The sequence below is a fragment of the Triticum aestivum genome, chromosome 2B, assembly GCF_018294505.1.
Source record: "Triticum aestivum cultivar Chinese Spring chromosome 2B, IWGSC CS RefSeq v2.1, whole genome shotgun sequence".
NCBI lineage: Eukaryota > Viridiplantae > Streptophyta > Magnoliopsida > Poales > Poaceae > Triticum > Triticum aestivum.
Window position 1 is genome coordinate 720158143 of NC_057798.1, and position 72089 is coordinate 720230231.

The window sequence follows — 72089 nt, forward strand, 5'->3', positions numbered from 1 at the left end:
GGGATGCTTGATACGTCTCCAACGTATCTATAATTTTTTATTGTTCCATGCTATTATATTACCCGTTTTGGATGTTTATGGGCTTTACGTTACACTTTTATATCATTTTTGGGACTTACCTACTAAACCGAAGGCCCAGCCCGAATTGCTGTTTTTTTTTGCCTATTTCAGTGTTTCGAAGAAAAGGAATATCAAACAGAGTCCAAACGGAATGAAACCTTGGGAGCGATATTTTTGGAACAAACGTGATCCAGGGGACTTGGAGTGGACGTCAAGCAATAGAGGAGGCGGCCACGAGGGTGCCCGGCATGCCCCCTATAGGTGGGCACGCCCCCCACCCTCGTGGGCCCGTCGAGCGTCAACCGACCTACTTCTTCCTCCTACATATACCCATGTACCTTGAAAACATCACACGAGACCACGAAAAACTACTTCCACCGCCGTAACCTTCTGTATCCGCGAGATCCCATCTTGGAGCCTTCGCCGGCGCTCCGCCGGAGGGGGAATCGATTGTCGGTGTCAAAACCGGCGGATCTTGGGTAGGGGGTCCCAAGCTGTGCGTCTTAGGATCAATGGTAACATGAACACGGGATTTTAATGAGTATAGGGGTTCCAGCTTCGGGCTCTCTTGATGAGATAATACCCTACATGCTGCTTGATTGACTTTAATGAGTATAGGGGTTACAAGAGTTGATCTACCCCGAGATTATATGTTGTGGTCTAAACCCTAGAGGTATGATGAGTAATGTCATAATGATCTATCGGCGAGCCTGGCCTCGGTTTATATAATGTACCAGAGGCCTAGGATAACAAGAGTCCTAGTCGAATACGCCGGTGGGGAGGAGTCCTTGTCTTGATCACCAAGTCTTGTGGGATCTTCCTTGTATGTGGCAGCTGTCCGAACTGGCCCATGAGTATACGGCCACAGGGGTCCTCAGCCCAATCTAACTGATTGGGAGACGATGTGGTGAGTACCCCCTAGTCCAGGACACCGTCAGTAGCCCCCTGAACCGGTCTTCAAGTTGGGGAATGATGTCTACTACGCAACCTTCTTCTTGTAGACGTTGTTGGGCCTGCAAGGCACAGGTTTGTAGGACAGTAGCAAATTTCCCTCAAGTGGATGACCTAAGGTTTATCAATCTGTAGGAGGCGTAGGATGAAGATGGTCTCTCTCAAACAACCCTGCAACCAAATAACAATGAGTCTCTTGTGTCACCAACACACCCAATACAATGGCAAATTGTATAGGTGCACTAGTACGGCGAAGAGATGGTGATACAAGTGCAATATGGATGGTAGATATAGGTATATGTAATCTGAAATTATAAAAACAGCAAGGTAGCAAGCGATAAAAGTGAGCGTAAACGGTATTGCAATGGTAGGAAACAAGGCCTAAGGTTCATACTCTCACTAGTGCAAGTTCTCTCAACAATAATAACATAGATAGATCATATAACAATCCCTCAACATGCAACAAAGAGTCACTCCAAAGCAACTAATAGTGTAGAACAAATGAAGAGATTATGGTAGGGTACAAAACCACCTCAAAGTTATTCTTTCGGATCAATCTATTCAAGAGTTCGTACTAGAATAACACCTTAAGACACAAATCAACCAAAACCCTAATGTCACCTAGATACTCCATTGTCACCTCAAGTATCCGTGGGCATGATTATACGATATGCATCACACAATCTCAGATTCATCTATTCAACCAACACAAAGTACTTCAAAGAGTGCCCCAAAGTTTCTACCAGAGAGTCAAGAACGTGTGCCAACCCCTATGCATAGGTTCATGGGTGGAACCCGCAAGTTCGTCACCAAAACATACATCAAGTGGCACATGATATCCCATTGTCACCACAGATAAGCACGGCAAGACATACATCAAGTGTTCTCATAAAAAACTCAATCCGATAAGATAACTTCAAAGGGAAAACTCAATTCATCACAAGAGAGTAGAGGGGGAGAAACATCATAAGATCCCACTACAATAGCAAAGCTTGGGATACATCAAGATCGTGCCATAGAGACAACACGAGAGAGAGAGAGAGAGAGATCAAACACATAGCTACTGGTACATACCCTCAGCCCCGAGGGTGAACTACTCCCTCCTCGTCATGGATAGAGCCGGGATGATGAAGATGGCCACCGGTGAAGGGTTCCCCCTCCGGCAGGGTGCCGGGAAGGGCTCCCGAGAGGTTTATGGTGGCTACAGAAGCTTGCAGCGGCGGAACTCCCGATCTATCTTGATATTCGATGGTTTTAGGGTACGTAGGCTTATATAGGCGAAAGAAGTCGGTCGGGGGGTGCTCGAGGGGCCCACGAGACAGGGGGCACGCCCAGTGGGGGGAGCACCCTCCTATCTCATGGCCTCCTCGAGACTCTTCTGACGTGAACTCCAAGTCTCCTGGGTGATATTCTTCCAAAAAATCACGCTGCCAAAGGTTTCCTTCCGTTTGGACTCCGTTTGATATTCCTTTTCTTCGAAATACTGAAACAGGCAATAAAACAGCAATATGGGCTGGGCCTCCGGTTAGTAGGTTAGTCCCAAAAATAATATAAAAGTGTATAATAAAGCCCATAATCATTCAAAACAAATAATATAATAGCATGGAACAGTCAAAAATTATAGATACGTTGGAGACGTATCAGGGACGCTCCTCGATTCTTCCTAACTGTTCTTCATCTTCGGTCCTCGGTCTTGAAAACTGGTTCAACAAATCTTCTTATCTTTGATCTTGAGGATCTCCAAAGTAAATCTGAAGAGTTTACACGTCGGGTATCCGAGGATCCCCTTTAAGTTATCGGCCTTTATCAATGCCCTGTTATTTTTACGCCACACCTCGGGTTTGAAGTTGTTCTCAGGCGGCAGTGTCCTCTTGCGTATGAGCTCCAATGCTGGACTGTATTCGAGGTAGCTTTTCCAGCCGAGCACCAACGCCGGGCTGTATCCGAGCTCCAACGCCGGACTATATCCAAGCTCCAATGCCGGACTGTATCCGAGGTGTCATAGATCACCTTGGTTCTAAAAAGTTGAAGGAGTTTAACCATGCTTAATGCTGGAAATGCGCTCTATGGAGCCATCCACTGGCACCCGAGCTTTATGCCGGACTGCTTCCGAGATGGTGCACCACCCCTGACTACAGGCTGATTTTTTGATTGGTGCGATTTATTCTCTGCTGAGATATATAGCCAGTAGCCCTCAAGGTGTATGTGTTGGTCTAAAACCCGAGATGCACCTGAAGGAAAACATGAAACCGCTGATCCTAGTAGCCCCTGAGACTCAGGTCGATGCGCGAAATTGGCCTGAGGATCAACTCCTAGCTCGGCAGCATACATAGGAATATAAACGCAGTGTAATATATTAGAGATAATAGTGATCGGCGAACGGGCCCTTGAGAGAGGGTCTTGAGAAGTTGACTTAATATACCGGCTTGATGCCGAAAAGGTACATATGGTACCTATTGTTGTCCAAAGACGCATTTGCGCATAGTTCAGTCAAGCCAAACATTGAGCACTTTGAATTTTCTGCATTGAATAGGCAATGCAGTAGCCCCCGAGACACTGGTCGGGTGGCAACACCAAATTAGGGGATTGGTGTGCCCCTTTAATATTTGTAAATAATAAGCCCGAAGCCCAGTAGCCCCCGAGCCTTAATGCGGGCACGGGTGGCCGAATTAAGGATCGATATCCATAGTATGATCACAAATTATGTGTAATGACTCTATGTATCCAAGTACTTTACATCATTAATGCTCGGATCCGTGTTTTACAAAACTTTCTTGACCGACCATCGGCTTCCACCTCTTCGGCCAGTAGCTAAGGAGTGTTTTCCTACTTTATGAAGCCGTTATAAGGGAAAATATTTATGGAAAACAAGGCAATCCGGCCATACAGTTTTATAAACAAAGGTACACATAGAGATATGTTATATTACGTAATGTAAGAAACATCTTCCAAGGAAAATAGTCCCGCTATCGGTTCCATTATTTGGGTCGTCATGCTTATCATGATCATGAAACCTCACCTCCGATCAATGTGGGAGGAAAATATTGAGGATTTAGTTCGGGGTTCCCAAACTCTATGTTATTAATGAACCAAAATTTTCACTTCCGTCGTTTCCGACCAATGTGATCCTTTAAGATTGCTAGCTTTCGGCTTCACCAGTCTGAGGTACTTACTCGGATGACCCGGTAGTAACAATCACAGAGGTGCTCCCTTTACCACCTAGCCGAACAATTGGGAACGTAGGGGTAAGCGCAGGAGCCAGGCAACCCAGCTGGGCCAAAATCTTAAGTCAAATTGATGCATATTTATGGCTTTATAACGATGATTACGGAAGGCGGCGCTTGTATATGAAATACAAATGTCAATGATATGTTTATTTTGACTCCGTTGCGACCGTTTATCAGTTGAAAGTAGCCCATCGTCGGCTTCTACCCCTTTGTAGATACTACGCAGGGTGTTTCCGCAATAACAAGACAACCATTAGCCGACGTCTCGGTGCCCGAAGGCGGTTGTGTTAGCAGGAACGAGGCAATCAGATATGCGGGCTTTATACCTTGCACTTAGTCATAGGAGCGTTAAACTAGGGAGGCTAGCTACGAGTCCCCGGTTAGTGTTCGGCGACAGCCGAGGTCAAGCTGTAAACACTTTGGCCAATGTTATGAATGGCCCATCATTTATCATAGTCATTGGATTGCTGACCAGTTTACGTTTATTGTGACAGTCAGTTTTTGGCTTTATCCACTGAGGTGCTTAATCGTGCGAGCTGGAAGCACAATCGTAGTGGTTCTCCCTTTGCACACCTAGCTGAACAAAGCGGAACGTAGGAGGCAAGCACAGGAGACGGGCAACCCAACTATTGACCGAAGACACAATTTGAAACCGATGCATATATAGCAATATCCGAGAATGTTTTTGCCGAATCCCTAAAGGTGTCTGGTGTTGCACCGCGAGACTTGTGCTGGAAACACACTAATAGTCTAAAAGTGCCATAAGCTTTGAAAAACCAAAAAACTTCAGTAAAAACTAGACGTCCTAACAAGATCAAGTGTTTGGTGCCAATCCAAAAATTGGAAAAAAATTGTGCTTCTGTCGTGCTTTAACATGACGCATCCGATTTCAAGACTTCATGCGGGTCAACCCTTTGCAACGACCAAGAAGGAAACAGTTACTATAAAACAACTCATATAAATTTTAATAGCCCCCAAGTGACTTGGGTAAAAGAATTTTATGTATGATGATTGTATGCACCGAAGTACTTATATCACATCTGTGTTCACCCGAACTTTGAACGCGTCTTAACCGACCGTCGGCTTCTCCCTCTTCGGTTAAGGCCTGAAAAGTTTTATGTACTCCACCTGTCGAGAGTATCGATGGTGTTTCTGATAACCAGGCAATCAAGCCATAAGTCTGTAATAGACAAAGCGCGCTCAGGGAACTTATGCTATATTACTAACGAAGTGTAAGAAGCATCTTCGAAGAAAATAGTACCTCCACCAATACCTTTCTTTGGTTGCTCATTGTTACTATGAGACTTGTGCAATACATTTTTTGTACTCATGAGTTCCGTTGTGTGTCGACCATGATTGAAAACAATAAGAGCGCTAGCTTTCGGCTTCACCCAGTCTGAGGTCCGAGCTCGGAAGAACCAGTCGTGACAATCGCAGAGGTGATCCCTTTACTCCCTAGCCGAACAATCGGGAACGTAGGGGTAAGCACAGGAGCCAGGCAACCCAGCTTGCAGAACTACTTAAGTCAATATGGTGCATATTGTGGCGTAATACACGAACAAGGAACGAAGCCGTACAAGTATAATCATATGCAAGAGGAAAGGCTTCATAAAGGAAGCCCCCAAGTAAACAATGTATTCGAATTTGTGTGTCACAAACAAAGTTATGACAAGGAATTTTTTCGCAAACAACTTTTTGCCTAAAAAGTAAAATGCTTGGCCACACCAAACAAAATTTAAAACTGAAAGTTTCTGAGCATGAAAGTGACTTAGCTAGTTAATGTGTTCGGCATTGATGACGCGGTCCGAGCTTGATGTGGACAAGGTTCCAGCCCCCAGGCTGGTCCCAAGGTGGCCGAGCAGAGAGTTCGGCACTCCTAGAAGATGAAGCCCCCAGTCCAGCCGCGGTAATGGAGCAGGTCATCGCGCCAAGGCGACAACACAATTCGGTCGACGGAGGCGACACTGCAGCTCAGTCTGAGTCGATTGGCTGCACAGATAAAATAGTGCAAACCAAAAGTAATGACAAATAAAGATAATAATGTATATAAAAAAATTCTTCGACTTATTTAATAAAAGTGAAGTAAATAAATGAAGAAGATATGGCCTGAGCGTCGAGGTTAATGTCGATGCAGGGCGTCGGCGTGATGTGGTAAAGGCATGACAAAGCCCGAATTTACAGGCCGGCCCGAGTTCCGGATACGGCGTTCGCCGAACTATGTACAGAAACTGTCTGAACCACCACGCGACCGTTGTTAATGCGGCCGCCATTTGATAGACCTATGTATAGATGATGGAACAAAGCAGAATAATAATTCCTTGGGAAAAATAAACCCAATCAAGCAAAAATTGCTAGGATTAATAGCACCTGCTTTATTTGTTTTAGCGGTCCTAAGAAAGGTTACTCCCAAAATTGGGACTCGATCCGCACACCCATTGCCTGATGGGTGATGAAGCGAAGGCACGACGATGGTGGCAAAGGTTGGCTTGCCGAGGCGAAGCCCGTGGTCCAGCTAACGTGACGAAGCTGGTCAGCTGGTGACGCCGAGGTCTCCGAAGTAAGTTGATGAATAGATGGCGAAGCCCTCGGCCTAGCTGAGGTGACGGAGTAGGTCAATAAGGAGATGTTGCAGCTGCCATGTCAGCTGAGGTGTTGAAGCAGTTCGGCGTGATGGACATCAGCTCAATGAAGCAACGGCTCGGCCATGCTGATGCAGGTCGTAACTTGTGACGTGGTCAATGCTGGCTTGATGAAGTGACCGTGCGACGATGCCGGTGTGCCCGCTCCGTGTAATCCGTGGGGCGGCGATGTTGGTGATGATTTATCCTTCGCAATGCCGAACTATTGTTCGGCTGGCCGAGATGATGATCCGAAGAAGTTGAGCTCGGCTCAAAAAAGCGACGACGTGTCTAGCGCAGGTCAGCCGCCGTGGAGTGATGTTGTCGGGCTGGTTTGACACCGGCGCGACGGTGAAGATTGTATTGGAAAAATACTTATAATATTAGTGGGATGTCTTTGAGAATAAAACACAATACCCCATACAAAAACTTCATTTAAAAAGGATGTCCGAAATCTCGTTCATAAAGAAGATGAACTCGGGTCGGATTCGTCCTTGCGCAGAAAACAGATCCGAAAAGTGATGCACTAATCGGAAGGTTCCCGGAGTTTGGACGGTCGGATCGAGCTGAATTTTTGACAGGTGGTAGATACAAAAATTCCACAGCCGATCAACGGTTGGATCTTCCAAAGGACGTCCGAGCTAGATGATGGACACCACGCTCCAAACTCGTCCGGATTCTCGTTCAGATTCAACACGGCTCCGATATATCGGAGATTGCCGGAGATTCCTCCATCGGAACTTGACGAAATTTTGCGGTGTTGTTGTAGTCTCAATTCCGCACAATTCCACTGAAGCAATAGTTTAAGCGACACTCGAGGAGACGGTGGCGGCGGATACAAGTTCATTGTCCAGAAAAACAGCAGGGTCGCCCGAGGGCAATGTTGACATTCAGCCCCCGAGCTCCATGGATGATTCCTCCATGATCTTGATGGAGATCGGAGTTGATGTTGATGAAGGCCCGCATGCGAACATGACAATTGGAGGTAGGGCACAGTCCTCGGTCAAGCTAGGGTGACCAGTCGAGCTGGTGACAAAGAAGCCGACATCGCAATTGATCTGCAATCGAGCCATTGACCCTTTTTGCCGATCACACAACGGAACTCTCAATGAAAGCACCATTGTCAGTGTCAAAACTGGCGGATCTTGGGTAGGGGGTCCCAAGCTATGCGTCTTAGGATCGATGATAACATGAACACAGGATTTTACCCAACTTCGGGCTCTCTTGATGAGATAATACCCTACATGATGCTTGATTGACTTTAATGAGTATAGGGGTTACAAGAGTTGATCTACCCCAAGATCATATGTTGTGGTCTAAACCCTAGAGGTATGATGAGTAATGTCATAATGATCTATCGACTAGCCTAGTCTCGGTTTATATAATGTACCAGAGGCCTAGCATAACAAGAGTCCTAGCCGAATACGCCGGTGGGGAGGAGTCCTTGTCTTGATCACCAAGTCTTGTGGGTTTATGATCAAGTTTATCTATGAGAAATATTTGAATCTCCTCTGAATTGTTTTATGTGTGATTAAGTTATCTTTGCAAGTCTCTTTGAATTATCAGTTTGGTTTGGCCTACTAGATTGATCTTTCTTGCAATGGGAGAAGTGCTTAGCTTTGGGCTCAATCTTGTGGTGTCCTTTCCCAGTGACAGCAGGGGCAGAAAGGCACGTATTGTATTGTTGCCATCGAGGATAAAAAGATGGGGTTTATATCATATTGCATGAGTTTATCCCTCTACATGATGTCATCTTTCTTAATGCGTTACTCTGTTCTTTATGAACTTAATACTCTAGATGCATGTTGGATGGTGGTCGATGTGTGGAGTAATAGTAGTAGATGCAGGCAGGAGTCGGTCTACTTGTCACTAACGTGATGCCTATATACATGATCATGCCTAGATAATATTATAATTATTCGCTTTTCTATCAATTGCTCGACAGTAATTTGTTCACCCACCGTAATACTTATGCTATCTTGAGAGAAGCCACTAGTGAAACCTATGGCCCCCGGGTCTATCTTTTATCATATAAGCTTTCAATCTACTTTTATTTTCATCTTTACTTTTCCAATCTATATCATAAAATACCAAAAAAATATTTATCTTATCATATTATCTCTATCAGATCTCACTTTCGCAAGTGGTCGTGAAGGGATTGACAACCCCTTTATTGCGTTGGTTGCGAGTTCTTGTTTGTTTGTGTAGGTGCGTGGGACTTTTGAGGAGCCTCCTACTGGATTGATACCTTGGTTCTCAAAAACTGAGGGAAATACTTATACTACTATTGTTGCATCACCCTTTCCTCTTCAAGGAAAACCAACGCAAGCTCAAGATGTAGCAGTCGACGGCGGCGGAGCTCGGGTGCTATAGGCGTTATGAGGAAGTGGACAAAGACGAGGAGGCAAGGGGGAAAAGAAAGGGACCCCTGGCCCTATTTATAAGGCAGAAGGATAAGCGGCATGCGCGGGAATCGAGCAGGCTAAAAAATGGATATGTGACAGCAAGATGCCTCAATTTTTGGAGATTCATTAAAGCTGACGACATATTAAGATTTGGGCCTCGTGTAATATTAATGTGAGATGACGTCACGGTGGGTTACCATTATTCTAAGAGATGAGTCATGGTGGGTTATAAGATCCTGTAAGGACAGATGAGAAAGGATTTTTTTTCTAAGTGTTGAAGATTGATATGAATAAGTTCACATCAACCTGGGGCCTAATGTTGGGGATATAACTATTGGGTATGACCTGCCCAGGAGGGGCAGGGTCATACCATTGGCGGTTCATAACGAGAAGGCCCAAGAAGAAGATGAAGATGGTGGTTCATGAAGCAAGCTTACTGAAGGCCCAAGACCCGGAGGAGCCTTGAGACCCACAGGTATAAACCGCCATATGTTTAACTTGTATGTTAAGGAAAGTGTAGTTCTGTTACCGAGCCGGACATGTTGTGCATGGCCGGGACTCTATAAACCGCCGGGCATCAGCCTGTGTATATAAAGGGGTGACCCGGAGCGGGTTAAGGCAAGAAACAACAAGTCGAGAACTAGGTCAGGCGTATTCGCTCCCTGGTAATCGAAACCCAAGCAATACAACCTAAAGCAGGAGTAGGCCTTTACCTCATTGTGAGGGGCCGAACCTGGGTTATTTGTGTCCCTTGTCCCGTTTTAACCCCTTCAAGCTAACTACATTGCGATGGATCCACACCTAAGTCCTTATGCTAGGGCATCTGTCGTGACAAGTCCACGACACCTTGCAAGACATGTGTGGTGCCGATGCAGTCAAAAAGCAGAAAATGAGGGAGCCTAAATCCAGAGTTCAGAAAGCAAAAGACAAGGCGGCGCTTGATGAAGCTACTAGGAGAAGGAGTGATAGGCATAAGAATAAAGATGAGGGGCAGACTATGGACAAGGCTACTGAGATGGCAAAGAAGAAAAATCTAGAGATGGCACCAGGTACTAATACTCCTACTGTTGGATAGAATTTTAGTTAGCTCTCTTGGACAGAATTTTAGTTAGCTCTCTTGGACAGAATTTTAGTTAGCTCTCTTTGGGAGCAGCAATTTCCTTTAGTTACTGTCAGAACCTTGGTGAGAGGGGCTTCCGACCATGCAGCGCTTCTATTACATACATGGATTAAGTCTACTATTAACCGCAAGCCTTTTAAATTTGAGCTATGCTGGTTGTCTAGAGCAGAGCTCCTTGTTATTGTTAATAAAGTCTGGAGTTCCACTGTACGTAGAGGTGGTAGTCTTGATTGGTGGCGGAATTTCATGCGAAATTTAAGAAGAACCCTCAAAGGGTGGAACATTAATGTAGAGGGTAGGTATAGGAGAGAGAGAGAGAGAGAGAGATGAGATTGCAAATAAGCTTGACTTTTTGGATAAGAAAAGTGAGCTCTCTGGAGTTTTAGAAGTTGACTATGTTTTGAGAAATCAGTTGCAGAATGATTTGAATAAGATCCTTAGGGACGAGGAGATTAAGTGGTACCAGAGGTCTAAATAAAAAGACAATAAGGAGGGTGATGGTAACACAAAATACTTCATGATTAAAGCTAGCGGTAGGAAGCGTAGGAGTAAAATTTTCAGATTCATCCAGAATGAGGGGATCATCCAAGGGGATGAGCAGCTCCTGTGACTGATTTTTATAAAAACCTCTTTGGGCCTGTTGAATTACTTCCCGTCTCCTTAAACATTTCTCTAACTGATATGCTTTCTGATGAGGACAAAGGTAAGTTGGCTGGTAAATTTACTTTGGATGAGATAAAAACAGCAGTTTTTCTATGTGGCATAATAGAGCGGCTGGCCACGATGGTATGCCTATTGAATTCTTCAAAACCTTTTGGCACCTCATTTGCAATGATTTGCTGAGTCTCTTTCAAGATTTCTATGATGATATGATTGATATTTCTAGGCTAAACTATGAGTTACATTGTTAGCTAAGGGTCAAGGGGTGGATAGGATTCAAATGGTATAGACCTATATGCATGCTCAATGTCCCATTTAAAATCTTTACCAGAGTCTTAAACAATTGATCTATGGCTACTGCTCACAAGACGATTTCTAAGGTACAATCTATGTTTATCAAAGGGCGTTATATTTTAGATAATGTCGATGTTCTCCATGAGACACTTCACTAAATACATAAGTCTAAATGCGCTGTTGTTATTTTTAAGGTTGATTTCGAGAAAGCTTATGATAAAATTAATTGGGACTTTATGCTTAGTACGCTGAAAACGAAAGGGTTTCCTAATAAATTTATTCATTGGACGAAAGCGGTTATTCATAATGGTAAAGTAGGTATTACTTAAATGACTTGATTGGCCCCTATTTTGTTACTAGGAAAGGATCGAGGCAGGGGAACCCGTTCTCCCCCCCCCCCTGTTGTTTAACCTTGCTACTGATGTTCTTGCTACCCTGGTTCAAAGGGCGCAAGAACAAGGGTTTATTAAAGGAGTTCTGGCTAGATTGTACAAGGGTGGTCTTACTGTCTTACAATATACTGATGATATGATTTTCTGCTTTGAAGATGACTCAGAAGGGGTTAGAAACCTTAAAGTCATTATATGCATGTTTGAGCACTTGACGGGTTTGAAAATGAAGTCTACAGAAGAGCGTATGGGTGGAATCCTTCTGCTCAAAGACTGAGTTTTGTGTCTACCTGAAATTGGGTGGCTCTGTAGTATATTCTGGTTTTAGACTTGCTTATTCTTTTGGCTGATGTGCAATTTGTAAAAAGGTGTTTAAAAGTCTGCTCTCTCTCTCCGATAGTGGGTGGTTTGGCATCCTATAGACATGGTTATATGTCTAGGATGTAGGTTGCTTATCAGTTGATGAGGTGATGCATCGGGTCTGATGGAAAAAGTGGAGTGGTGGTGTGTTTTGTTGTATCCAGACTCCTATTTTCATAATGAAAATGGGGCCATGTGGCCCCTTTTATGGAAAAAAATCTTGTAAAATACAAGTGCGTTCATATGGGTTAATGCACGTACACTCTGAGCATCTGCGATTGTACATTGATAAAAAAACTCCTGTAAAATACATGAACTCTGACAGGTTCAGCTATAGGCCATGCATGCTCAAGTGATACCCAAGTGTCATTTGTGAATAAATGCGGGCTCCGCCAGAAGTTAAAGAACTCACAAACAAAACCTGATCATCCTAGTTGTCTAGCTACAGAAGAAAACCTATTACGAAAAAGGGTTTCCCCCCGCTTTGTATTACAAAGCAACCAACCAATACAACCGACGATAGGGGCTGGGGCGATAGCAGCACAAACACGCCCAAAAGAAAGGAAAGAGAAAAAAAAGAAACAAATGCCGATAACGGCGGATCGACAAAAACGACGAAACCTCGTGACCGCTGCGCCCACTGGAGATCGCCCACCAAGCTCCGAGACTCCAAACTGCCGGCACCCAACAACACCTCCAAGAAGGGACGCGACGATGACAACGGGGAGAGAGGAAGGGTAGCCCCGACGCCCTCAAGGAAGGTCCGGCGGCACCCTCAGGCACCACCGCGTCGGTGTCGGCCATGCCAACAGAGATTTCTCCCGATCCCATCCTCTACCTCAGGCACTCCGGAGTTCGCCACCAGACCGCCCACCACCCTGCGCCAACACGGACAAGAAGCTTCCCACGCTGTCTCACCACGGCACCGCGAAGATGGTCTGCACAACAGAGAAGAGGAGCCGGGACTAGGGAAACAACATCGTCGGCATACGGGAGGGCCCCACCTCCACCGTCCACGACGGTAGCCGACCGGACGCCATGGCAGGAGCCTACCGGGCCCGTGGCCCCAAAGGCCCGACCGGGCCCTCAAAGATCCGGACAACTCCCGCCTCCGTGCAGCAGCTGGAACGCCGTCGGCGTCGCTGTCCCAGTCCAAGCCGCTCCCCTGACTCCCCATACAGAGACTGTCGCGGTCGCGCCGAAGCCGACCCGCAAGGACCCAGAAGGGGCCCTACGGGCCCAGATCTGGGCCGGGGACGCGCCCTCGGCCGGCCAGCACCACCGGACCACCCCGCCGCCAAGAGGCGGCACCACCACGGCGAGCACCGCCGGCCTTCACACCAGGACGCCGGACCGCCACCGGCCGAGGCGCGCCGCCGCCGGCCATCACCGCCCGAGCAGGGGAGGACCACGAGCAGGGAAGGGCAAGCCCACCGCCACCAGCATCACGCGGCCAAGGGCCGGCGGCGCAGGCTGACGGCGGCGGGAGGAGGGAGGGGCGCGGGGAGGGGCTGGAGGCGCGCGGAGGAAGGGCCCCCGGCCGCCTCGCTCGGGGAGGCGGCGCGGGGGTACGGGGGCGTGGAGGAGGGGTGGGAGAGGAGAGGGGGAGCAGGGGAAGGCGGGGGCTGGCGGCTCCGCGCAAGGGAGCCGGCGGCGGCGGCGGGGAAACCCTAGGGAGCGGGGGAGCGGGGGTTTCGATCACTACCCAGGGGATCTCGGCTGAAGAAAACCTATTGACATTTTTTAGCGTGACAGTATTGGTCTACACTTACTTTTAGAGTTATTGGTCTAGACTTGATCATATCCCGGGGTTGTTGGCTAGTTTCGTGTTGTGCTTAAGAAACCTTGATCTGAAAAGACCAAGCCTGAGCCTAGGCTGAAAGACACTAGCACTGCCTTTTTAAATCACTTTAATCATTTTAGAATAAAGTATCATTACAGATGGTTTTAAAATAAAATCAACACTTTTAGTAATTTTGGGATTTTGTCCTTAATTTCGAACCTGGCTTTTTAGGCACTGGCCGTCGAATTAGGGTGCCAATGCCGGCAAAAAGAAAAGAATTAGGCTACCCATGCTCAGATCCATTTTACTCACATGTTGTAAAATAAGCCACAAAAGCAGAAAAAACTATTGACTGGACACACGTTAAATGACAAGAAGTGAACTAAGTATAGCTCGGATGGTTAGATTTCTTGTGATGGAACCAACCCATCAGATTTCAAGTCCCAGTGCTCGCATTTTTCTGAATTTATTTCTGACTTTCCGTGATGTTTCTTCAGTGGAAGAAGACGGTCCATCGACTACCGAACGTTGACCCCGTCAATCTAATATATGGTGTCGGCATGTCCAATGTGCTCACAAGGTAGGGTGTGCATGTGTACGCACACATAGATCTAATATATGATGCATGATGCGATTAAGTTACGCTTTATCTTGCTTCGCGGGAGAAGGCATCGCTTGCAGCGAAGTAGATCCCATTTTCCATTCCCGTTCTCCTTCGGCCGGTGCTTTTCTTGACCAAAAAAATAAGGACTGTGCTAACGACCAGTCGACTGGTCGTTAGCGACAGATCCGCACGACCGTAACCCAGCTTCCTTTCGCGACCCGCACGCTCGATTCCACCGATTTTTCTTCTTCTCTCGAAAACCGTATACGCCAATAGTAAATCGTCAACGGTTTTTCTGGTTTTTTGGCTACATACATAATATGAAAATAAAATAAAAGTGTTGGTAAGGGGACTTGAACCCAGGTCTATTCATTAGAGTTTGAACCTTGGTCAGCAAGGGGAAAGTCCGCTGCATTTTTTTCTGCATTTTTCCTGGTCCAATTGAAAACGGCCGGAACCAAGGAAGTAGACATATCTGCAACCACCTATTTTGCGGCAGCTACCGCTATTGCGACTGTCTGAGATGATTTCTTCTCAACCACAATCTCAACCTTCTTGTCGATGTTTTCTTCAGTTAACCTCTGTCAGAACCTTGGTGAGAGGGGCTTCCGACCATGCAGCGCTTCTATTACATACATGGATTAAGTCTACTATTAACCGCAAGCCTTTTAAATTTGAGCTATGCTGGTTGTCTAGAGCAGAGCTCCTTGTTATTGTTAATAAAGTCTGGAGTTCCACTGTACGTAGAGGTGGTAGTCTTGATTGGTGGCGGGATTTCATGCAAAATTTAAGAAGAACCCTCAAAGGGTGGAACATTAATGTAGAGGGTAGGTATAGGAGAGAGAGAGAGAGATGAGATTGCAAATAAGCTTGACTTTTTGGATAAGAAAAGTGAGCTCTCTGGAGTTTTAGAAGTTGACTATGTTTTGAGAAATCAGTTGCAGAATGATTTGAATAAGATCCTTAGGGAAGAGGAGATTAAGTGGTACCAGAGGTCTAAATAAAAAGACAATAAGGAGGGTGATGGTAACACAAAATACTTCATGATTAAAGCTAGCGGTAGGAAGCGTAGGAGTAAAATTTTCAGATTCATCCAGAATGAGGGGATCATCCAAGGGGATGAGCAGCTCCTGTGACTGATTTTTATAAAAACCTCTTTGGGCCTGTTGAATTACTTCCCGTCTCCTTAAACATTTCTCTAACTGATATGCTTTCTGATGAGGACAAAGGTAAGTTGGCTGGTAAATTTACTTTGGATGAGATAAAAACAGCAGTTTTTTCTATGTGGCGTAATAGAGCGGCTGGCCTCGATGGTATGCCTATTGAATTCTTCAAAACCTTTTGGCACCTCATTTGCAATGATTTGCTGAGTCTCTTTCAAGATTTCTATGATGATATGATTGATATTTCTAGGCTAAACTATGGTGTAGTTACATTGTTAGCTAAGGGTCAAGGGGTGGATAGGATTCAAATGGTATAGACCTATATGCATGCTCAATGTCCCATTTAAAATCTTTACCAGAGTCTTAAACAATTGAGCTATGGCTACTGCTCACAAGACGATTTCTAAGGTACAATCTATGTTTATCAAAGGGCGTTATATTTTAGATAATGTCGATGTTCTCCATGAGACACTTCACTAAATACATAAGTCTAAATGCGCTGCTATTATTTTTAAGGTTGATTTCGAGAAAGATTATGATAAAATTAATTGGGACTTTATGCTTAGTACGCTGAAAATGAAAGGGTTTCCTAATAAATTTATTCATTGGACGAAAGCGGTTATTCATAATGGTAAAGTAGGTATTACTTAAATGACTTGATTGGCCCCTATTTTGTTACTAGGAAAGGATCGAGGCAGGGGAACCCGTTCTCCCCCCCCCCCCCCTGTTGTTTAACCTTGCTACTGATGTTCTTGCTACCCTGGTTCAAAGGGTGCAAGAACAAGGGTTTATTAAAGGAGTTCTGGCTAGATTGTACAAGGGTGGTCTTACTGTCTTACAATATGCTGATGATATGATTTTCTGCTTTGAAGATGACTCGGAAGGGGTTAGAAACCTTAAAGTCATTATATGCGTGTTTGAGCACTTGACGGGTTTGAAAATCGATTTCTTAAAAAGTGAAATCCATTGCTTTGGTGCCGCTTTGTTGAAACAAGAAGAATATGCTCAGATTTTCACTTGTGTGGTGAGGGACTTCCCCTTTACTTATTTAGGTCTTATTTACATTTTAAAAAGTTGTGTAATGCGCATTGGAAACCCGCTGAAGAGAAAATTGAGAAGAAGGTAGCAACCTGGCAAGGGGGTTTGCTTCCAATGGGGATAGGATTACCCTCACTGAGACTTGTATGAGTAATGTTCCTCGCCATTTGCTTTCTTTTTTAAACTACCTAAAGGTGTAGGCAAGAGAATGGACTTTGTCCGTGCTCGTATGGTTTGGCAAGAGAGGGATGGAGTGAGAAAGTATCACTTAGTCAAGTGGGTGGATGTTTGCCAACCTAGAGACCAGGGGGTCTGGGGATTACTAATTTGGAGATTAAAAACATCAGCCTCTTATGTAAGTGGTTGTGGAGATTAGAGAATGAGGAAGGGGATTGGCAAGAAATGATTAGAGCCAAATATTTGAGTAGGAAAAGTTTGGTTCAATGTGAAGCATCTCTGGGTAATTCCCATTTTTGGAATGGATTGTTGAGTATAAAGGATATCTTCTGTTCCTGCTGTCAAAGGGTGGTGGGTGATGGTTGTAAGACGAGATTTTGGGAGGACACATGGCTAGGGAAAAAGCCACTTTGTCAACTTTTCTCCCGCTTGTATAATTTAACTTCTGTCAACATGTTACTGTTGCTAAAGTCTTTAACCAGGATTTTGATTGTATTAGATTTAGGAGATGTCTTTATGGAGAAACTCTTACAATGTGGAATGAATTACTTGATATGTGTAGTTAGGTTACTCTGTCGGAGGAACCTGATAAAGTTAAACGGCTTTTAACTAAATCTGGATCCTTCTCGGTTAAGTCTCTTTATCATTACCTTATAGCTAGAGTTGTTGCTTTTCCTTTTAAACTTCTTTGGAGGTTGAGAATACCTTTAAAAGTAAAACCGTTTATATGGTTAGTGATCAAAGGGAGGATCCTAGCAAAGGATAACTTATCTAGACGAGGGTGGAAAGGACCAAATTTTTGCGAGTTTTGCGGTGTCTCTAAGAGCATTGATCATCTATTCTTTTCATGCTCTTTTGCTAGGTTTTTATGGAACGTGATATGTGGTACACTAGGTAACCCGAAATTACCTTTATCTTTCTTTGATCTTTGTCAAAACTGGATACCATCCTATTCTGAAAATGATAGGGTTGTTGTTTCTACTGGTGTTGCTGCTTTGATATAGACAATTCGAAAAACAAGGAACAAATCCTGCTATCAACGTGCTTTCCCTTCAAATCCTATCAATGTAATATTTGCCCTGTGTTCTTTGTTGGATTCATGGATGATTCTACAGAGAAAAGGAGTGCAAAAAAATGCTTAGGAAGGTTTCCAAGGCTATCTCGGGTAGCAAATGAAGTCTACAGAAGAGCGTATGGGTGGAATCCTTCTGCTCAAAGACTGAGTTTTGTGTCTACCTGAAATTGGGTGGCTCTGTAGTATGTTTTGGTTTTAGACTTGCTTATTCTTTTGGCTGATGTGCAATTTGTAAAAAGGTGTTTAAAAGTCTGCTCTCTCTCTCCGATAGTGGGTGGTTTGGCATCCTATAGACATGGTTATATGTCTAGGATGTAGGTTGCTTATCAGTTGATGAGGTGATGCATCGGGTCTGATGGAAAAAGTGGAGTGGTGGTGTGTTTTGTTGTATCCAGACTCCTATTTTCATAATGAAAATGGGGCCATGTGGCCCCTTTTATGGAAAAAAATCTTGTAAAATACAAGTGCGTTCATATGGGTTAATGCACGTACACTCTGAGCATCTGCGATTGTACATTGATAAAAAACTCCTGTAAAATACATGAACTCTGACAGGTTCAGCTATAGGCCATGCATGCTCAAGTGATACCCAAGTGTCATTTGTGAATAAATGCGGGCTCCGCCAAAAGTTAAAGAACTCACAAAAAAAACCTGATCATCCTAGTTGTCTAGCTACAGAAGAAAACCTATTACGAAAAAGGGTTTCCCCCCGCTTTGTATTACAAAGCAACCAACCAATAAAACCGACGATAGGGGCTGGGGCGATAGCAGCACAAACGCGCCCAAAAGAAAGGAAAGAGAAAAAAAAGAAACAAATGCCGATAACGGCGGATCGACAAAAACGACGAAACCTCGTGACCGCTGCGCCCACTGGAGATCGCCCACCAAGCTCCGAGACTCCGAACTGCCGGCACCCAACAACACCTCCAAGAAGGGACGCGACGATGACAACGGGGAGAGAGGAAGGGTAGCCCCGACGCCCTCAAGGAAGGTCCGGCGGCACCCTCAGGCACCACCGCGTCGGTGTCGGCCAAGCCAACAGAGATTTCTCCCGATCCCATCCTCTACCTCAGGCACTCCGGAGTTCGCCACCAGACCGCCCACCACCCTGCGCCAACACGGACAAGAAGCTTCCCACGCTGTCTCACCACGGCACCGCGAAGATGGTCTGCACAACAGAGAAGAGGAGCCGGGACTAGGGCAACAACATCGTCGGCATACGGGAGGGCCCCACCTCCACCGTCCACGACGGTAGCCGACCGGACGCCATGGCAGGAGCCTACCGGGCCCGTGGCCCCAAAGGCCCGACCGGGCCCTCAAAGATCCGGACAACTCCCGCCTCCGTGCAGCAGCTGGAACGCCGTCGGCGTCGCTGTCCCAGTCCAAGCCGCTCCCCTGACTCCCCATACAGAGAGCGTCGCGGTCGCGCCGGAGCCGACCCGCAAGGACCCAGAAGGGGCCCTACAGGCCCAGATCTGGGCCGGGGACGCGCCCTCGGCCGGCCAGCACCACCGGACCACCCCGCCGCCAAGAGGCGGCACCACCACGGCGAGCACCGCCGGCCTTCACACCAGGACGCCGGACCGCCACCGGCCGAGGCGCACCGCCGCCGGCCATCACAGCCCGAGCAGGGGAGGACCACGAGCAGGGAAGGGCAAGCCCACCGCCACCAGCATCACGCGGCCAAGGGCCGGCGGCGCAGGCTGACGGCGGCGGGAGGAGGGAGGGGCGCGGGGAGGGGCTGGAGGCGCGCGGAGGAAGGGCCCCCGGCCGCCTCGCTCGGGGAGGCGGCGCGGGGGTACCGGGGCGTGGAGGAGGGGTGGGAGAGGAGAGGGGGAGCGGGGGAAGGCGGGGGCTGGCGGCTCCGCGCAGGGGAGCCGGCGGCGGCGGCGGGGAAACCCTAGGGAGCGGGGGAGCGGGGGTTTCGATCACTACCCAGGGGATCTCGGCTGAAGAAAACCTATTGACATTTTTTAGCGTGACAGTATTGGTCTACACTTACTTTTAGAGTTATTGGTCTAGACTTGATCATATCCCGGGGTTGTTGGCTAGTTTCGTGTTGTGCTTAAGAAACCTTGATCTGAAAAGACCAAGCCTGAGCCTGGGCTGAAAGACACTAGCACTGCCTTTTTAAATCACTTTAATCATTTTAGAATAAAGTATCATTACAAATGGTTTTAAAATAAAATCAACACTTTTAGTAATTTTGGGATTTTGTCCTTAATTTCGAACCTGGCTTTTTAGGCACTGGCCGTCGAATTAGGGTGCCAATGCCGGCAAAAAGAAAAAGAATTAGGCTACCCATGCTCAGATCCATTTTACTCACATGTTGTAAAATAAGCCACAAAAGCAGAAAAAACTATTGACTGGACACACGTTAAATGACAAGAAGTGAACTAAGTATAGCTCGGATGGTTAGATTTCTTGTGATGGAACCAACCCATCAGATTTCAAGTCCCAGTGCTCGCATTTTTCTGAATTTATTTCTGACTTTCCGTGATGTTTCTTCAGTGGAAGAAGACGGTCCATCGACTACCGAACGTTGACTCCGTCAATCTAATATATGGTGTCGGCATGTCCAATGTGCTCACAAGGTAGGGTGTGCATGTGTACGCACACATAGATCTAATATATGATGCATGATGCGATTAAGTTACGCTTTATCTTGCTTCGCGGGAGAAGGCATCGCTTGCAGCGAAGTAGATCCCATTTTCCATTCCCGTTCTCCTTCGGCCGGTGCTTTTCTTGACCAAAAAAATAAGGACTGTGCTAACGACCAGTCGACTGGTCGTTAGCGACAGATCCGCACGACCGTAACCCAGCTTCCTTTCGCGATCCGCACGCTCGATTCCACCGATTTTTCTTCTTCTCTCGAAAACCGTATACGCCAATAGTAAATCGTCAACGGTTTTTCTGGTTTTTTGGCTACATACATAATATGAAAATAAAATAAAAGTGTTGGTAAGGGGACTTGAACCCAGGTCTATTCATTAGAGTTTGAGCCCAATAACCAACTCAGCCACCCTTAGTTGTTGTCTATTGAATATAAACAAGGTTATTTTAACCTTTCTTTTTTCTGTCATATCAGCGATAATAATTGTTTTTGCTTGGTAACTTTGGCATGATCAGTGTGATAACTATGACTTGAGCAACATGATAACTATACTATAATAAGCCTGATAACTACAATATGAGAAGGTTAATGACTATACGATGAGAAGCACCATAACTTTAGCATGGGGTTGTGGTAACTTCACACTGGGGTATGTTTCGACAACAAAAAGTTACCGGGACATGTTTCAGTAACGTTTTTCACATGGGTAAAGAGTTATCAAATGTGTTGTATGTAAGTTATCAGTTGTCTGGTGCGTAAATTACCATGCTATTTGCACTAGGTTATCAGGGCATATTTCTAGAACTTTTCGCCCAAGGATCATGCACCACAGATCTGATAACTCACGCACCGCTGTAAAGAACATGATATTTTATACGCACGAACCTGATAACTCACGCACAAACACCGTGATAACACACGCACAACAAATATTTTCGCCCAAGTAAAAAGTTATTGTGGTGTTTGTACATAAGTTATCAGCGTTGTGGGCACACAAAAGTTACCGGAGTTGCATTTTAAACAACCTTTTTTCACAAATTAAAGTTATCAGGGTGTTTGTACCTAAGTTATCAGGTTTGTTGGCGTATATTACCATGCTATTTATACAGAATTTAGAACATATGTGTCTTCAACATTTTTTTCCCCGGATAAAAATTACCGTGGTGTTTGGACCTAAGTTATCAGGTAAGTTATCTGGTCTATGGTGCGCATATTTCCATGATATTTATATTGAAGTCATCAAGTTGTGTATTTAACCAATATTTTCTGTCGGGTCAAAAATACCGTGAGTATTACGTATCACTGAAGATGCCGGAGTATATTTAAGCAACTTTTTCTGGGTCAAAGTTAACATAATATTTGTTCATCAAGTTATGAGATCTATATCTCGCCAAAAACAAGTCGTTTTCGTGGGTCGGACCACTAGCACGCTATAACAATGTTTATATAAAAGTTATCACGGTGTTTGTATATAAGTGATCAAGTTTGTTATGCGTGAGTTACCATGCTAATTACACATAAATTATCGTCAAACAACACTCCCCCACTGGAACAAACTTATCATGTATAAGGTACTTATATTATCATGCTATTTTCACACGAGTTGTTAGAGTGTGTTTCAAAAATTGTTTTTCACCTGATCGAGGTTTCCACAATATTTGTACATAAGTTATCAAAGTTGTGGTGAATAAATTATCATGTTAAGACCATGAACTCAGCTCACATCTATGTACAAAAAAGTACAAGAGTCTAGTCTTCTATATTAAATCATGAGCTCAATTCACATCTCTAATATATTTTTGATAAAAATGTATGTTTTGTATATTTTTTGGTAAAATGTTTGTAAGAAAAAAACGACAGCAGAATAACACTCGAACAGATCTGTAGTAGAAGAGTCTGTCTCAACATGAAGGTATGAAAAATATCTAACATGAATCAAATCACAACATAGAGTTTGTTTAGGTGGTTGCTGGTAGATTTCTAATACTGCTGGATCTGTTAGATCCTATGTTCGACTCCCCTTGCCCTCCTATTTTTTACCGAAATTAAAAATAAGAGGTGCGAGAATTCTGGATCGGGAGCGGGCGGGAGCGGGAGCTTAAAAATAAGAGGTGCGAGAATTCTGGATCGGGAGCGGGCGGGAGCGGGAGCGATCGTAAATACCGATCGAAGGAAAAAAAAAGACAAAGCGATCGTACGTGCCTATCGCTAACCACCAGTCGACTGGTGGTTAGATTTCTCGAAAAAATAAATACACAAGAGCAGGCCAAATCTTGAGACCAAAAGTCAGAAGCCAAGGCGGAGGTGACTAGGAATCTTGATCCCTCAAACTGGACGCCATCACTCCATCATTTTGCATATCAAATTGATGGCTCTCGTACGAACGTAGACTTGCGATAAGCGTAAACTTAGACCCGGGGAAGAGTCGGAGGGGCCATAAATCCAGGAGAGTCTTGCGTGAAGTGGAAACGGAGCAACCACCACAGATCACCATAGGAACCAGTCGTTGGTTGGCTTGGTTCTCGTCCCTCGCACGACGAATGGACATGTCCGGGCTCCCTCCTCTCGCCGTGGCCTTCTTCCACCTATGCCTCCTCCTCTCCTCGTCGTCCTCTCTCCGGGTGCTGGTAGCCCCCGACACGGTGGAGGAGAGCACGGGCCGCAATGGCAGCAGGACCGCCTACCACTTCCAGCCCGCCAAGAACTGGATGAACGGTACGTAGGAACGCTAGGTTATTAGTTTGTTCCGCTATTACTTGACCCGGTTATGGATTTAGCTACTCTGAATCTTCTGTGTGTCCAATCGATCGTGGCGAAATGGCGAAATTGCTGGTCCGGCTGGGTTCATTTTGATTTCATGATGGCGCTCAACAGATCCGAATGGTACGCGCTACTTCTCATTTCTTCATTTCTTTCTGTGCATGCGACACGAGTGGGGTTTTAATCAGCTCAATTGCAAATTTGGGCCGTCTATAATGGCCTTTTCTAGATTAAGGGCCCAAACTGGTGACAGACAATTCTTGCTCTAGAATTTCGTTTCCAAAAGTAAAACGAGACGCCCGTACGCTATCGTTCCCTATAACTTTTTTTTTTGCGGGTTCGTTCCCTTGAAACTTGTCCACTAGAATTTTGTTGGACTCTGGAATGTCTTGACCAATTTAGATGTGACATGAATTTTTCATATGGAGAAAATCGTGCGCATGATGCACAGGAGGGAGGAAGAGATACAGAGACGGAGACGAGAGAGACCGTGTTACACATGAATTTGCCTGAACACATAATTCTGCTATGAGTTCGTCTCATTGACAATTGGAAAACATTCTACCCTTTTTCTACCCCCTTTTTTTGTCTATACGATCTGGAAAATGGATCGGCTTCCACTATAAAATCATAACGAAACAGAAAGAATACGAAAGCATCCTAGTAACACCCAACTACAAACTTAGAGATTCCAGCGAACAAGTCTACCCAAAAATGCCGCATCTAATGCTAACAACAAAGCGTGAGGGCCTCCCTTTGAAGCATTTCAGGTCCTTGCTCCAGCACCATACGATTATCTTCAGATTGTATAGGCTTGCTCGGTAACACATAAAAGAGCAAGCATACGAGATGAATTCAACGGGCAACCTAACAAGTTTTCAAAACAATCCCTGTTACGCAGTAGTTTTCACACAGTCCACCTAATTTGCGGCTAGCCCAACAATCTGAAGATTTCAGCTGTTAGGCAGAAACATTCCCCTTTCGAGCTTTTAGGATCTGTATGTACCCAAAAATGAAGGAAACTTTTCAAGAACGAGCGTGTCGACATTAGACAGTACTCCATCAACGAGCCTGTCGACACTGGACAGTAGAACATCAGATTTGCTCCGCCGAGTACTACTAGCAAGCATTGCATGCAAGGTCGACCATGCTCTGCCAAGCACATCTCTAGCCCCTAGGGACCTAAACCTCTTATGTTGACGCGCCAGCTCGCCGACCTAACAAATACTGTTACCGTACCACTTTCATCTACCTCCAAATCCAATCAACCACTAGGGCACAAAAGGAACCGATACGATACGAGTACACGCTCTCGTACAGGTGTCCTCAAGTGAAATGGAGTCCGGAAGTTTCCGGTCGACGTTTTCCTCTTTGGCGGTGCCGGCGAGGGAGTCATCTTCAGGCGATCCACTTACGGCGATAGGGCCATGCTCTGTTCCTGCCATAGATCATTCCGTGCCTTGCCGGCACGACGTGTTCTCCGTCTTTCCACGTGTATCCGAGCTAGATAATCTGCGTACCAAATTGCCCGTCGATGCCAAACAATGGCGGCAAGCGGCCGACAAAACGATAAACACGCGGCGATCGACCGGAGGAGAAGGCTGATCCACGAGTCCGACGACGGTGCGAGCTCGAAGAAGCAGACATGCGAACCACGTCCGAATGGTCCAAGCTATTTTGTTCCCTTCCGTGCACGTACGTCTTCGCGGTTCACACTGACGACACGGATGGCGGGATGGGGCTTCACGAGGGTTCCTCTCAAATGCTGGGCCGTGTAGGCTGGTCTTTTCTGGAAACGGTCCGGACCGTAGCACGCGGTGCGACCCACATTTTCCCTCTGAAAACGTTTTAATACTCGTACCAAATTATGTGTCCAAAATGGTGTGATATGAAAAACACTCTTCTTTCCATACTGAGAGCATCTACAGCCGGACATAGCAAATATGACATCTTAAACGCCCACAGACGCGCCCGGTCCGTTTTGGGTCCCTATTTGTCCGTTCACGGAGCCACACTCCTCATATGTACAATCACTTGCACATGATTGATGGAGATGAAGAGATAGAAATAAAAGAATGAATAAAGAAAGGGAAAAGATGATCCGGGATGGGGCCGTGTCCTACGTGGCGGACTGCCCCGGGCGCGTCCACGTACATTATATCCTCCCTATATTTGAGATGGATATGAGGGTTCGGGGACAGCTCGGGCGTATAGGGATGATATGGGGGTCCGGTTGGGTCACGTTTTTCCTTCACTCTTCTGTCCGGCCACTAATTGGATTCGTCCGTGGATGTATGAGAGATGATTCGTGGCGTCCGGCTGTAGATGCTCTGAGCCACGTGTTTTCATCAATCAAGAGTTATAAAAGGGACAAGACATGAACGTGCCCGTGGACGGTAGGCTGCCGGTTCTGCTCTGGTCAATCTAACTCTTCCAAGCACGTCTCTAGGGGCCTAAACTCTGTTGCTTGCACAGCTAACGAATATAATAGCAGCCAGCATGGAGTACAATTCTTCACCAGGACTATGTGTAATCCCTAATCTAATCTATCCTTACAAGTCACAGACGAAAAGTCTGCCCAATGCTTTCGGTGGAACTTCCTTTCACGCTACTACTCTCTACACCCTGTTTCTCAGCAGGACTGCATGCAATCTCTCTTGCATTACCAGTAGAAATTCTTTCTCTAGAATGTCTTGCCAAAATTATTTACTTTCGAAACGGAATGTCTTGCCAAAATTTGCGTACAGAGACGTGGCATGAACTCTGCCAGCACAAAAACGCGTGCACGCAAACGGATGAGGGAGAACGAGATGGAGAGAGGGAGACCGAGACAGGGACCGTGTAACGTGAGTTTATCTGAATTATTCACTGTCACGTGGACAGTTAGAAGAAACCAGTCGTAAGTGTAAGCCATCTGGTGATTTTTGTGTCGGGTGTTGAAGGATAATAACGCGACGGACGTGTATGTGAACAGACGTGAGTCGCGGTGCTTTCAAGGGTGATTAATGTGACAAGGCATGAACTGAGCCTGTCGACATGGAATATCAGTGTTGCTCCGGGGAATAAGCAGAGCACTAGTTCCTCCGTGAACTACAAACAAGTATTTTGGGACAGATGGAGTACTTTACACTTTACAGGTGAATCTTGCTCTGTCCACCACATCTCTAGCTAGGGCCCTAAACTATCAGGGAGTACAGTTCTCAGCAGGACAGTAATAAGTAGTACTATAATCTCTACTGTATCGATCGATAGCAGTCGTCGTAGACCAAAAGTCTGGCCAATGCCGGCAGCGAAACTGCCTTCCACGCTACTTACTCTCTGCACGCAGTCTTCTCATCAGAATGCACTGTCTACTGTATCAGTAGCAATCATAGTTCTTGACGAGTCTCACAAACCTCATCGCGCTTCCTTACACGCCTCTCTCTGCCGCACCCCGTTTCCAATCCGTAAGCTTCTCCTTCCAAGCAGGCCCAGACAGCGCAGGGGGTACATGGTGGCCAAGTGGGCATGCAGCTCCGACGTGGCCGTTAGTTAACAAAGCCCATTAGCACGCACCAACTGACCAAAGACCCATATGGTGGTCAGTTAACATACTAACAAAACCATTCAGTGCCCATCCGTCAACTGGCCGGAGAGATCCCCATAATGCATCCCCGGGCGGCCAGTCGGCCAGCCGCAGAAGCAACTCGCTCCCATGGCCATGGCGCGTCACCACTGAGGCCATGCCACCTTTCGTCTCGCAAAGACCGCAGAGCCGGCAACGTCGGCCGTTGGCCGCCGGTGAGCTGCGTGATCTTCCTTGTGGCTCCACGTAACTCCACCCGTGTTGAATAAGAAGGTATCCTACTCGGCAACGCGTGGATGATGGAACCATTTTCGATTGATAAAACGGTTGGTTAATATAAACATTTGAACCAAGGAATGCGTCACATCGCACGCGGCGGACGACTAGATCCCGGCCCCATCGTCCGACCTGGATGGACGTTTGATTTGTCATCTCGCCGGTAACCTTCGACGAAAAGAATGACCGGCCAGCCGGTCAGACCTCCATCTAGTCATCTAGACGCAAAGTCCGAAAATCCAAAATTAAAACGTACTAAAATCGAAGCCAAATCTCTCAAAACGTGCAGTACTACTAGTATAGTAGTTTAATCCTGGTATAAATTTCTCTACCGATTGCGTGGAAGCGGTTAACATGGTGACAAAAAATGAACGGAACCGGCACAAGTGCTTTGTTTCGCAGCACTTTAAATATCTGAGCAACACTTTTCCCCCCCAAAAAATCTGAGCAACACAAGCGCTTGTTGCGCCAAGATTAAAAATCCTGATATAATTTGGAGGGAACAGCAGAAGCAAGTGGCCCTAGGGCCATGACACCGGCTTCCACAAAGGCCGCAGCAGGACTGCTCTAGTGCGCAAGACCAGAAGCTGTCCCCGCTGGCCTCTTGGACGATTCTCATCTGATCTGCTCACTGTAGCCCCACGTTGCTCCCCCGTGTTGGATAAGAAGGCATCCCCGAGTACACGTGGACGACGCGACCCCTTTCGGTTAACAAAGGGTTTTGCTTCAGCCTTAATAATAGGAAGGCGTCACATCGCCTAGCGGCGGCAAATGGATCCCGATCCCGTCGCCGGACCTGGATCTTGATTCGTCGTCCGGCAGGTGACCTTCCACGAAAAGAGCGACCGACCACAACCACCCAAGAAGAAAAAGAAAACCCTAGATGGAAGCCAAGTCTCTGAAAACATGTGTACTAATTTTCTTTTGTGCTGAAAAAAAATACTTTCCCCGTACCATGCTATAAGAGTGTTTTTGACACTATGTCAAAAATGCTCTTATATTATGGTATAGTGAGAGTAGTAGGGAAATGCACATTCTTCATGTGAAGAGAAACTAATTCGAAGCCAAGTCTCGCAAAACACGTCATACTAGTACTAACGGCGGCGCGCAGAGTATTACGGGAGCCGGAGAGCAGAGCAGGCACCACAGCATGGCTATCGCCGCACTGTGGCCGGCCATGGACGGCCGGAGTCCACCTCGCCGGCGTGCCGGTGGGCAAGGTGGCCTCTCGCGTTTGCCAAAAGAGGAAGAAAAGATGGCCACCAACATGATTACTCTAGTCCGGGACCCTACCGGCCGATGCATTAATCTGATCTGCCACGTCGGCCTTTGGGTGGATAAGAAGGAAGGACGGTCCGCCGTGGCACCGCGGCGGCGTAGATCCCCGTCGCCATCACCCGCCCACTGTTGATCCCGACTATTTTGTCACCTGGCCGACCGGCCGGTGGCCGGTCGAGCAAGGAAATAATTGACCGGCGGTTCGGGTCCCCGCGCCAAAAGGTCCGAAAAGAGAAGGAGAAACTGCGGAGTAGTAGTAGATGGGAGGGCCAAAGCCAAGTGTCCTGCCCATGTTCTCCACGTCGGCACGCTCGGAGCGCTATAAATTTGGAGGCTCCGAGGCGGGATGCCACTCATTCGTTCTTGCGAGCTGGAGAGCATCATAGCAAGTAGCTAGCTACCACCAGGCTCGCAGGAACATTCGGCCATGGCCCGGCTCTCTCTCGCGGCGTGCGCCGTCGCCTTGCACCTCTGCCTCCTCATCTCCTCCTCCGCCTCCCTCCGCTGGCTCTCCGACAAATCGGCGGCGGTGACCACGGCCGGCCATGGCCTTGGCCATGTCAGGACCAGGTCCGCCTACCACTTCCAGCCCGCCAAGAACTGGCAGAACGGTATACACATGAACTGACGCCTCTCTCTCGTTTCCGCCGTCGTTGATTTTGGACGTTGGCTAACCTGAATCTTTCTGCGCGTGTCCGGTTGGTTCGGACGGATCCATCCATGGTGGCTTCTCTTCTTGGTGGTGTGCCGAGCAGATCCCAATGGTACGCCACAGCTACTTTCTTCCTTGCCTCCTTGCTAATCCATTCACGGACTCCTTCACTGAGCAGATCCCAGTGATATAATCTTCTAAAAAAGGGAAAAATACACCGGAACGTATGTTCAGAATTCGGATAGTTTCGTTATAAAAAGAAGAATTTAGGTAGATAGATTCCCGTGTGAACTGGCACGACGACCTGGAATGAGTTGTCCCGGTCGGAACGTCGCCGTCAGTGAACACCGGACGAGCGCTCGTGCTTATCCATCCATGGATTGGTGAGCAGGAGTGTGAAGGGGAGATTCTGAAGTCTGAACATGCATGGCGGTGGGTGCGTGGCCCGCATGGATACGGTGTCCATGTCCGAGTGTTTCTGCCGCTTGCGCGTGCGCGTGCTCGCCTCTGCTCGCATGGCCACGTACGCGAAGGGCCCCCCACACCTACCCTACGTGGGCAAAATGGTATAAAGTTTCTTGTTGATGTTCGGTAGGAGGGCACGACAAGTATATTGTTTCTATCTCCCGCTCCCGATTCGTTGAGAGAGTTGAGCCTTGGTTGTTCAGTCATCAGCCAGAAAAACACGTTCTGTCAAACAAACAAAAAACTAAACAAATGTAAGACGTTTTAGGTCATTACTTTAATGATCTAACACAAGCAAGCCGTTTGGTGGGACAAAAGCACGGCAAAAAAGTTGATTTGGAAGCCATTGGTAGTTAGATGAAAGAACGTATCAACAAAAAATTTTGTGGGCAAGCCACGTTTTCCGCGAGATTAGTAGTACCTTGGAGATGTGTTTAGGCTTTCATCGTTGTTTGTCCAAGTCTCTGCGTGGAATTATGCTGGTCGTAGCAACATCGCCGTCAGTGATGGTTGAACTTGTCCATAGACCGACCGACCATAGTAGATAACAGGAAAAGGAAGAAGAGATCCTTGACAGGCCGGTGCTTGTGTGACATGACATGGCATAGCCACCCACACGTAACGTAAAGCTCCCTCCTCCTCACCGGCCTGCATCGTTTAGTCATTACCGTCGGCAAGTTTGTCATTTCTATCTCCTGGTCTTGACCAAAGTTTGAACTTTGGTTGTCTAGTAAGATAAGATTAAAAGAAAAAACATGGCGATGTGGCAAAAAAAATGATAAAAAGACATGGCAATTTTGACTAGAAAAAGCATAATAAATTTGATTTTTGCACCAGACTGGTAGTTCCTTTTCCGGAGGTGTGTTTAGAGTCTTGAGCGACTTCCATCGGTACTTGATTCTGCTAGTTTCCCGTCTGAACACCTTTTGCTTCTACGTTGGAACATCGCCGTCAGTGAACACTCAACTTATCCATAGGCGATAGGCCATATGCACAGTAGACGATAGGACGAGGAGATCCGGAACAAGGTGATGCGTGTGTGGTCCGCGGCGAAAGGCAGCTCGGTCCGGCCGGTGTTTAGTGCCCGGGTAACGTGGAGTTATCCTGGCTGGCGCAACATCGCCGTCAGTGAACACCACTCAACTTATGCACACACCGGCCAGTTTCTAGACCGACCATAGTAGATAACACGAAAAGGGATAAGCTATCCTAAACAAGCCGAGGCTTCTGTGGCCTGCACTTTGGTGTGTCTGTTGCGTCCAAGTGTTCAGTTTGTGATGACAAAATGGCAAAGTTTCTTGCTAAAGTTAAAAAGACAGGCCATCCTAACATGTCGACAAATTGAATCAAATTTTGCTCATACGGTCAGGCGAGGACCAGTGACGGGGCAGTAGTTTTTTCTTTCAGAAAATCTGGAATTATTTACCTGCTGCTTAGTACTCCCTCCGTTTCTTTTTAGTTCAGATATAAGAATTGGTCAAATTCAAACTTTGTAAAGTTTGACTAGCTTTGTAGGAAAAGATATAAACATTCGCGATATGAAATTAACATTATTAGATGAATGATGAACTAATAGTAGCTCCAGTTCTGGAACAGAGCACTGTAATTTTATCCTGACGGCGGTAAAAATATTTGCTGTGCTTTGCAGGTCCCATGTACCACAACGGCCTGTACCACTTCTTCTACCAGTACAACCCCGACGGCGTGACGTGGGGCAACGGCAACCTGTCGTGGGGCCACTCCGTGTCCGTCGACCTTGTGAACTGGTTCGCCCTGGACGCGGCGCTCCAGCCCAGCCGCTCGTTCGACGCCAACGGCTGCTGGTCGGGCTCCGCCACCATCCTCCCCGACGGCAGCCCCGTCATGCTCTACACCGGCATCGACGCCCGCGGTGACCAGGTCCAGAACGTCGCCTTCCCCAAGAACGCCTCCGACCCGCTCCTCGTCGAGTGGGTGAAGCCCGAGTACAACCCCGTCATCCCCGTCCCCGCGGACATCAAGCGCGACGACTTCCGTGACCCCTCCACGGCGTGGCTCGGCGCCGACGGCCTGTGGCGCATCGCCGTCGCGGCCCGCGTCCATGATGTTGGGGGCGCCACGCTCATCTACCGGAGCAAGGACTTCCTGCGCTGGGAGCGCAACGCTGACCCGCTTTATTTGGCCCACGCCGCCGGCATGGTGGAGTGCCCGGACCTGTTCCCGGTGTCTGAGCCCGGAGTGGAGGTTGGGCTCCCGGCGAGCGGCGCCGGGGCGAGGCACGTGCTCAAGATGAGCGTCATGGACACGGTCCAGGACTACTACGTGGTCGGGAGCTACGACGACACGGCGGACACCTTCGTGCCGGAGGACGACGACGACTGCCGGAGCTGGCGCCGCCTGGACTACGGCCACGTGTACGCGTCCAAGTCCTTCTTCGACCCGAGCAAGAACCGGCGCGTCCTCTGGGGCTGGGCCAACGAGTCCGACAGCGTGGCCGACGACCTCGTCAGGGGATGGTCCGGTGTTCAGGTGCGTGGCCGCCGCCATGCGCACACAAGTTCATCAATATTTTTACGATCGGCTGATCATACTCATTAATTGGCTCGTGTGATGTGATGTCCGCAGACTGTTCCGAGGAAGATATGGCTGGACGAAGACGGCAAGCAGCTGCGGCAGTGGCCGGTCGAGGAGATCGAGACGCTGAGGAGCAAGCGAGTGAACCTGCTGATACCGGAGGTGAACGCCGGCGGCGTGAACGAGATCATCGGCATCGTGGGCGAGCAGGCGGACGTGGAGGTCGTGTTCGAGATCCCGGCCCTGGAGCACGCCGACGTCCTGGAGCCCAACTGGCTGCTGGACCCGCAGAGCCTGTGCGGGGAGAAGGGCGCGTCGGTGCCGGGCAGCGTCGGCCCGTTCGGGCTGCTCGTCATGGCCTCCGGCGACATGCAGGAGCACACCGCCGTCTTCTTCAGGGTGTTCAGGCAGAACGACAAGTACAAGGTCCTCATGTGCACCGACCTGTCAAGGTCGAGCACCAGAGACGGCGTGTACAAGCCGCCGTACGGGGCCTTCGTGGACATGGACATCGAGGCGCACGGCGGGATCATCTCCCTCAGAACACTGGTGAGTTCATCGCCGCCGGCTCGCCGCAGCCTGAATCTTTTGCTCTGTTTCATAGTATAACACTTGTGATTTCGACGGACAGGTTGACCACTCGGTGGTGGAGAGCTTCGGCGGCGGCGGCAGGACGTGCATCACGGCGAGGGTGTACCCGGACCACGTCGTGAACGGGAACAGCCACCTATATGTGTTCAACAACGGCACCGGCGCCGTCAAGGTGTCCAGCCTCGACGCGTGGGAGATGGCCACGGCGACCGTGAACGTCCTCCCCGACGGGCTGATCGCGGCGAGCTCGGTGAGCAGAGCTCAGGCCTATTAGGATCCGGGAGCTGGGTTTTCGCTCGGTGGATGGACGGACGGATGGATGGCCATTGTGAATTTCTACGGCCGATTGGATTTGCCTGCCCGATTGTGGCTCAGGTGTACAAATGGAGGCTCCCTCATTGTTTGCCGGAACAGCACAGAAGAAGGATTCTAGGATGCTGCAAAGGGAAAAGATTCTTGGAAGATTTGTGTCTAGGTGTTAAAGTTTTTGATAGTGTTAATAATACTAGTAGTAAGTAGCACGCATGCCCTACATGTTGGGTATTTGGTATCAAATTAAGAGTGTATTTCGAAGGTGAAAACGGGTGTCATGTAAATGTATGGTATCCGTTGAGTTGTAAAAAATAATATTCAAATATACAAGGTTTATTATTATGAAATCGATGTGCGCCTATTCAATCTTTTCTCATACGCCTCCGAGACTTGGAGCCAGGTTCCATTATGATCCATAGCAGAGCATCCTCCAAAAAAAAGTTGAAAAGAAAAATATATCTTTATCTTTACCTAATATTAAAGAACGGATTGTTTCTTCATTTTTTTTGGTTTATGATGGGACCCATATAATTTTTCGTCTGTCTTGGAATAACGATTCGGCTTACCAGTTTTCGTTCGACCGTCTGCTGCTGGCTCACGTTCCAGAGGAAGCGGAAGAAAAGATAAAAAACATAGCGCTTATGTGGGACGTGGAACTTTAGACCACAAGCATGCTATGGATATTTCCCAACCAATAGACCGAGAGGCCTGGTGTGAAGATTATCGGGCTGCCCTTTATTTATACGTTAACTTGACGAGGGAAATAAAGCAAGCTCAAGCCAACCGGCCCAGACAACGTCCAAGGTCGATTTGATTGAGATGGTCATGCCTAACTCCAATGCAATCCCCAGCAGTCCAGGCCTTTTAATGAATAAGTGGTTACTTTAAATCAAAATGTTATTATGTGCACAACAAATACTGGGAGCGCCATTGGCGAATTAACATGATTACCTCGAATTACAACATGGACCTGCATAAAAGTATATATATATATATATATATATATGGGATTATGTACATTGAATTGGACTATAGCCAATTATCCCTCATTTTGGTGTTTACGCATTAGCAAAGCACCACCCACAAGTCTAGCAATGCTACATTTTCCCGCAAAAAGAAAAGAAACAATTCTACAAAGATGGTCGGCTTGGAAGAATAATTCTTCTTCAGGTTACGGATATCTGACAATACTTATTATTATTGTTAGAGAAAGCCATAGTGATAGAATTTGGAGTGTGGGAGTGCGATGAATTTTTATCCCATTGCAACACACGGATCATTTTCCTATGTTCATCCACTCGTCCTTCATACGTCGAAATTTCGTCTGTCAACCCGCGACTTCATACATTGTTCCGTCAGCTGGGCCAGGTGCCAAGCAAGTGGCCTTCTGACAGGATTTATCCTTGTGGGCCGTGAGAATGAAGGTGTGCTTTCTTTTCTGAAATAAAAATAAAAACTATCCCTTGCATGGTGGGTCGATCTCACGATCGATAAGCCTGTAACAACCAAACAACTCCGCCAACTATGCTAACTCATAATTATGGGAGAAAGAGGTTTGTTTACAAAAGAAATAATCCCACCTTGCCTTTTTACATAAACCTAAACAAACGGTAATCCACAAGAAATGCACGCTTTGTGCAGGAAAGAAAGTTCTGATTAATTAAACTAGATTCAATTGGGGGCTGCATGACGCAAAGAAAGGAGATTGTTGGGCTCCATGAGATAGGTTGAAAGACACCCGGATCAGAAAGAGAGAGAAAGATTTAGAGAGGGAGTGACGGTGTCTTAGACTAGGGGGTACTCACCACGTCATCTCCCGATCTGTTAGATTAGGCCGAGGACCCCCATGGCCGTATACTCATGGGCCAGTCCGGATAGCTGCCGCATACAAGGAAGATTCCACAAGACTTGGCGATCAAGACAAGGACTCCTCCCCACCGGCGTATTCGGCTAGGACTCTTGTTATCCTAGGCCTCTGGTGCATTATATAAACCGAGGCCAGGCTAGTCGATAGATGAGAACAACAATCATACCATAGGCTAGCTTCTAGGGTTTAGCCTCTCTGATCTCGTGGTAGATCTACTCTTGTACCACCCATATCATCAATATTAATCAAGCAGGAGTAGGGTTTTACCTCCATCGAGAGGGCCCGAACCTGGGTAAAAACATCGTGTCCCTTGTCTCCTGTTACCATTGGCCTAGATGCACAGTTCGGGACCCCCTACCCGAGATCCGCCGGTTTTGACACCGACATTGGTGCTTTCATTGAGAGTTCCGCTGTGTGTTCGGCAAAAGGTCGATGGCTCGCCTGCAGATCAACTGCGACTTCGGCATCTTCGTCACCAGCTCGACTGGTCACCTTGTTTCGACCAAGGACTGCGCCCTACCTCCGATCGTCATGTTCGGATGAGGGCCTTCATCAACATCAGCTCCGATCTCTATCAAGATCATGGAGGAATCATCCAGGGAGCCCGGGGGCTCAACGTCAACATTGCCCTCGGGCGACCGTGCTGTTTTTCTGGACATCGAACTTGTATCCTCCGTCACCGCCTCCTCGAGCGTCGGTTTGACGATTGCTTCGGTGGAATAGTGCGGAATTACGTCTACACACAACCACGCTAAATTTCGTCGAGTTCCGATGGAGGAATCTCCGACAATCTACGATATACCGGAGCCCTGTCAAATCTGGATGGGAATCTGGACGAGTTTAGGGCATGGTGTCCAGCTTCTAGCTCGGACCTCCTTTGGAAGATCTAACTGTTGATCGACTACGGAATTCCTATATCTACCACCCCTCAAAATTTCATCTCGATCGGACCGTCCAAACTCCAAAAACCTTCCGATTAGTGCATCGCTTTTTGGATCTGTTTTCTGCGCGAAAACAAATCCGACCCGAGTTCGTCCTTTTTACGAACGGGATTTCGGACATCCTTTTTGAAGGAAGTTTTGTATGGGGTATTGTTTTTTGTTCCCGAACACATCCCACTAACTTTAAAATCTTTTGAACATGATCTTCAACATCATGCTGGTGTCAAACCAGTCCGGCAATATTGCTCCACGGCTGCCGACCTGCGCTAGACACGTCGTCACTTTGTTGAGCCGAGCTCAACTTCTTCGGATCATCATCCGGCATCGCGAAGGATAAATCATCACCAACACCGCCGCCCCACGGATTACACGGAGCGGGCGTACCGGCATCGCCGCACGGTCGCTTCATCAAGCCGGCATCGACCATGTCACGACCTGCATCGGCAGGGCCGCACTATTGCTTCTTCAAGCTGGTGTCCATCACGCCGACCTACTTCGACATCTCGGCTGGACCGGGGGCTTCACCATCTCTTCATCAACCTACTCCGGACACTTCGGCGTCACTAGCCGACCAGCTCCATCACGTTAGCTGGACCGAGGGCTTTGCCTCGGCGATCCAACCTTTGCCAGCATTGCCATGCCGTCGTTTTATAGCCCATCAAGCAATGGGTGCGCGGATCGAGTCCCAATTTCGGAACCACCTTCCTTCGGATTGCTACAACAAATAAACCAGGTGCTATTGATCCCAATATTTTTTGCTTGTTTGGGTTCATTTTTCCCAAGGAATTATTACTCTGGTTTATCCATCATGTGTACACAGGTCTATCAAATGGTGGCCGCATTAACGACCATCGCATGGTGGTTCGGTCAGTTTCCGTACATAGTCCAGCGAACGCCGCATCCGAGGCTCGGACCAACCTGTGAATTCAGGCTTTGCCACGCCTTTACCGCATCACACCGACGCCCTGCATCGACATTGACTTCGGCGCCAGGCCATATTTCTTTTATTACTCACTTTGCATAAATTATTTATTATGCAACGATTTTTTTATCATTATTACTCTTATCTCCGGTTTGCACCATTTTTTGTGCATATGAAAATGATCCGGGGACTTCGGCGTCACTTTGCTGGTCTGTATTGACCGTGCTATGTCACCACTTCGGCGTGTCGAGCTCTCCGCTCCGCCACCTCGGGACCGGCTTGGGGGATGGAACCTTGTCCCGTATCAAGCTCGGATCGCGTCATCAATACCGAACACATTAACCAGCTAAGTCGCTTTCATGCTCAAAGCTTTAATTCTAACTTGTGTTCGGTTCGACCAAGCATTATACTTTTTTGGAAAAATGTTGCTTGTAAAAAAATTTCTTGTCCAAACTTTGTTTGTGACGCATAAATTCAAATACCCAATTCATTTGGGGGCTTCCTTCATGAAGCTTTTCCTCTTGCATATGATTATACTTGTACGGCTTCGTTCCTTGTTCGTGTATTACGCCACAATATGCACCATATTGACTTAAGCGATTTGCAAGCTGGGTTGCCTCGCTCCTGTGTTTACCCCTACGTTCCCGATTGTTCGGCTAGGGAGTAAAGAGAGCACCTCTGCGATTGTCACGATCGGGTCATCCGAGCCGGACCTCAGACTGGGTGAAGCTGAAAGCTATCGCTCTTATAGTTTTCAATGATGGTCGGCACACAACGGAACTCATGAGTACAAAAAATCTATTGCACAAGTCTCATAATAACAATGAGCACCGAAGAAAGGTATCGGTGGGGGTACTATTTTCTTCGAAGATGCTTCTTACACTTCGCAGTAATATAACATAAATTCCCTGAGCGCGCTTTGTGTGTTACAGCCTTATGGCCTGATTGCCTGGTTATTGGAAACACCGTCAATATTCTCGACAGATGGAGTATATAACACTTTTCGGTCCTTGACCGAAGAGGGAGAAGCCGACGGTTGGTTAAGACGCGTTTAAAGTTCGGTTGAACATAGATATGATATAAGTACTTCGGTACATGCAATCCTTTTTTACCCAAGTCACTTGGGGGCTCTTAAATTTATATGAGCCGTTTTATGATAAGTGTTCTTCTTCTTAGTCGTTGAAAGCTTTATTATTATTATTATTATTATTATTATTATTATTATTATTATTATTATTATTATTATTATTATTATTATTATTATTATTATCTATCACTCCTTTTTTCGACACGAGCGTGTGGTCACTAGCCGGGGAGCCTAATTTCTCTCTCAAAGCCGCTAGAGTTTAGTTTGCTAAACTGGCCTAATGAGAAGTACTCCACCCTCGGAATAGGAGGTTGAAGCCGTAGGCTGACCCGCTTGAAGTCTTGAGATAGGATGTATCATGTTAAAGCACGACAGAAGCACTTCTTCTGCTAATGCCAATTTTCGGATTGGCACCGAACATTTGATCTCGTTCGGACGTCAAGTTTTTACTGACGTTTTTTGGTTTTCCAAGCTTATGGCACTTTTTAAACTATTTGTGTGTTTTCAGCACAAGTCTCGCAGTGCAACGCCGGACACCTTTAGAGATTCGGCAAAAACATTCTCGGATATTGCTATATATGCATCGGTTTCGAAATGTGTCTTCGGTCAATAGTTGGGTTGCCCGGCTCCTGCGCTTGCCTCCTACGTTCCGCTTTGTTCGGCTAGGTGTGCAAAGGGAGAACCACTGCGATTGTGCTTCCAGCTCACATGGTTAAGCACCTCAGTGGAGAAAGCCGAAAACTGACTGTCACAATAAGCGTAAACTGGTCAGCGATCCGATGACGGTGTTAAACGACGGGCCATTCATAACAATGGCCGAAGTGTTTACGGCTTGACCTCGACTGTCGCCGAACACTACCGGGGGCTATTAACTGGCCTCCCAAACTAAATCCTCGATATTTTGCTCTTACATTGGAGCTGAGGTTTCATGATCATGCTTAGCATGACAACCCAAAGAAAGGAACCGATAGCGGGACTATTTTCTTTGGAAGACATTTCTTCTGTTAAACAGTAATATAACATATCTCTCTGCGTACCTTTGTTTATAAAACCGTATGGCCAGATTGCCTTGTTTGTTGTAAATCTTTGCCCTCATAAAGGCTTTATAAAGTAGGACAAACACTCCTCGGCTATTGGCCGAGGAGGTGGAAGCCGATGGTCGGTCAACAAAGTTTTGTACAATGCGGATCCGAGCATTAATGACGTAAAGTACTTGGATACATAGAGTCATTACACATAATTTGTGATTTTACTATGGATATCAATCCTTAATTCGGCCACCCGTGCTCGCATTATGGCTTGGGGGCTACTGGGCTTCGGGCTTATTATTTACAAATATTAAAGGGGCACATTGATCCCCTGATCTGGTGTTGCCACCCGACCAGTGTCTCGGGGGCTACTGCATTGCCTGTCCAATGTAGAAAATTTTAAGTGTAATACAGTCTCCGAGGAGATTTTGATCCTCAGGTTGGTCGGCCGCACCCAACCTGAGTCTTGAGGGACTGAGCACGCCGCTTTTTGTGTCTCGAAGTATTTTGTCGAGCTAGGACTTGATCCTCAGACCGATTTTGCAAATCAACCTGAGTCTCAGCGGCTACGGGGATCAACGGTCTTATGTCATCCTTCATGTGCATCTCGGGTTTTAGACCGATACCCACCTTGAGGGCTACTGGCTATGTATCTCGGCAGAGAATAAATTGCACCAGTCAAAACTATTGACAAAAATCGGCCCACATTCGGGGTGGTGCACCACCTCGGAAGCAGTCCGGCATAAAGCTCGGTCGCTAGTGGCTGGCTTCATAGAGGGCATTTCCGGCATTAAGCTCGGCTAAACTCCTTCAAACTTCTTTGAACCAAGGTGATTTACGACACTTCGGATACAGTCCGGCATTGGAGCTCGGATACATAGTCCGGCGTTGGAGCTCGGATATAGTCCGGCGTTGGAGCTCGGATACATAGTCCGGCGTTGGAGCTCGGATACATTCCGGCGTTAGAGCTGGGAAGCAGTCCGGGTTGGTGCTCGGCTGCAAAAGATACCTTGAATGCAGTCCGGCGTTGGAGCTCGGACGCAAGAGGACGCTGCCGCCCGGGAACAACTTCAAACCCGAGGTGTGGCATAAAAATAACAAGGCATTGATAAAGGCCAGAAACTTAAAGGGGCTCCTCGGATACCCGACATGTAAACTCGTCGAATGCATTTTGGCGATCCTCAAGATCGAAGATGAGAAGATTTGTTGAACCAGTTTTCAAGACCGATGACTGAAGATGAAGAACGGTTCGGAAGAATCGAGGAGCGTCCCTAAACTTGAATACCGGTTCAGGGGGCTACTGACGGTGTCCTGGACTAGGGGGTACTCACCACGTCATCTCCCGATCTGTTAGATTGGGCCGAGGACCCCCATGGCCGTATACTCATGGGCCAGTCTGGACAGCTGCCGCATACAAGGAAGATTCCACAAGACTTGGCGATCAAGACAAGGACTCCTCCCCACCGGCGTATTCGGCTAGGACTCTTGTTATCCTAGGCCTCTCGTGCATTATATAAACCGAGGCCAGGCTAGTCGATAGATGAGGAAGAACAATCATACCATAGGCTAGCTTCTAGGGTTTAGCCTCTCTGATCTCGTGGTAGATCTACTCTTGTACCACCCATATCATCAATATTAATCAAGCAGGAGTAGGGTTTTACCTCCATCGAGAGGGCCTGAACCTGGGTAAAAACATCGTGTCCCTTGTCTCCTGTTACCATCCGCCTAGACGCACAGTTCGGGACCCCCTACCCGAGATCCGCCGGTTTTGACACCGATAGGGAGAGATTTAAATCTGATTGTGGGCTGTGGCTGCAGCATGAGATAAAGAAAGGAGATTGGAGACGACATGAGATAAAGAAAAAAAGAAATATTTAACTGGCATTGTGGGTTGTGGCTCTTTCATGAGATACAAAGACCCTTCTCGGTAGAAAGACATAAGTTGTTGCATGTTTCATTCATGCACATTTTTTCTAATCAATTGTTTTTAAGAAAACCAGGATATTCCATCCAATCACTATTTGCCTGCCTTGATTGCTGAGATTCGTGAGGTAGGTGTGAAAAACCCTAAGCGAGATAGTAGTTTTCAAGATTATGAAAAATAACTGTTGCTTAGCACCAGATTAAAGCTTCTTTCGTGACTAATGCACAATTAATAATATTTTCCTTCCGAATTTTGGCATACGCCTCTTTGTTGCTATTGGTGCCAATATATGTATGCCGTGGTGCCTTCCTGGTGGACTTTTTGATGGACACATGCCAATTTTCTTTTTTTTTGCAGTTGACGCACGTTAATTTTCTCTCCCGTTGCAACGCACGGGCATTTGTGCTAGTACAACTAAAGTATGAGTACTTTCAGGTTTTATTAATCAAAGTCCACATTGAGTAGGATTACAAAAGGATCATGGGGTTGGATCATCCAACATTGTCAAACCTGATCTAGAGTGTTTGAAAACTTGACAAACTTATTAGCTTCACTATTAGCTGCTCGACATTCAAAGGTAAAAGAGCAATTAAACAGAGCTACTCTATTTTCTAATCGCAACAATAATAGTACCAAAAGTCCCATTGCTACCTCTCTAGATATCGGTCACCACTTGTTTTGAATCAGATGTGATGACCAAATCATGTAGCACCAAATCATGTGCCAATGCCAGGGCCTCTCGGCATGCTATGGACTCCATTGTGGTCACATCTGATATCCCATGTATCACCAGAGACGAAGCTTCCCATGTAGCTATTATCAGAATCTATAGAAATAGATGTAACCGACCCAACCATCTGGTTCCTTGCAATACTTGCATCAACATGGATCTTTGCGTACCCAGTTGGTGGAGCTTTTGGACGCAGTGTAGATCGTCTTGTGGCCATTCGTCTACTTGTGCTGTTCGGCTTCATGAAATCAAGCTCTCCCAAGTAGCTGCAAATAAATTGATGTGTTGCACCAGAGCTTTGGAAGAACACCTCATGGATAGCTTTCCTCCGTGCAAGCTTCACAAAGATCCCATGTGATAGTGAGTTTATCATTGCAAAGATCCACTGCTTCACGCTAGGTTCCGTTGTCTCACACAAATGTCCTGCCAACCCTCCATCAACAAGAGCCCACACACACTTGGCCATCGAGAACTCCAATATCGAGTGTCTCCATGAATCTTAAGCTATGCATAGCCTGCATGCACTTGAACTCGACATGTTTCTGTTGGCCCTGACATCTTCCTTGGGAATGGAGTATTTTGCTAGTCTCCAGATGAACAACCGAATTTTCTCTATCACCGGGATTCTCCATAGTAGCTTCCATGAAGTGGCATCACGGTCAGGACAGGAAGAGCCAGCCGCACCATCTAACCAAGCACCTCTTCTCATTTTTGTATCCACCATCATTTTGTAGGCTGACCGAACAGAAAACTCCCCATTCTTTTCAAAGTTCCATGCCCAACATTTAGGGATATGTGAAGTACATGACGGAATTTGTTGAATAGCTAGGAAGTCAATTGGAAGGCAAATTTCCTCTAGTTTAGTCATATCACATGAGGTTGAGGTGTGATCTATTAAACGCGAAAGTAGCTCTGGAGGATTGTTAGAACGATGCCCATATGGTCTCATCATGACATCCCTAGGAATCCAGTTATCAGTCCATATGTTGGTTTTTTCGCCATTGCCCATTCGACGAATTAAACCTGTTTCAAAATATCCCTCCCTTTGAGGATCGAACGCCATATTTGGCTTGGGTAGCTTCCTAGCTCTCATCCAAGGTGGTTCCATTGGGAAAGTACACTCTTTAAAATACTAAGAGATTTGGGAGTTTGAAGGATTCGCCATGACTGTTTTGCTATCAAAGCCAACTTAAACAACTCAAAAGTCCTTGAAGCCAAGGCTCCCCATGCTCTTTGGTTGTGTCATTGCCTCGCATGAGACCCAACTGGGCTTGCGTTTTCTATCCTTGCAGCCACAACAAAACTTCCATATGAAAATATTTAAGTGTTCAATGAGACCCCGTGGTAACTTGGAACAGGACAAAGAGTAAATAGGAACAGTTTGAGCAACTAATTTTACCAGTACCTCTTTACTTGCACTTGACATTGTTTGTTCGATCCATCCCTAAACTCTACTCCAAAGGTAATCCTTGAGATACTTAAAGGCACCATTTTTAGAGCACCCCATATCATGGCATTCCCAAATAGTTTGCACTTAATGTTTCAATTGGTACATGTAGCAGATGTCGGAAAACATAGCATGCAATTTCAAAAAAAATCCTACGCTCACACAAGATCTATCTAGGAGATGCATAGCAACGAGAGAGGGAGAGTGTGTACACGTATCCTCGTAGACCAAAAGTGGAAGCGTTTTCTCAACACGGTTGATGTAGTCGAACGTCTTCTCGTTACGACCGATCGAGTACCGAACATACGGCACCTCCGAGTTCTGCACACGTTCAGCATGATGACGTCCCTCGAGCTCTTGATCTAGCAGAGGGTCGAAGGAGTAGATGAGTTCCACTAGCACGACAACGTGGTGACGGTGATGGTGATGTGATCTGCGCAGGGCTTCGCCTAAGAACCGCGAGAATATGACCGGAGGCGTAAACTGTGGAGGGGGGCGCTGTACACGGCTTGGAGCAATTGTTGTGTTCTCTAGGACACCCCCATATATAAAGGAGGGAGGGAGTGGAGGCCGTCCTAGGCGCGCCCCAAGTGGGAAGGAGTCCCACTTGGACTCCTAGTTGGATTCTCGCCCCTTCCTTTTACCGGAGGGGGAAAGGGGGAAGGATTGGGAGAGGGAGAAGGAAGGGGGGGTGCCGCCCCCTCCCCTAGTCCAATTCGGACTCCTCCCTTGGGGGAGCGCCACACCCATGTGGGCTGGTTTGACTCCCTCCTATGGCCCTTATGGCCAATATCTTTCCCCCGGGGGTTACGGTAACCCCTTCGGTACTCCGGTATGTACCCGATACACTCCAGAACCCTTCCGATGTCCGAATACTATCTTCCAATATATCAATCTTTACCTCTCGACCATTTAGAGACTCCTCGTCATGTCCAGGATCTCATCTGGGACTCTGAACAACCTTCGATCACCAAAACACATAACTCATATAATACATATCGTCATCGAACGTTAAGCATGCGGACCCTACGGTTCGAGAACTATGTAGACATGACCGAGACACCTCTCCAGTCAATAACCAATAGCGGAACCTGGATGCTCATATTAGTTCCCACATATTCTACGAATATCTTTATCGGTCGAACCACAATGTCAACATACGTTATTCCCTTTGTCATTGGTATGTTACTTGCCCGAGATTCGATTGTTGGTATCTCCATACCTAGTTCAATCTTGTTACCGGCAAGTCTCTTTACCCGTTCCGTAATGCATCATCCCGCAACTAACTCATTAGTCACATTTCTTGCAAGGCTTCATATGATATGCATTACTGAGAGGGCCCAGAGATACCTCTCCGATACTTGGAGTGACAAATCCTAATCTCAATCTATGCCAACCCAACAAACACCTTCGGAGATACCTGTAGAGCATCTTTATAATCACCCAATTACGTTGTGACGTTTGATAGCACAAAAGGCATTCCTCCGATATCCGGGAGTTGCATAATCTCATAGTCGGAGGAATATGTATTTGACATGAAGAATACAGTAGCAATAAAACTGAACGATCATTATGCTAAGCTAACAGATGGGTCTTGTCCAGCACATCATTCTCCTAATAATGTGATCCCGTTCATCAAATGACAACCCATGTCTATGGCTAGGAAACTTAACCATCTTTGATTAACGAGCTAGTCAAGTAGAGGCATACTAGGGACATGGTGTTTTGTCTATGTATCCACACATGTATCAAGTTTTCGGTTAATACAATTCTAGCATGAATAATAGACATTTATCATGATATAAGGAAATATAAAATAACAAATTTATTATTGCCGCTAGGGCATATCTCCTTCAGTCTCCCACTTGCACTAGAGTCAGTAATCTAGTTCACATCGCCATGTGATTTGACACCAATAGTTCACATCTATATGTGATTAACACCCATAGTTCACATCTCCATGTGGCCAACAACCAAAGGGTTTACTAAAGTCAATAATCTAGTTCACATCTCTAAGTGATTAGCACCCAAAGAGTACTAAGGTGTGATCATGTTTTGCTTTTGGGAGAAGTTTAGTCAACGGGTCTGCCATATTCAGAGCCGTATGTATTTTTCAAATTTTCTATGTCTACAATGCTTTGCATGGAGCTACTCTAGCTAATTGCTCCCACTTACAATATGTATCCAAATTGAGACTCAGAGTCATCCGGATCGGTGTAAAAGCTTGCATCGACGTAACTCTTTACGACGAACTCTTTATCACCTCCATAACCGAGAAATATTTCTGTAGTCCTCTTAGGTAACTAAGGATAACTTTGAACGCTGTCCAGTGATCCACTCCTGGATCACTATCGTACCCCCTTGCCAAACTCATGATAAGGTACACCATAGGTCTAGTATACAGCATAGCATACTTTTAGAACCTATGGCTAGGCATAGGGAATGTCTTTCATTCTCTTTCTATTTTCTGCTATGGTCGGGGTTTTTGAGTCTTACTCAACTTTACACCTTGCAACACATGCAAGATCTCCTTCTTTGATTATTCTATTTTGAACTACTTCAAAATCTTGTCAAGGTATGTACTCATTGAAAAATCTTATCAAGCGTCTTGATCTATCTCTATAGATCTTGATGCCCAATATGTAAGCAGCTTCACCGAGGTCTTTCTTTGAAAAACTCCTTTCAAACTCTCCTTTATGCTTTCCAGAAAATTCTACATCATTTCCCATCAACAATATGACATTCACATGTACTTATTAGAAAGGCTGTAGTGCCCCCACTCACTTTCTTATAAATACAAGCTTCACCACATGTGTGTATAAAACTATATGCTTTGATCAACTCATCAAAGCATATATTCCAACTCCGAGATGCTTGCACCAGTCCATAGATGGATCACTGGAGCTTGCACATTTTGTTAGCACCTTTAGGATTGACAAAACCTTCTGGTTGCATCATATACACCTCTTTTTTTAATAAATACATTAAGGAATGTAGTTTTGATATCCATTTGCCAGATTTCATAAAATGCGGCAATTGCTAACATGATTAGGACAGACTTAAGCATCGATAGGAGTGAGAAAATATCATCGTAGTCAACACCTTGAACTTGTCAAAAACCTTTTCTGACAATTCGAGCTTTGTAGATAGTAACACTACCATCACCGTCCATCTTCCTCTTGAAAATCCATTTATTTTCTATGACTCGCTGGTCATCGAGCAAGTCAACCAAAGTCCACACCGTGTTCTCATACATGGATCATATCTCAAATTTCATGGCCTCAAGCCATTTATCGAAATCTGGGCTCATCATGCTTCTTCATAGTTCGTAGGTTCATCATGGTCTAGTAATATGACTCCTAGAACAGGATTACCATACCACTCTAGTGCGGATCGTGCTCTTGTTGACCTATGAGGTTTTGTAGTAACTTGATCTGAAGTTTCATGATCATCATCATTATCTTCCTCTCTAGTTGGTGTAGGCATCATGGGAACGGTTTTCTCGGATGAGCTACTTTCCAAATTGAGAGAAGGTACAATTACCTCATCAAGTTCTACTTTCCCCCCACTCACTTCTTTCGAGAGAAACTCCTTCTCTAGAAAGGTTTCGTTCTTGGTAACAAACATCTTGCCATCGAATCTGTGGTAGAAGGTGTACCCAATTGGTTCCTTAGGGTATCCTTGTTGGGGGGCGTAGCAGAAATCAAAATTTTTTAACGCATCACCAAGATCAATCTATGGAGTAATCTAGCAACGAGGGGAAGGAGAGTGCATCTACATACCCTTGTAGATCGCTGAGCGGAAGCGTTCAAGTGAACGGGGTTGATGGAGTCGTACTCATCGTGATCCAAATCACTGATGTTCCTAGTGCCGAACAGACGGCACCTCTGCGTTCAACACACATGCATCCCATCGTGACGTCTCCCATGCCTTGATCCAGCAAGGAGAGAGGGAGAGGTTGGGGAAGACTCCGTCCAGCAGCAGCACGATGACGTGGTGGTGGTGGAGGAGCGTGGCAATCCTGCAGGGCTTCGCCAAGCATCGCGGGAGAGGAGGAGGACTTGGGAGAGGGGGAGGGCTGCGCCAGAACTTGGGGTGCGGCTGCCCTCCCACCCCCTCCACTATTTATAGGTGGGGAGAGAGGGGGACCGTCCCCCCTAGATCCCATCTAGGGTTGGGGGCGGCGGCCAAGGGGGGGGGGGAGGAGTGCCTCCCAAGTCAAGTGGAGGCCCTCCCCTTTAGGGTTTCCCCTCTCCCATGCGCACGGGCCTTCACTACTAGGGAAAACCCTAGCAGTAGCGCTGGTTTTGTGGTCACTAGTAGCGCGGGTAGGTGCGCTACTAATAAGGCGCTACAGCTATTGCTTAGCAGTAACGCGTGCCCGCACGCGCTACTGCTAGTACAAATAGCTGCAGCATTTGTTCAGTACCACGCTACTGCTAAGGCAACTACTTGCAGCGTGTTTTCTGTCCATCGCTACTAGTATTTTTTTATTTTTATTTTTAGTGTATTTATGCGCCATCGTACAAATATTGATACAATACCAGTTATGAGGTCTACATCATTATGTCCATAACAGTGTGTCAAATGAAGGTGGATTAGGTTCAAGTGGAGGCAATATGTGGTGCATGTCAAAAGTATACTACTATTCCAAACTTGATCTAGTTTGGACTAGTAGTACTTTCGATGTGCACCACATGTTGCCTCCACTTGAATCTAATCCGCCAGCACAAGCTATTTAATCATCATCATAGTCATTACCACCAACAATATTTATTTAATCACTGCTAACACTAGCTAATAATAATCATCATAGTCATTACCACCAATACTAGCTATTTTATCATCATAGTAATAGTGTAGCACATCATCATCCTCAAACTCATTTCTAGCTAGCTAATCACTCCTGCTGCTCTCTCTTAGGTAAAATACATAAACCATGTATAGCTCTCCTCCTTGATCAAGCTGGAGCATGCAGATGAACCTGTCTCCTAATCGTGGGTAGCGCATCTGTTTGCTGCCCCCTAGTACTTCTCTGCGCTCCCCCATCACATATTTGGTCCAGTCTTGCACTATTAAGCATCCGTCGCTAATCTTGAATGCACTAAAGTAATCTGTAGGATATCTTGGCCGTAAGCTGATAATACTCATGGTACCTTTAGTCTCGATCCCATAAGGCACAACATTCATCGGGAGTCCCTGTTCAAGAACATCGTATAGTAACATACTTAGCAATGAAGTTTAGCTTCAAAAGTAATGTATGGAAAAGATGCACTGAGGACAAATAGTAAAAATCTTACCATCCTTCCTAAATAGATGTGACCGTTGTTCATTACGAACACTATTGGTCGCACATTTTCAGTACTAACATTTTTAAATGCAAGAAGAAAATTTGCCTTAACAATATCAAGATCCTCAAGCCATGAAACATAATGACTGAGCTCCTCGCAGTTGAGTTCAGCCCTAGGACAGTATACGGTCCTGTCTACCAAGCACTGGACATGTTTGCTTGCACCAAAATAAGCTGACAATACAAATTAGTTGCCAACTATTTTTGAATAAACAATATCAAAGACATAAATATGGTTGAGAAACTTACATAATGGTATAACTGGAGGCGTCTGCACATCGACCCAGATGTCGGTATTACCTTCAATATCATCTTTCGGACGAATATCAAAGGTGATAACCATATCAGGCTCAAATGCAAAAGTCTTGCATAGTGCTCGCCATGTTTTGCATCCAAAATAGGTGTAGTCGTCTGAATTGTATAATTTTGCATGGAAAATATAACCATGCTCGGTCTTCAAGTAAACTTTCTTTTCCTCCGCACTATGACTGAAACCTATCTTATCCAATACAAAAAATCTTGCATGGCAGGGGATACGCTAGTAGAATAGTAAAAAAATATAAGTTGAAGCAAATGAAGCAGATATCATGCTTAATTACGAAAAAAGACTTGTCGTTGTGACTTACTGTATCCACTTCGAAGTTCTCGTCCAGCTTGATGCTGAAGCACCTATCATCATCTAGGAAGATTCCGTCGCAAAGTCCGCGCTCGTCTTCGGAGTATTTGCAAATACCGAATTCCTTTTCGTCGTCAGACATTTCCTATGTTCATAGTTAAAACATTAATTGAAAATCGATCGAAGACAACTACCAGGATACTCAACACACAAATCCGGGGCACTCGATATTTCCTACATATTCTGGCACAAGTCATGCCAAAATTCACGGAAAAATCCGGCATGACCTTTGCTAAAATAGGACATATCGAGCGTCTGAAATTTGCCGGAACGGAAATGAATCAACACTCCGGCAAAACATAGGCCACTCGGAGGTGTAACCTGCAAACATGACCGGCCACTTGGATATTGAGCAACACAAGATATACATTTCAAAATATCTTATAGGACTCAAATTAGCATGCATTCAATAAGCAAAAGTAAATCATCTCATGAGTCCGTACATCGTCGAATATTATCACTAATACATCACGAATAGTGTCATACATATAACATCACTAATACAACTAAAACCCTAGCACACGATGGGTATCGGCGCGGGCGGTGGACACCCACAGAGAAGGAACCATCACGGGATCATAGCTCCAGTGAGATCCCCGAAGAACCTACCAGGTATTGGAGAATGACCTGTGCTCCAATGCAAACAAGTAGCGACGGACGTGCGCGTCCTCCTCACTGACACGGTGACGCACCACCTCTGCAGAGTCCTCGAGCCTCTGGATGGTCACTGGTCCACGCGACCGCCACCAAAGAAGGTTCGGGTCAACGACGGGCTGGCTCCTCACCAACCTGCGCCCCCGGTAGGTAGCGCCTCCCAGTACCACCCCGGCGGAGCCCAGTCCCGGACATGGCCGATCTGGTCAAGCAGGTGTCGTCCTCCGCCGACTCGACGACGAGGATGTGGGATAGGCATCGTCCACGTCGAGGCGGGAAAATTGCTTTAACTAAAAAATAGCAACAAGTTCTTACTAACTAGTTCTATTAATTCAACTAGTTCTTACTAAAAATAAACTTACTACAAACAAAAATATTCTAGTACCTAATTAGTACCTAGTTCTTACTAACTAATTAGTACCTATGAACTACTGCCCTAATTACCATCTAATTTGATGAACCTATAGGGGCGGAAAGTGGTAGCGGATATTTCAATTATCCAACTATAAAGTGAAATAAGTGGTCAAATTTTACTCGTTTTATGATTCATCTTAGAAATTTGATTCGTTTTCACCCTTACATGAACCCTAACTCATTTGAGCCGCATCCGCATCTGATTTGTTTCCACTCTTACATGAACCCTAACTAATTTGATGCAACTAAAATATAAAGAAACCCTAGGTAGAGGTAGGGGAGAGGGAGGAGCGGGCGTGCTCACCTCGGGTGCCTGCGACGAGGGAGGGACAGGGCGGCGTCGAGGTCAGGGTCGGGGCTCGGGCGTGCGGTGGATGGCGGCCGGCGTCGAGGTCGGGGTCGGGGGCGGCGTCCAGGGCGGCGTTGAGGTCGGGGGCGGGGGCGGCGTTGAATCTGGGGTCGGGGTGGCGTAGAGGGTGCGGAGAGCGCGCGACGGCCGACGGGCGACGGCGGCGGCGAGAGTGGAGAGAGTCGGATTTGGGGGAAGTGGCCGCGTGGGGAAGGACGGACCCCGTGGTTAAGTCAGAAGTAGCAGTAGCACGTTCCAGGAAAAGCGCTGCTGCTATCTTAGCTACATCGCGTTCTGTGATACACGCTACTGCTACTCCTTTCTCTTTTTCCCTTTTTCATTTAGTTTTCTTCACATTTTATTTTTTTCCTTTCACCTTATTCTATTTCTTTCATTTTCAATTACCTTTCTATTTTCTTTCCATTTAATTTTATAACCTTTAGCAGTAGCGAGTTTATATTAAAACGCGCTGCTATAAGTAAAGTACCGGTAGCGCGGTTCATCATATATCGCTACTACTATGTGTAGCCTATCGGCTAAGCCGTGGGAATTTTAGTAGTAACGTGTTTACATCCAGACGCACTACTGTTAGATCTTTATCTGCCGCGTGGTTTCCTCAGGCGCGCTACTGCTACTTAGCACCAGCGTGCTTTTTTGACCCACGCTACTGCTAATGTTCTGTGTATAAGGTTTTCCCTAGTAGTGCTTGGGGGGGGATTGGTGCCCCTGTCCCATTAAGGCTAGGGCGCACCCTTACAGCCCATGCTACTATATTGGACGTGGTGGAACATTTTCCGGACCTCCGGTCCCCTCTGGAATCCTCCAGAACCTTCCGGAAGCTTCCCAGTACAATACCAGAAAAAACCGAACTTTTCCCGGAACCCGAACAACAACTTTCCATATATAAATCTTTACCTCTGGACCATTCCGGAACTCCTCGTGATGTCCGGGATCTCATCTGGGACTCCGAACAATATTCGGTAACCACGTATATCTATTCCCTATAACCCTAGCGTCATCGAACCTTAAGTGTGTAGACCCTACGGGTTCGGGAACCATGCAGACATGACCGAGACGTTCTCCGGTCAATAACCAATAGCGGGATCTGGATACCCATGTTGGCTCCCACATGTTCCACGATGATCTCATCGGATGAACCACGATGTCGAGGATTCAATCAATCCCGTATTCAGTTCCCTTTGTCTAGCGGTATAGTACTTGCCCGAGATTCGATCGTTGGTATCCCGATACCTTGTTCAATCTCGTTACCGGCAAGTCTCTTTACTCGTTCCGTAACACATCATCCCGTGATCAACCCCTTGGTCACATTTTGCACATTATGATGATGTCCTACCGAGTGGGTCCAGAGATACCTCTCCATCACACGGAGTGACAAATCCCAATCTCGATTCGTGCCAACCCAACAGACACTTTCAGAGATACCCCTAGTGCAGCTTTATAGCCACCCAGTTACTTTGTCACGTTTGGTACACCCAAAGCATTCCTATGGTATCCGGGAGTTGCACAATCTCATGGTCTAAGGCAATGATACTTGACATTAGAAAAGCTTTAGCATACGAACTACACGATCTTTTGTGCTAGGCTTAGGATTGGGTCTTGTCCATCACATCATTCTCCTAATGATGTGATCCCGTTATCAACGACATCCAATGTCCATGGTCAAGAAACCGTAACCATCTATTGATCAACGAGCTAGTCAACTAGAGGCTTACTAGGGACATCGTGTTGTCTATGTATCCACACATGTATCTGAGTTTCCTATCAATACAATTATAGCATGGATAATAAACGATTATCATGAACAAGGAAATATAATAATAACCAAATTTGTTATTGCCTCTAGGGCATATTTCCAACAATCCTATGAAGACGCACTTCTCTGATTTGGGTTCGAGCTTATCAGGTTGAAGCATTTTGACATAAGCATCGCATCCCCAAACCTTATGAAATGACAGCTTAGGTTTGTTGCCAAACCATAGTTCATATGGTGTTGTCTCAATGGATTTTGACGGTGCCCTGTTTAACGTGAATGCAGTTGTCTCTAATGCATAACCCCAAAACAATAGTTGTAAATCAGTAAGAGACATCATAGATCGCACCATATCTAATAAAGTGCGGTTACGACGTCCGGACACACAATTACGCAGCGGTGTTCCAGGTGGCGTGATTTGTGAAACTATTCCACATTGTTTTCAATGAAGGCCAAACTCATAACTCAAATATTCACCTCCACGATCAAATCGTAGGAACTTTTATTTTCTTGTTACGATGATTCTCCATTCCACTCTGAAATTCTTTGAATTTTTCAAATGTTTCAGACTTGTGTTTCATTAAGTAGATATACCCATATCTGCTCAAATCATCTGTGAGGGTCAGAAAATAACGATACCCGCCACGAGCTTCAACACCCATCGGACCGCATACATCGGTATGTGTTATTTCCAATAAGTCATTAGCTTGTTCCATTGTTCCGGAGAACGGAGTTTTAGTCATCTTTCCCATAAGGCACGGTTCGCAAGTATCAAATGATTCATAATCAAGTGATTCCAAAAGCCCATCATCATGGAGTTTCTTCATGCGCTTTATACCAATATGACCTAAATGGCAGTGCCACAAGTATGTTGCACTATCATTATCAACTTTGCATCTTTTGGCATCAATATTATGAATATGTGTATCACTACGATCAAGATTCACTAAACCATTAACATTGGGTGTATGACCATAGAAGGTTTTATTCAGGTAAATAGAATAACAATTATTCTCTGTCTTAAATGAATAATTGTATTGCAATAAACATGATATAATCATATTCATGCTCAACGCAAACACCAAATAACATTTATTTAGGTTCAGCACTAATCCTGAAAGTATAGGGAGTGTGCGATGATGATCATATCAATCTTGGAACCACTTCAAACACACATCGTCACTTCACCCTCAACTAGTCTCTATTTATTCTGCAACTCCTGTTTCGAGTTACTAATCTTAGCAACCAAACAGGTATCAAATACCCAGGGGCTACTACGAGCACTAATAAGGTTCACATCAATAACATGTATAACAAATATACCTTTGTTCACTTTGCCATCCTTCTTATCCGCCAAATATTTGGGGTAGTTCTGCTTCCAGTGACCATTTCTTTTGCGGTAGAAGCACTTAGTTTCAGGCTTAGGTCCAGCTTTGGGATTCTGCACATGAGTGACAACTTGCTTGCCGTTCTTCTTGAAGTTCCCTTTCTTTCCCTTTGCCATTTTCTTGAAACTAGTGGTCTTGTTTAATCATCAACACTTGATGCTTTTTCTTGATTTCTACCTTCGTCGATTTTAGCATCACGAAGAGCTCGGGAATCACTTTCATCATCCCTTGCATATTTGCTACCTCTTGAGCATGCAATGGTTTTCCCTTGGAGAGGAAAGGGTGATGCAGCAAAGTAGCGTAAGTATTTCCCTCAGTTTTTGAGAACCAAGGTATCAATCCAGTAGGAGGCTACACGCAAATCCCTCATACCCGCACAAACAAATAAGAACCTTACAATCAACGTGATAAAGGGGTTGTCAATCCCTTCACAGCCACTTGCAAAAGTGAGATATGATAGAGATAATGAGATAAATATTTTTGGTATTTTTATGATATAGATTGGAAAGTAAAGATTGCAAAATAAAGTAGATCGGAAACTTATATGATGGAAAATAGACCCGGGGGCTATAGGTTTCACTTGTGGCTTCTCTCAAGATAGCATAAGTATTACGGTGGGTGAAGAAATTACTGTCGAGCAATTGATAGAAAAGTGCATAGTTATGATAATATCTAGGCATGATCATGTATGTAGGCATCACGTCCGCGACAACTAGATCAAAATGATTCTGCATCTACTACAATTACTCCACACATCGACCGCTATCCAGCATGAATCTAGAGTATTAAGTTCCTAATAACAGGGTAACACATTAGGTAAGATGACATGATGTAGAGGGATAAACTCAAGCAATATGACATAAACCCCATCCTTTTATCCTCAATGGCAACAATACAATACGTGCTTTGCTGCCCCTACTGTCACTGGGAGAGGTGCTACGTCTTGAGCTTGCGTTGGTTTTCCTCGAAGAGGAGAGGGTGATGCAGCAAAGTGTAGCGTAAGTATTTCCCTCAGTTTTGAGAACCAAGGTATCAATCCAGCAGGAGGCTCCTCAAAAGTCCCACGCACCTACACAAACAAACTGAGAACTCGCAACCAACGCAATAAAGGGGTTGTCAATCCCTTCACGGCCACTTGCGAAAGTGAGATCTAATAAAGATAGTACGATAAGATAAATATATTTTTGGTATTTTTGATATAGATGCAAAAGGTAAAGATGCAAATAAAAGTAGATGGAAAGCAAATATTATAAGAGATAGACCTGGGGGCCATAGGTTTCACTAGAGGCTTCTCTCAAGATAGCATAAGTATTATGGTGGGTGAACAAATTACTGTCGAGCAATTGATAGAAAAGCGCATAGTTATGAGATTATCTAGGCATGATCATGTATATAGGCATCACGTCCATAACAAGTAGACCGACTCCTACCTGCATCTACTACTATTACTCCACACATCGACCGCTATCCAGCATGCATCTAGAGTATTAAGTTCATAAGAACAGAGCAACGCATTAAGCAAGATGACATGATGTAGAGGGATAAACACATGCAATATGATATAAACCCCATCTTGTTATCCTCGATGGCAACAATACAATACGTGTGTTGCAACCCTTTCTGTCACTGGGTAAGAACACCGCAAGATTGAACCCAAAGCTAAACACTTCTCCCATGGCAAGAAAGATCAATCTAGTAGGCCAAACCAAACTGATAATTCGAAGAGACTTGCAAAGATAACTCAATCATACATAAAAGAATTCAGAGAAGATTCAAATATTATTCATAGATAAACTTGATCATAAACCCACAATTCATCGGATCTCGACAAACACACCGCAAAAAGAGATTACATCGAATAGTTCTCCACAAGAGAGGGGGAGAACATTGTATTGAGATCCAAAAAGAGAGAAGAAGCCATCTAGCTAATAACTATGGACCCGTAGGTCTGTGATAAACTACTCACAACTCATCGGAGGGGCAAGGATGTTGATGTAGAGGCCCTCCGTGGTTGCTTCCCCCTCCTGCAGAGTGCCGGCAAGGGCTCCAAGATGGGATCTCGCGGATACAGAAGGTTATGGCGGTGGAAATTGTGTTTCGTGGTGCTCCTGGATGTTTTCGGGGTACATAGGTATATATAGGAGGAAGAAGTACGTCGGTGGACGTCCGAGGGGCCCACGAGATAGGGGGGCGCGCCCTACAGGGGGGCGCCCTCCTATCTCGTGGGGCCCTCGGAGCTTTCTTGACTTGCACTCCAGGCTCTCCGGATCAGATTTGTTCCAAAAATAACGCTCCTGAAGGTTTCATTCCGTTTGGACTCCGTTTGATATTCCTTTTCTTCGAAATACTGAAATAGGCAAAAAACATCAATATGGGCTGGGCCTCCGGTTAGTAGGTTAGTCCCAAAAATGATATAAATCTGTAAAATAAAGCCCATAAACATCCAAAAGGGGTAATATAATAGCATGGAACAATAAAAAATTATAGATAAGCTGGAGACGTATCAAGCATCCCCAAGCTTAATTCCTGCTCGTCCTCGAGTAGGTAAATGATAAAAAAGAAATTTTTGATGTGGAATGCTACCTAGCATAATTCATAATGTAATTTTCTTCATTGTGGCATGAATGTTCAGATCCAAATGAATACAAAATAAAAGTTCATATTGACATAATAAATAGTAATACTTCAAGCATACTAATCAAAGTAATCATGTCTTCTCAAAATAACATGGCTAAAGAAAGTTATCCCTACAAAATCATATAGTCTGGCTATGCTCTATCTTCATCACACAAAGTATTTAATCTTGCACAACCCCGATGACAAGCCAAGCAATTGTTTCATACTTTAATAATCTCAAACTTTTCAACTTTCACGCAATACATGAGCGTGAGCCATGGCCATAGGACTATATGTGGAAATAGAATGGTGGTTGTGGAGAAAAAAAAGGAGAAGATAGTCTCACATCAACTAGGCGTATCAACGGGCTATGGAGATGCCCATTAATAGATATCAATGTGAGTGAGTAGGGATTGCCATGCAACGGATGCACTAGAGCTATAAATATATGAAAGCTCAATAAAAGAAACTAAGTGGGGTGCATCCAACTTGCTTGCTCACGAAGACCTAGGGCACTTTTGAGGAAGCCCATCATTGGAATATACAAGCCAAGTTCTATAATGAATAATTACCACTAGTATTTGAAAGTGGCCATATATGAGACTCTCTCTATCATGAAGATCATGGTGCTATTTTGAAGCACAAGTGTGGAAAAAGAGATAGTAGCATTTTCCCTTCTCTCTTTTTCTCTCATTTTTTTTCTTTCTCTTTTTTTTCTTTGGCCTTCATTTTTTTTCTTTTTGGCCTTTCTCTTTTTTTCTTTTCCTTTTTTTCTATTTTTTTTCTTTTTTTGTAAAGTTCGAAGTCTCATCCCGACTTGTGGGGGAATCATAGTCTTCATCATCCTTTCCTCACTAGGACAATGCTCTAATAATGAAGATCATCACACTTTTATGGATTTACAACTCAAAGCTAGAACAAGATATGACTCTATATGAATGCCTCCGATGGTTTACCGGGATATGCAATGAATCAAGAGCGACATGTATGAAAAATATGAAGGTGGCCTTGCCACAAATACAATGTCAACTACATGATCATGCAAAAAGCAATATGACAAAAGTAATGCGTGTCATATGAACGGAACGGTGGAAAGTTGCATGGCAATATATCTCGGAATGGCTATGGAAATGCCATAATAGGTAGGTATGGTGGCTGTTTTGAGGAAGGAGTATGGTGGGTGTATGGTACTGGCAAAAGTTGCGCGGTACAAGAGAGGCTAGCAATGGTGGAAGGGTGAAAGAGTGCGTATAATACATGGACTCAACATTAATCAAAAGAACGCATATACTTGTTGCAAAAATTTAGAAGTCATCAAAAACCAAAGTACTACATGCATGCTCCTAGGGGGATAGATTGGTAGGAAAAGACCATCGTCCGCGACCGCCACTCATAAGGAAGACAATCAATAAATAAAATTGTGCTCCAACTTCATCACAAAGCGGTTCACCATACGTGCATGCTACGGGAATCACAAGCCTCAACACAAGCATTCTTTAAATTCATAATCACCCAACTAGCATGACTTTAATATCACTACCTCCATATCTCAAAAAAATTATCAAGCATCAAATTGATCATAGCATCGAATTCACTTTCTATGATAGTTTTTATTATACCCAACTTGGATGCTCATCATTCTAGGACCAACTTTATGATCATAGCAAATACCATGCTGTTCTAAAAGACTCTCAAAATGATATAAGTTAAGCATGAGACACTAGCAATTTCTTCAAAATTAAGACACCACCATGCTCTAAAAGATATAAGTGAAGCACTAGAGCAAAAACTATCAAGCTCAAAAGATATAAGTGAAGCACATAGAGTATTCTAGCAAATTCTAATCAAATAGGCTTATCCCAAAAGGTGTGTACAGAAAGGATGATTGTGGTAAACTAAAAAGCAAAGACTAATATAATACACGACGCTCCAAGCAAAACACATATCATGTGGCAAATAAAAATATAGCTCCAAGTAAAGTTACCAATGAACGAAGAGAAAGAGGGGATGCCTTCCCGGGGCATCCCCAAGCTTAGGCTTTTGTCTATCCTTGAATATCTTGGGGTGCTATAAGCATCCCCAAGCTTAGGCTCTTGCCACTCCTTATTCCATAGTCCATAAAATCTTTACCCAAAACTTGAAAACTTCACAACACAAAACTCAACAGGAAATCTTATAAGCTCTGTTAGTGAAAGAAAACAAACCACCACATAAGGTACTTGTCGGTGTCAAAACCGGCGGATCTCGGGTAGGGGGTCCCGAACTGTGCGTCTAGGCGGATGGTAACAAGAGACAAGGGACACGATGTTTTACCCAGGTTCGGGCCCTCTTGATGGAGGTAAAACCCTACGTCCTGCTTGATTAATATTGATGATGTGTGTTACAAGAGTGGATCTACCACGAGATCAAGGAGGCTAAACCCTAGAAGCTAGCCTATGGTATGATTGTTGTTCGTCCTATGGACTAAAGCCATCTGGTTTATATAGACACCGGAGAGGGCTAGGGTTACACAAAGTCGGTTACAATGGTAGGAGATCTACATATCCGTATCGCCAAGCTTGCCTTCCACGCCAAGGAAAGTCCCATCCGGACACGGGACGAAGTCTTCAATCTTGTATCTTCATAGTCTTGGAGTCCGGCCGATCATGATAGTTCGGCTATCCGGACACCCCCTAGTCCGGAACTCCCTCAGTAGCCCCTGAACCAGGCTTCAATGACGACGAGTCCGGCGTGCATGTTGTCTTCGGCATTGCAAGGCGGGTTCTTCCTCTGAATAATTTATAGAAGATTGTGAACACCAGGATAGTGTCCGGCTCTACAAAAATAAATTCCACGTACCACCGTAGAGGGAATAATATTACACAAGTTCAATCTGCTGACGTATTTTGTGGCGTGACGTCACACCATTACCAAGCCTTTACTCGAAGTGTTTTTATTGTATCACCTCAGCTTGTTTAGCGAGGTGGTTTCCTTGGCACGTCTTGTCGAAGCAGAGATCGTGTTCCCCCTATTCCGGGATTCCCATCAATACGGATGTGGGTAACCCAACCGCGCCCGTTGCCACGCCCCCTTCATCGAAGGCGGGTTCCAAACGGTCACGGGGACGACTCTTGGTATTCTTCCTCTTTATAATGAGACCAAGGCCCGTTCTTTTCCTTCAATCCTCTATCGAATTCGCCCCTCGCCCCGAGTTCCAACACCCAGGGCTCCAGATTCGGGTACCTTCGATCTTCGACAATGTCCGGCCCCGACCTACGAGGCCGGTGGATGCCCTCCTCCGTCACGGAAGAGGACGTGCTAAAGCTGAGAGACGCCAGGTACTTAACCTACGAGATTTCGCATAGGCTGCCTGCCCGAGGGCAAGTTATTCCTACTCCCGAGCTTGGCGAGAGCGTCGTGTTCGTGTCTCACCTCCGTCGGGGTTTAGGCTTCCCGGCGGATCCCTTCGTGAGGGGGCTCATGTTTTACTATGGGCTGGAATTCCATGACTTGGCTCCGGAGTCCATCCTCCACATCTCATCATTCATTGTCGTCTGCGAAGCCTTCCTCCGCACTACCCCTCACTTCGGCTTGTGGCTCAAAACTTTCAACGTGGAGCCGAAGATGATTGAGGGGCGTCAGGCAGAGTGCGGCGGGGCGGTTATAAGTAAGAGGGCCGATGCTCCATGGCCCGAGGGCTCTTTTCAGGAGGAGCTCGGCTTGTGGCAACAGGAGTGGTTCTATATCATCGCTCCCAGGGGCAGCAGGCAGAGGCTGCCCCCCGTCTTCCAATCGGGCCCTCCACAGCGGCTGACGTCATGGATCAACAAGGGGCGTGACTGGGGGCTGTCCAAAGACGTTCCCCTGTTGCAGGACCGGATTCGAGGCCTCCAAGAAAGGGAGATCAATCTGGTCGTAGTGGTACAGGTTATGTTGATCCGGCGCCTACTGCCCTGCAAACGTCGCCCCCTCCGCCTGTGGGAATTTAATCCGGAGGGGCCACGAGCTCTTCAACACTTCATGGGTTTGACACCCGCGGAGATGTACAAACTGTTCTTCGGATCGCAAGAGATGCGTCCGGAATTGACCGAGGATGCTGGCCTAAGCTGCAATCGCCCGGATACTCAAGTAAGTAGCCCTGTGTCCGGACACATCGTCCATTCATTTACCGTGGGTTTGTCTTTCAACCAGCTATCCCTTGGATAGGAGTGGATAGCGCAAGCAAAACTGATACGATGTCCGGCCCCCCTCCCTGAGACCACACAGGATCCCGTGTTAATCAAAATGTTGGAGGTTGTACCTTCGGAGGAGGGCGAAGAAGGGCACAGGGGAACTACCACCTCAGCCACGGAGGCTTTCAGTAAGGGAGGAATCAAGAGTCCCTCCTTCCAGGGGGAGAAGAGGACCGCTTCCGAAGACCCGGAGGCTAAGGCCTCAAAGCGGGGAAAGAAATCTGTACCGGAAGGTCCTGTGCCGGGAAGAGCCCCGGCCGTACTGTCTCCTCGGAGGAATCAGCCCTCTAGCGAGCCGTAAGTAAAAATGGGGGATTTTGTAATAGTGGACATCCCTGCTTAATTTCTAAGGGTAACCGAAGTTTTCACCTTGTAGTTCGAATCTCAGCCCATCTCAGCACAGCTCATCGTCGGGAGACCTTCATCCGGAGATGATGGAGAGCGAAACGCCTCCATCTGCCGCCCCGTCGTGCGGGGCGGGCGACCCTGAGGTGTCGTCACGGAGGGTCTCCCCGAGTCCGGCGGGGCCGGAGAGTTCGGCACCCATTGGAGTACGGTCGATGGAGCTGCAGGATTTGCTCAAGAGGGCGTCTATCTCAGAAGATCACCGCACATTAATGGGTAGGGTGATTGAGAGGATCTCGTCTGCCGAAAGCGGGTTGTATGAGGCCATCGGAGGTTTGCTGACGGGGTTTGAGGTACGCAAAAAATGACATACCTTTTGACAGTTTTGCACACGAAGTGCGCCCTGTATAGATAGTAGCCCCTGAGACTTGGTATGCTGTCGAAAGAGACAGCATGCCGAGGATCATAATCTCAGTTATAGATTGTCGCCTTTCCTATGCAGGTGGCAGAACGTTCGGTGGCCAGCCAGACTGATGGATTTGCCGAGCTGAAGAGGCAACTCGATGTTGCGGATGCGGACATCTCGCTAGTCAATAAACAACTTGATGAGTCACAAGGTATGTGGTTGCTCTGCGGTCGCCTAGTAAGGGAGCTGACGCCCATTCCTTACAATTTGTATGCTTGATGTAGATGGTGCTGCTGCTGTGGAAGGCCTTCGAGCAGAACTTGCTCGGGCCAAGGAGCAAGCCAGAAAAAGCGAGGCGGCTGCCTCGAAGGCAGCGGAAGAGCTAGAAGCCGAGAAGGCTGCTCACTGCCGAAGCAGGGAGGAGATGGCCGGAATGGCCGCGAAATTAAAAGTTGCTACCGACCGCCAGGAGGTTCTTGAAAGAGAACGCCGAGCGGAGCAAGAGGACCTGAAGAAGGCCGACGCCAAAGCCAAGGATGCCCATAGTGCAATGCGGGCTATGAAGGAGGAACTGCGTCAGGTCGGAGACATTGTGGCTTGAAAGCCCTTTATGCTGCGTAGGAAGTTCACGGATCCGAAGTATGCTCAGCTGGGCCGATTGTACGGTGCGGAGGATCCTTACCTGGACTTGGCGGTGAGTGCGGCGGACGCAGTCGTGCACTTTCGAAGCCAGAAGGATCACGAAATGGAAGAGCTTTTCTGGTCTAAATTCCATAGTCCGGAGCGTCCACTTCCGTTGAGTGATCGGCTGGTTGAGTGGGCTGAGCTGAATAGATTGTCCGGACTTGCCATGACGGATGTGGTCGCTCATCTGTGGCCGGAAAGGCCCAAGACGAAGAGTTATTTTGGCTTGTTACAGCATTTCCTTGGGGCGGTGCCGCGTATTGGGGCGATGAAGCGGTCGGCATGCATAGAAGGTGCACGGATGGCTCTCGCCTATGGTAAGACATACTGGGCGGAGATGGATGCCACCGCTGTTGCATCCCGGGGTTCGGACAAAATCCGATTCCCCACCGAGCACTATTTTGAGGAAGTCCTGCAGGGCGCTCATTTAATAGAGTCGCAGTGCTCGAAAGATGTTATGTTTGAATGACATGTATGATTTCTGAGATCATGTTTATAATGCAATAGCTTTTTATACTTGTGTGTTCAAGTATTGAACTATCTCCTGTGCGGCCGTATATGTATGTATAATCTGAAAGATGGCAGTCTTTGGCTTCAGCCCCCACGCACATGGTGCGGGGGTGTTTGCAAAAAGAAAAGCACCTTTTCACACTTAATCCAACGTCTTGGTCCTTTTAAGGAGGTGATAGCATAGCAAACTAGGCAACCGGACTATAATGCTTTATCACTTTCACTTAGCCATAGGAGCTCGAATGTGGGGCTACTATATAGCCCCTGGTGGCACCGCTCTTCTACGAACTCGGGGCGCGTATGTGCCTGACCGGGAAGCGGTCCTTCGTCAAAGCGGAGGAATTCTAAACATTCCAATGGTCGATCGAGTGGTTGACCAGTCTCTCGCTATATCATGATAGTCAGTTTTCGGCTTTCTCTACTGAGGTGCTCGCCCGGCCAAACCGGGGCACAATCGTAGTAGTTCTCCTGGTGCCGCGTTAGCCGATGATGTGGAACGTAAGGCAGCAAAGCACAGGAGCCGGGCAAACCAAACATTTGACCAAAGACATGATTCGGAGCTGATGCATATAAGGCCTAACTCGAGACACCGAACACTCCCTGAGGTGTTCGGTCTTTATGATACCGGGCAGAACAATGCCCTAAGCCCCTAGTGTCCAGGTACAGACGGGAACTTCTGATGCGGCCGATGCCAAAACGCCAGCCTCCTCCTCGGCTATGGTGGGAAACCGGGGGATGTGTATCAACAAGAGACAGTAAGAAAGGTTTACACAGGGTCTTAATCTGAAAAGAATCCTTGCAACGGGTCCCTGCTGCACGTCTGCGCCAGTGTCTCCGTTGTGCTGTATCCTAGACGGGTGTAGCACGTGCTTCATCTGTAAAAGAGAAGGACTTAGTTTCCAAGAAATATCGTGCAGAAGTTGTATTAGAATAGAATAGAATGAAGAAAGTTGAGCTTTATTGGCTCTCATCATTTATACACGCGGCCCCTTATAAAGGGGATATGCGGCTGGGAAGCCCCTTGTTTAGTTACGCCGGACTCGCCTAACCATGTCCGAGGTCTGAATGACCTGTTTTTAGGGGCTTTGACTTGCAAGGTCTGATTATTGTGTGGCTGTCGAGGCAGTCTCACGTTCTCCGTGGTCGAGGAACACTCGGAGTTACTTTTTAATGAGATTATGCCACGTTGACTGGGCATTTTTAAGCGTAAGAAACGCATAATGTGGTATTGCATTAGGGCTGGCGAAAGCTGCGCGCCCTAGTAGTGCTTAAGGGCTACTGTTGAATGGGGCGATGGAGAGTGAGCTTTTTGCGACGGAGGTTGTCGGATGAACCGAACACAACCTCTAGTGGTACAGAGCCTGTATAATTGGCTTAAAGGCCTGACGTCACTCCTTTGAAGGAAGTGCTGCTATGGCGAATTTTGGTAGGGTCTATCCCCATTCTGTGGGCGGTGTCCTGGTATTGCAGGTGCCGCGCTGTTTTTTCATGTTATCACATGAAGTGAGTTCACTGTTTTGACTTCTAGTGGGAAAGTCTTCTGTTTTCTGGAGTGCTGCTTTTGGGTTTCGTCACTTTCGCTTGGTGTGTCGAGCCCCTTGTGTTCGGTGTTAAGTCGGTCGGACTGTTTGAAGACCCAACAATCTCTATGGGTATGGTTTACAGGCTTCCCGGAGGTACCATGTATTTGACATAGTCTATCCAGAATCTTGTTTAGGTTGGATAGCTCGTCACTGTTGTCCTTGAGGGGCAGTGTTTTGTTGTTCGGCCGAGAGCTTTTGAATCCGGCGTTGACCGCCGTACTATTCGGGCCATTTTCCTTATTCCGGCGCTGATCTTTTCTGCGTCGTGATTTCCCATTTCCATCCCTGACTTCGGATGTACTCGGGTCATTGGTGCTGCATCTAGCTAGCCAGCTGTCTTCCCCCGCGCAAAAGCGGGTCATGAGGCTTGTTAGTGCGGCCATTGTTCTTGGTTTTTCCTGGCCGAGGTGTCTGGCGAGCCATTCGTCTCGGACGTTGTGTTTAAAGGCTGCTAAGGCTTCAGCGTCCGGACAGTCGACTATTTGGTTCTTTTTAGTGAGGAACCTGTTCCAGAATTTGCGTGCTGACTCTCCGGGCTGTTGAGTTATGTGACTTAAATCGTTTGCATCCGGAGGGCGGACATAAGTCCCCTGAAAATTTGCTCGAAACGCATCCTCAAGCTCTTCCCAACTTCCAATGGTATTTTCTGGGAGGATTTTAAGACAATGCCGAGCTGGCCCTTTGAGCTTGAGGGGTAGGTATTTTATGGCACGGAGATCGTCTCCTCTGGCCATATGTATGTGTAGGATATAATCCTCAATCCAGACTCCGGGGTCTGTTGTTCCGTCATATGCCTCTATGTTTACGGGTTTGAATCCCACTGGAAATCCATGATCCAGTACCTCGTCGGTGAAACATAGTGGGTGTACGGCGCCCCTGTATTTGGGTGTGCTATTGCCTTCAAATGCTCGGCGGGTTATGTTGCTTCCTGGAGTCTTCTTTTTTGTCCCATAGATAGATCTGACTGGGTCGTCCTTTTTCCGGGGATCTTTATGCTGATCGTGTGCCGGCTTGTGTGCGGCGCCCCTTGTTGCTCTTGCCCTGTCATCTGGTCGTCTATTCGGCCAGGCGGCTTCTTTCTTTTTTGACTGCGGGGGCTCTAAGGCCTCCTCGTCAAATTCGGGCAACAGCTTGCGCTTCGGGTAGCTCTTTGTCTGGTGACTAGCGCCATATTTATCTGCGGTGTTGAGTACTTTACTCCATCTCATTCTGAGTGCGTCCTCTGCTGTTTTGATCTTCCGCTTTTGCTTCTTCAAACTTCTTGTAGTGGCGACGAGCCTTTTATGAAGGTTCGTATGCTCTGGTGATGTGAGATCGTCTTCGCCGGGGATGGGTTGCTTGTCCAGTTCATCATGTCTGGCTGGCTGCTTGGTGGCATGTGCGTCGTCCACTGCTTCGCCCTGCTCTAGGGCCGGGTCCGTATGGGTGCCGTTTTTATCGAGACCGGTCTTCGGGCGGCGCTTGCGTCGCCGTTTTGGTTGTTTGTTGGGGGAGTTGTCCTTCGCCACGTCCCGTTTTTCCTCATTATCGCTTCCTTTTGGTGTATCCACCATGTATACGTCGTGAGTTGGGGTGGCTTTCCCGTGCCCGGTAGGCGCTGGTTCTTGGTCGTCTCCGGCATCGTCGTCCATACCGTCGATGTCTTCGGAGTCATAGTCTAGCATGTCGGTTATATCGTCGACAGTGGCTACTAAGTGGGTGGTGGGTGGGCTTTGAATTTCTTTGTCGTCCGCATCCCAACTGTCCTGGCCGCAGTCCGGCTAGGGCTCTCCTGATAACGAGAGATACTTTAGCGAGCTCAAGATGTCGCCGAAAGGTGAGCGTTGAAAGATGTCCGCTGCGGTGAACTCCATGATCGGCGCCCAATCGGATTCGATTGGAGGGGGCGCGGGAGGTTCGGAGTCCGGCGAGGAGTCCGGCACCTCGGAGTCACGAGCTTTATGAGGGACAAGGTCAGTGTTCGGCTCTATCGCCATAGAGGTTGCAGCCCCCGAGGTGGTGTCTAGCCATCCGTCCTCGATCTGCGCAACCAGCTCCGAATTGAAGATCGGAGCGGGTTCGAGTGCGGCCTCCAGGGTACTGTCCGGCTGCAGAGCTAAATCATGCTCGCCGTGATAGTGCGGCACGCTCGGCTGTGGCTCGAATCCATCGAGGATCAAGTCCCCGCGGATGTCAGCCGTGAAGTTCAAACTTCCAAAACTGACCTGACGGCCAGGGGCGTAGCTTTCGATCTGCTCCAGACGGCCAAGCGAATTGGCCCGCAGTGCAAAGGCACCGAATACGAAGATCTGTCCGGGGAGAAAGGTCTCACCCTGGACTGCGTCGTTGATGATGGTCGAAGAAGCCATCGAGCCTATCGGTGACGACACAGAGGAACTCTCAATGAAAGCACCAATGTCGGTGTCAAAACCAGCGGATCTCGGGTAGGGGGTCCCGAACTGTGCGTCTAGGCGGATGGTAACAGGAGACAAGGGACACGATGTTTTACCCAGGTTCGGGCCCTCTTGATGGAGGTAAAACCCTACGTCCTGCTTGATTAATATTGATGATGTGTGTTACAAGAGTGGATCTACCACGAGATCAAGGAGGCTAAACCCTAGAAGCTAGCCTATGGTATGATTGTTGTTCGTCCTATGGACTAAAGCCATCCGGTTTATATAGACACCGGAGAGGGCTAGGGTTACACAGAGTCGGTTACAATGGTAGGAGATCTACATATCCGTATCGCCAAGCTTGCCTTCCACGCCAAGGAAAGTCCCATCCGGACACGGGACGAAGTCTTCAATCTTGTATCTTCATAGTCTTGGAGTCCGGCCGATCATGATAGTTCGGCTATCCGGACACCCCCTAGTCCGGAACTCCCTCAGTACTGCAATGAACTCATTCTTTATTTATATTGGTGTTAAACCTACTGTATTCCAACTTATTTATGGTTTATAAACTAATTTACTAGCCATAGATGCATTAAAATAAGCAAACAACACACGGAAAACAGAATCTGTCAAAAACAGAACAGTCTGTAGTAATCTGTAACTAAAACAAACTTCTGGAACTCTAAAAATTGTCTGTTGAACAGCACTAAAAAGAATCAACGCAAAAGGACATTCCTGTGATTTAACAAAATTATATTCGTGCATGCAAAGTTTCTGTTTTTCAGCAGAATCAAATCAACTATCATCGTAGGTTATCCTATAGGTTCTACTTGGCACAAAAACTAATTAAAAGATAAAAACACATCTAACCAGAAGGTATATGCAAGATTTATTGAATAACAGCAAGGAAAAATATTGGGTTGTCTCCCAACAAGCGCTTTTCTTTAAAGCCTTTTAGCTAGGAATTGATAATTTTAATGATGCTCACATGAAAGATTAGAATTGAAGCGCAAAGAGAGCATCATGAAACATGTGACAAACACATCTAACTCTAACATACTTCCTATGCATAGGAATATTATAAGCAAACAAATTTGCAAGGCAAGCAAAAACTAGCATATGCAAGGAAGAAGAAAGAGACGATAGCAATCTCAACATGACGAGAGGTAATTTAGTAACATGAAAATTTCTACAACCATATTTTCCTCTCTCATAATAATTACATGTAGGATCATAGGTAAATTCAACAAAATGGCTATCACAAAACATATTCTCAACATGATCCACATTCATGCAAAGTTGACACTCTTCCAAGATAGTGGGATTAACATTAACTAAAGCCATGACCTTTCCGAACCCACTTTTATAAAAAATATCATAAGATTGAACATACTCCAAATATGTGGGTTCTAAAGTTGACACACTTCCAAACCCACTTTCAATATTATTGCAAACATTATTATCAATCTCATATTCATCATGGGGCTTAAATAAATTTTCAAGGTTATAAGAAGAATCACCCCAATCATGATCATTGAAACAAGTAGTAGACATAGCAAAACTAACATCCCCAAGCTTAGGGTTTTGCCTATTATTATCACAATTGACATCAAGAGAATTTATAGGAAAATCATTGCAATCATTCTTTTTATTCAAGGAGTTATCGTGAATCTCTTCATAAATTTCTTCATCATAATTTTTAGATTCACAAATTTTGAGCAAAGCTTCATAAAGATAATCTAGTGCACAAAACTCACTAGCAATTGGTTCATCATAATTGGATCTCTTAAAAATATTAGCAAGTGGATGAGGATCCATAGATCTTAAGTTCTCTGTTTAGCAATAAATAAGCATCTATTCCAACCAAACGAGCAAATGCAAGGGAAAGCAAAAGAGAGGAGGAGATTAGGAAAGAGAGGGCGAATAAAACGGCAAGGGTGAAGTGGGGGAGAGGAAAACGAGAGGCAAATGGCAAATAATGTAAATGCGAGGGAGATGGGTTTGTGATGGGTACTTGGTATGTCTTGACTTGAGCGAAGACCTCCCCGGCAACGGCGCCAGAAATCCTTCTTGCTACGTCTTGAGATTGCGTTGGTTTTCCTAAAAGAGGAGAGGGTGATGGAGCAAAGTGTAGCGTAAGTATTTCCCTCAGTTTTGAGAACCAAGGTATCAATCCAGCAGGAGGCTCCTCAAAAGTCCCACGCACCTACACAAACAAACTGAGAACTCGCAACCAACGCAATAAAGGGGTTGTCAATCCCTTCACGGCCACTTGCGAAAGTGAGATCTAATAAAGATAGTACGATAAGATAAATATATTTTTGGTATTTTTGATATAGATGCAAAAGGTAAAGATGCAAATAAAAGTAGATGGAAAGCAAATATTATAAGAGATAGACCTGGGGGCCATAGGTTTCACTAGAGGCTTCTCTCAAGATAGCATAAGTATTATGGTGGGTGAACAAATTACTGTCGAGCAATTGATAGAAAAGCGCATAGTTATGAGATTATCTAGGCATGATCATGTATATAGGCATCACGTCCATAACAAGTAGACCGACTCCTACCTGCATCTACTACTATTACTCCACACATCGACCGCTATCCAGCATGCATCTAGAGTATTAAGTTCATAAGAACAGAGCAACGCATTAAGCAAGATGACATGATGTAGAGGGATAAGCACATGCAATATGATATAAACCCCATCTTGTTATCCTCGATGGCAACAATACAATACGTGTCTTGCAGCCCTTTCTGTCACTGGGTAAGAACACCGCAAGATTGAACCCAAAGCTAAACACTTCTCCCATGGCAAGAAAGATCAATCTAGTAGGCCAAACCAAACTGATAATTCGAAGAGACTTGCAAAGATAACTCAATCATACATAAAAGAATTCAGAGAAGATTCAAATATTATTCATAGATAAACTTGATCATAAACCCATAATTCATGGGATCTCGACAAACACACCGCAAAAAGAGATTACATCGAATAGATCTCCACAAGAGAGGGGGAGAACATTGTATTGAGATCCAAAAAGAGAGAAGAAGCCATCTAGCTAATAACTATGGACCCATAGGTCTGTGGTAAACTACTCACAACTCATCGGAGGGGCAAGGATGTTGATGTAGAGGCCCTCTGTGGTTGCTTCCCCCTCCTGCAGAGTGCCGGCAAGGGCTCCGAGATGGGATCTCGCGGATACAGGAGGTTACGACGGTGGAAATTGTGTTTCATGGTGCTCCTGGATGTTTTCAGGGTATGTAGGTATATATAGGAGGAAGAAGTACGTCGGTGGACGCCCGAGGGGCCCACGAGACAGGGGGGCGCGCCCTATAGGGGGGGCACGCCCTCCTATCTCGTGGGGCCCTTGGAGCTTTCTTGACTTGCACTCCAGGCTCTCCGGATCAGATTTGTTCCAAAAATAACGCTCCCGAAGGTTTCATTCCGTTTGGACTCCGTTTGATATTCCTTTTCTTCGAAATACTGAAATAGGCAAAAAAACAACAATATGGGCTGGGCCTCCGGTTAGTAGGTTAGTCCCAAAAATGATATAAATGTGTAAAATAAAGCCCATAAACATCCAAAAGGGGTAATATAATAGCATGGAACAATCAAAAGTTATAGACACGTTGGAGACATATCAAGAGGACACCGCAAGATTGAACCCAAAGCTAAGCACTTCTCCTATTGCAAGAAAGATCAATCTAGTAGGCCAAACCAAACTGATAATTCAAAGAGACTTGCAAAGATAACAAATCATACATAAAAGAATTCAGAGGAGATTCAAATATTGTTCATAGATAATCTTGATCATAAACCCACAATTCATCGGATCTCGACAAACACACCACAAAAAGAATTACATCGAATAGATCTCCAAGAAGATCGAGGAGAACTTTGTATTGAGAATCAAAGAGAGAGAAGAAGCCATCTAGCTAATAACTATGGACCCGAAGGTCTGTGGTAAACTACTCACACTTCATCGGAGAGGTTATGGTGTTGATGTAGAAGCCCTCCGTGATCGATTCCCCCTCCGACGGGGCGCCGGAAAAGGCCCCAAGATGGGATCTCATGGGTACAGAAGGTTGCGGTGGTGGAAATAGGGTTTCGTGGTGCTACTGGATGTTTTCAGGGTATATGAGTATATATACACGAAGGAAGTCAGTCAGGGGAGCCACAAGGGGCCCACGAGGGTGGGGGCGCGCCTACCCCCTGGACGCGCCTCCCTGCCTCGTGGCAGCCATGTTTCTTTCTTGACGTCCACTCCAAGTCTCTTGGATTGCGTTTGTTCCAAAAGTAACTCTCCCGAAGGTTTGATTCCGTTTGGACTCCATTTGATATTCCTTTTCTCTGAAACACTGAAATAGGCAAAAAACAGCAATTTGGGCAGGGCCTCCGGTTAGTAGGTTAGTGTCAGGACCGGTTTTCCAATAAAACATTTATTGAGAAACCGACCCTTTTATCGGACCAGTATAGCAAAATTCTTCCTTACTAGTAGATAAATCCTTGATACAGAAATCCAGAAGTACTAAAAATTATACAAGGTTGAGCTGAGGCTGCTCAACAATTTATTACAAGCACGCCAATATTATACATAAAGGCGGATATGACACAAGGGTATGGTGGCATAACTACTGACTCGTAATAAAAGTAGTGGTGGATATGTCCCAGTGTAGTGGGTGACATGGCTCCTTATCTCATCGAGCGTCGGAGTGAGGCTCGATGATTTTATTCGGGTAGCAGAAGCGTATATGATACAAGTGACCAATTCCAGGATCGCACGGGACTGACTAGGACTCCTCTAGGCATCAGACTCGCTATCGTACTCTTCATCCATAAGATCGCCTTCGTCAACATCTGGCCAAATCAACAAGCCAGGTGAGTACTTTGAATGTACTCGCAAGACAGTTTGGACATAAGATATAACAAATGCAGACATGATGCACATGAGCAGATTAGTAATGCACTCTCAGATAATAAATTTGCACTGCATGTAAAATGAGAAGGAAGTCAGGCGGTAGTCCTCCCGAAATCCCAATAAAATAGCTGAAGACCGATCGGGTGTCTAAAGCGACGCCTTGAAAGGTAAAAATAAATTTAACATGCCGCAGTCGGGCGTCAGGGCGACACCACATAAAGGGCTTATATTGAAATGTAAATGACAGTGCATGCCACAGTCGTACATCTTAAGCGACATCTCGAAAAGGGCTTATAATGAAAGTAAATAACAAGGATGCCACAGTCGGACGTCTGAGCGACATCACATAAAGGGCTTATCTCGAAAGTAAATAACAAGAATGCCACAGTCGGACGTGTGAGCGATATCACATAAAAGGCTTACATCGAAACTAAATAACAAGAATGCCATAGTCGGACGTCTGAGCGACATCACATAAAGAGCTTATATCAAAAATAAATGACAAGAGTGCCACAGTTGGACGTCTGAGCGACATCTCATAAAGGGCTTATATCGAAAGTAAATAACAAGAGTGCCACAGTCGGACGTCTGAGCGACATCACATAAAGGGCTTATATTTCACCATTCGAATTCAAGCAGTTCATGAATTTAAATCATTCCAAGGAAATACTCAGTATATAATAATAAACAGGTTAATTCATCCACAGGAATAACATTCAGTCGGGTTTACCACTCATGTTCATTCACTGGAGATTGTCACTAAAACTGACACTGAGACTGACATAGATAAGTTGATCACAGTCCTTGACCATAGATGCGGTTACTCGAATGGTTTTGATTCTGCAAAGTTTGTACTATTTAACCACAGCCAACGGATTTCAGTAGTCACAAAGGACTAGTTC

The 72089-nt window shown here is 46.1% G+C and overlaps 1 protein-coding gene across 3 annotated transcripts; it reads left to right on the forward strand.

Moving 5' to 3' along the window:
* Positions 1-23027: 23027 nt before the first annotated feature.
* Positions 23028-33337, forward strand: LOC123046941 (fructan 6-exohydrolase-like). 3 transcript variants are annotated; one of them, XM_044470394.1, is made up of 5 exons: positions 23028-23253; positions 23413-23421; positions 31183-32042; positions 32139-32636; positions 32719-33337. In XM_044470394.1, exons 1-5 carry the CDS (start codon positions 23079-23081, stop codon positions 32950-32952), a joined length of 1776 nt encoding a protein of 591 aa, XP_044326329.1. In that variant the 5' UTR covers positions 23028-23078; the 3' UTR covers positions 32953-33337. The 3 variants fall into 3 exon arrangements, with proteins under 3 accessions (XP_044326329.1, XP_044326328.1, XP_044326330.1); XM_044470393.1 differs by lacking the exons at positions 23028-23253; positions 23413-23421 and adding exons at positions 28749-29028; positions 29173-29181; XM_044470395.1 differs by lacking the exons at positions 23028-23253; positions 23413-23421 and adding an exon at positions 29208-29635.
* Positions 33338-72089: the final 38752 nt, after the last annotated feature.

Coding starts and splice junctions, on each gene's coding strand:
- LOC123046941 (XM_044470393.1), top strand. CDS start 28,845: ATGGCCCGGCTCTCTCTCGCGGCGTGCGCCGTCGCCTTGCACCTCTGC. Junction 32,043..32,138: donor GGGGATGGTCCGGTGTTCAG/GTGCGTGGCCGC, acceptor TGATGTCCGCAG/ACTGTTCCGAGGAAGATATG. Junction 32,637..32,718: donor TCATCTCCCTCAGAACACTG/GTGAGTTCATCG, acceptor TTCGACGGACAG/GTTGACCACTCGGTGGTGGA.